Raw genomic sequence first — 72089 nt, 5'->3', positions numbered from 1 at the left:
CTCCAACCTGCACTATACTCCACACTTCCAGGTATCCGCATTCTCTAGCACCTTGTCCTTCAAAGGACACTTCCACACACGCTCCCTTGCTTGCACACATGCACCTGTGACCTTCCTCCCTTAACTACAGCTGAAACACCAACATCCACTCTCAAACTCGTAGACCTCCCTCATCTTCCTGAAGAATACTCCAGACACGAGAGACAGACAGACCCAGTCTGAAATATAGACTCCAGGAACAAAGAGAGAAGGTTTCAGATAAGCTGATGGCTAGAGGTCAGCATAACAACACATCCAATAAAAATCAGGATATTATGGCTTCACCAGCAATACCAAAAATAAATGGATATTTTAATTAATTGGAAATAGAGGAAAATTATTTCAAATGTATGCTTATCAAGTCATTAGAGGCACATAAAGAGGGAACAAATAAAAATCTCAAAGAAATACAACCAAATAAATAGAGGCACATGAAGAAGCACAAGTAGAGGCATATAGAGAGAAAAACAAACAAACAAACAAAAAATAGAAGCTATCATGCAAAGACAAGAATCCACATTCAAACAGATGAAGGAAACCGTGCAAGACATTACAAAAGAACTAGAATCAATAAAGAAAACACAAACTGAGAAAACCCTGGAGCTGGAGAACTTAGAGAAAAGATCAGGAACCACAAAGGTAAGCATCACCAACAGAATACAAGAGATGGAAGAGAGACTCTCAGACAATCTCAAGATAAAATTGAAGAAATTGATACATCTCTCAAAGAAAAAATAAATTGGAAAAGTTACAAACACAAAAATCAAGGATGGCATTAAAAACATAAAATCTAAGAATAATAGAAATAGACAAAAAAGAAGATTCCAGGCTCAAATCCAGAAAATATTTTCAAGGAAGTCAAAGAATAATTTCCCAACTTCAAGAAAGAGATGTCTATAAACATAGAAGAGGCCTACAAAACACCAAATAGACTAGACCAGAAACTCCTCATATCACATAATAGTCAAAACATTAAATCTACAGAGAAAAGAAAAAAAATCTTAAAAGTAGCAAGGGGAAAAGGCCAAGTAACATATAAAGGTAGACCTATCAGAATCACACCAGACTTCTCAACAGAAACTATGAAAGTCAGAAGAACATGGGCAGATGTCATGCAGACTCTGAGACTACAAATGCCAACCAAGACCAGTATACCCAGCAAAGCTTTCAGTCAACATAGATGGAGAAAAAAAAATATTCCATGACAAAACTAAACTTATACAATACCTGTATAGCAACCCAGCCCTACACAAGATACTGGAAGACTCCAATCTAATGAAATAAACTACACCCAACGAAACGCAGGATATATATAACTTCATAACAAAAAATTAAAAAAAAAAACAAGCATAGAAACACATTAACACCACCAACTCCACAATAAAGAGAATAATCCCTTGTGTAATATCAGACCGCCATGGCTTAAAACTAGAAATGAACAACAACAGAAATAACAAAAACCCTACATAAACATGGAAACTAAACAACTATCTACTCAGCGAGAGCAGGGTCAGAGAAAAAAAAATGAAGAAAGAAATAAAAGATTTCCTAGAATTCAATGAAAATGAAGGCACAACTTACCCAAACTGATGGGACACAATGAAACAGTGTTAAGAAGAAAGTTCATAATACTAAGTGTCTCCAGAAAGAAGCTTCACACATCTCATACAAACAATTTAAGTGCACACCTAAAAGTTCTAGGGAAAAAAAAGAAGCAGACAGACACAAGAGGAGTACACCTAGCAGTGTATCAAAGCAAATGCAGAGACTCATAACCAAACCTTGGGCAGAGTGCAGAGAATCGTATGAAAGAAGAGAGAGTTGGTATGACCTAGAAAGGACTGGAGGTCCACAAGGACAAAATATATCAGGGCACCGGGGCCCTCTATGAGACTCTTTCCCCAACCAAGGACCATGTATGGATATAACCTAGAACCCCTGCTCAGATGTAGCCCATGGTAGCTCAGTAACCAAGTGGGCTCCTAGTAAGGGGAACAGGAACTATTTCTGATGTGAACTCAATGACTGGCTTATTAACCTTCTCCCCCTGCCCCCCACCCTCCATGAGAGAGGAGCCACCTTGCTAGGCCACAGAGAAGGACATTGCAGCCAATCCTGAAGATACCTGATAAGCTAGGGTCAGATGGAAGGGAAGGAGAACCTCCCCTAGCAGCAGACTTGAAAAGGGGCAGGGAGCAGATAAGGGAGGAAAGGGGGGATTTGGAGGGAATGAGGGAGGGGGCTATGGCTGGGATACAAAGTAAATAACCTATGATTAATATAAAAATAAAATAAAAATTTTAAAAAATTGTTAAAAAAGTAGAAACAGGAGGAACATTACAAAATTCAATCTGAGGCCACAGTCATCTAGATACCTAAACCACACAAAGACCCAACAAAAAAGAGAACTTCAGACCTATCTCTCTTATGAACATTGATGCAAATAAATAAATAAATAAATAAATAAATAAATAACAGTCAATAAAATACTTAAAAACCGAATCCAAGAACATGTAAAAGATATCATCCACCATGACCAAGTAGGCTTCATCCCAGGCATGTAGGAGTGTTCAATATATGGAAATACATCAATGTAATTCACCATATAAACAAACTAAAGGAGAAAAACAATATAATCATCTCCTTAGATGTCAAAAAAACATTTGACAAAATCCAGCACCCAGTCATGCTTAAAGTCTTGGAGAGATCAGGGATACAAGACATATACCTAAACATGGTAAAGACAATATACAGCAAGCCTATAGCTAACATCACACTACACAGAGAGAAATTTAAATTAATCCCACTGAAATTAGGTACAAGACAAGGCTGCCCACTCTCTCCATATCTCTTTAACATAGCACTTGAAGTCCTAGCTAGAGCAATAAGGCAACTAAAAGAGATCAAGGGAATACAAATCAAAAAGGAAAAGTCAAAGGATCACTATTTGCAGACGATATGATAGTATACATGAGTGACCCCAAAAAGTCAACCAGAGAACTCACTTAGCTGAAAAGCACCTTCAGCAAAGTGCCTAGATACAAATTTAACTAAAAAAAAAAAATCAGTAACCCTTCTGTATACAAAAGACAAAAGGGCTGAGGAAGAAATTAGGGAAACAGTACCCTTCAAAATACCCACTAATAACATAAAGTACCTTGGTGTGACTCTGACCAAACAAGTGAAACACTTGTTGAAAAAAATCTTATCACCATGCACAAAACTAAAGTCTAAGTGGATCAAAGACCTCAACATAAAACCAGACACACTAAGCCTGTTAGAAGAAAATGTGGGGAAGAACCTTGAACTCATAGGCACAGGAGACAACATCCTGAACAGAACATCAACAGCACAGGCTCTAAGATCAACAATCAATACATGGGACCTCATGAAACTGAAGTTTCTGTAAAGCAAAGGGCTCTGTCATCAGAACAAAATGACAGCTGACAGACTGGGAAAGGATCTTCACAAACCCTATATCTGAACGAGGGCTAATACCCAGAATATATAAAGAACTTAAGAAGATAAAAAACAACAAATCAAGTAATCCAATTAAAAGTGGGGTACAGAGTTTACAGAGATTTCTCAATAGAGTAATATTGAATGGCTGAGAAACACTTAATGAAATGCTCAAAACTCATAGCTATCGGGGAAATGCAAATCAAAATGACCCTGAGATTTCATCTTACACACATCAGAATGGCCAAGATCAAAAACTGAAGTGACAATGCTGGAGAGGATGTGGAGAACGGGGAACACTCCTCCACTGCTGGTGGGAATGTAAATTTGTACAACCACTTTGGAAATCGATATAGTGCTTTCTCTGACAGTTATGAATAGTGCTACCTCAAGACCCAGCTATACCACTCCTAGGCATATATCCAAAGGTGCTCAAGTACACAACAAAGACATTTGCTCAACCATGTTTGTAGTAACTTTATTTGTAATTGCCAGAATCTGGAAACAACCCAGATGCCCCTCAACTGAGGAATGGATGCAGAGTTTGTGGTACATCTACACAATGGAATATTACTCATTGTTAAAACACAGGGAAATCATGAAATTTGCAGGCAAATGGTGGGAACTAGAAAAGATCATCCTGAGTGAGGTACCCCAGAAGAAGACACACAGGCTATATATTCACTTATAAGTGAGTATTAGAAATATAATGCAGGATAAACATACTAAAATCTGCACACCTAAAGAGGTTAAGCAAGAAGGAGGACCCTGGGTAAGGTGATCAATCCTCATTCAGAAAGGCAAATGGGATAGACACTGGAAAAAGGAGAAACAGGGAACAGGACAGAAGCCTACCAAAGAGGGCCTCTCAAAGATTCTATCTAGCAGGGGATTGAAGCAGACGCTGAGACTCATAGCCCAACTCTGGACAGAGTGCAGGGAATCTCTTGAAAGAAGGGGGAAATGAAAGACCTGGAGAGGACAGAACCAAGGAGAGTTTCAGAACCAAGGAGTTTCAGAACCAAGAAATCTGGGCACAGGAGTCTTTTCTGAGACTGATACTCCAACCAAGGACCATGCATGGAGACAACCTAGAACCTGTTCTCAGATTCTGTGTGACTTCAGTGAGCACCAACCCATACCTGCTAATGGAAACTCCAGTCTGATTTTTCAGGGTTGTGAAAAACCTGTCAGAGAATCCTGGCTCTTCAAGGGAAAGACCTTTCTCTTTCAAATACATTTTAAGTAGATGGGGAGCTGTCAGTCTTTGGCTGATATATTTGCAAAAAAGTCTTGTTACCTATACTAATATAGTCTTCCTGGGCATGTGTTTTGAGTGTCACAGCCTTGTTGCCTGCCATGAGGAAGACTAAGGACTACAGGTCCCATAGGATTGTGTCTGTTTCCTTCCCTAGAAAGACATGGAAAGGTATGCAAAATATCTTCCTGATGTGGTACTGCATAAGCTAAAGTACTACAGGTAACAGTGTCCATGGCTTAGAATAGGAAGGAATAGGATAGGAATGGGATAGGAAGAAACTAGCATTTCATTAAGTCTTCTGTGGTATGAATTACTTCTTACGTGTCCTGAGTTTGAAACTAGAAGAGATAGGTGGTTCATGATGAAATGACTGTAAGGCATCTTCCTGATGTAGGCATAATTAAGAATAAGCCCACTTTGCCGTACTCATTGACAATTGACTCTGGAAGTAGATTTTAGATACAGATTCCAAGATATTGTCTATGGCCATCCAATAATAAGATGCTTTGAAGAATATCAAGCTCACAAAATCTGTTCGTTTGTTAAACACAGATTTTTAAAAGCATGTATTCAAACCTATGGCCTAGCTAGCATTCTTCAGTTCACATGAGGCCCACAACCCCAAAGGAATCTAAACAGGTACTCACCACGTAAGCTATGAAGGATGAGCAGTGAGAGGAGTTTGTCTCCTCTTCTTTGCTTCCCAGGGCTCTCCAGTTAGCTGGGTCCTTCAAATGTATCTGGGAATGAACTCAGCTGTTTGAGCCTTTGGTACAGATGAGTGGCCTTGACCTGAGTTATGAGCCTTTGATGCAAACCAGTGGCATTGGCAAGTTAAATACATGGAGAGCACAGTGATCTCCTGCTTTCTTACACAGAGACAACTGAACTTACCATCAAAGCTGCTGTAAGATTTGAGATGATGGAACTGAAGACCTGGCAGCACAGCTGCCATAACAACAGCCAGAAACATATCTCAGTTCTTTCTTCTCATTCCTAGCAATTGCCAACATGTTTCATGTCTCCTCTTGGTCCCCAAAATGCCTACCTGCTCCCAAGTGGAACTGTTAGGTGACCAGGGAAGACTCTGTGCTCACTGTAAAGGAGTATATCTGACTTAAAGAAAGCTAGACAAGCTGAACTTTCTGCCTTGAGTGTCTCATGTTCCCAGCTCCAAGGCAGAAAGCTTCCTAATACATTCTTGCTCACACTGTGGGAAGCATGGGCGTGCCTACTGACATTTGAAAGGTCCAGTAAACAGTTTTCTAAGCTGTGGCCAAGCAGAAACTATGTTTTATTATTTCACAGAAAGTACTGACATTTTACTTCATTTTAGGGGAAACACTGGCCACACTACACATTAATTCAGACCATTTTCACAAAACACAGCTAGGTAAGGGGGTTACCGTGGGACCTTCAATGGGCAAGTTAATTATGTCTTTGTTTATACCAGGTTGAACCCAATTTCCTTACACTGTTAGAAAGCTTGCTTTCTGAGTAAGGTACTCCCCCCCCTTTTTTTTTTCTCAAGAGAATAAATAAAAAAGATCATGTTATAGCATTAACATCTTGGAAGCTACATTGGCTCAAAAACTAGGTGAGAGGGTTAAAAGTGAAACCTGGGCTGCCTGTGGCCCCTGAGGCACATGGCATGTTGAGAGTCTGAGGTACACAACAATACCTGTGACCATTATTCAGTGCCTGCTTTACTGAGACATACAAAGGAGTGGGCACACTGCAGCACAGGAGGATGGATTTCTAACTGCTCTTTTCTCTCTTTGAGCCAATACCACACATTTTCTTCATGTCTGCCCTACCTTTTCTTACCTACCTGATATTTTTTTCTTAGCTGCAATCATCTTCAATCTTTAAGTCAAATTCTTTAGCAAGTCCTTCAGACAAATGGACCTAGAGTTGAGAGAGACTTCCCTAAGTGTGTTTCTCTTATGTTACTTCCAGCCTAACTTCTAGGGGCTTCAACACTTACCCTGCTCTTTGAGTGGCTTTGGATTTGAACTGCCCTAGAGAAAATGGCAACAATGTAGTATAGGGAGTGGACTTTTCCTTCAGGTTAGCAAACTGTGACTATCTCAACCCTACAGGTACTTCCTACCTGGCTAAGGTGAACATGAATCTCTCTTGCCCATTCATTCCAGCACTTGTCCATTCAAGGATGACCAGGCAGTGTCACTGCAGATGACGAAAGAGTCACTCACACCAAGCTTCTATGTGAAGCAAACTGGGACTATTAGTGTCAAAAGGAAGGTCTTTTCTTTCTGGCTAAAAAGATGGCTCAGCAGTTAAGAACACTGTCTGCTCTTCCAGAGGACCTAAATTTGATTACCCACACCCACATGGTAGTCCACAACAGTCTGCACCTAAAGTCCTAGGAGATCTGCCACTCTCTTCTGTCCTCTGTGGGAACCAGGCATGCACATGGCAGGGACCCACAGGTAGGGAAACCCTCAGTACACATAAAATAAGTGTATTTTTAATTAAGAAAGTTTTATCTTTATTCAGAGGGCTCATTGTGTTGTTCTGTCTCCTTGGTCCTCTTGCTGTACTCTCTCCACAAGGCCTTTCCTTTGTTCAAAGCAATCATTCTCAAAGACACACAGCAGAGTCACATGAAGATTGAAAACAGGAAATGTTAGTTTCTCATCAGAGATTTTGATTGTGGGGAACACAGGATTTTGTATTTATAGTGACTTTCCAAATGATTCCATAGTCGCTGGTTCAGGGATTAGATCAAGGTTTTAGCTATATTAGGAATCATCTGTGAAGCTAAACATCAAAACATCAAAACATGACCTTGGCAACCACAAACAATTACATTTGAATCTCTGAGAATGAAACTGGAGGGCACACTGACATGCTCTAAGTTACTTGGAGGGTTCTATTCTATATCTAGTGGAATCAAAATAATACGAGCAGTAACACAGCACATAACTATTGACCTGACCCATTGACTCCAACAGAAAGTCTCCATCTTCAGAGGTCATCAGTTTATCTATCATTTTGCTACAATAGTACAGTATCCCTGAAGAGAGATAAGGGGCCAGGGGAGAAAATTAGGTGACTTGGCTCCTGGCACCACCTCACTTATGCACAGTCAGACTGCATAACAAGAAGCCAACCATTTCTCCAGTTTCTCAAACACACACACACACACAGCCTTCTGCTCCAATGAGAGGCTTGAAGAACAGAGGAATGAACTGAGCACTAGAAAATCTGGGAGAGCCTCTGACACAGACCCTCGACCCCAGATCACATGAGGGAATATAGAAGGAGAAAGCTCCGAATCCCTGAAGACAGGGATACCTCTAAGAGCTGAATATCCAGCACCATGTGTCACAGTTCTGTTTCTCTAGGTTAAAGAAACAATATGATGGTCTATGACTCATGTCTCGCCCTTAGGCCAGGGAAACCCAGAAAGCCTATACTTTTTGTACTTTTTAAACTTATGTCTTCTTGTCTGTCATTTCACATCTTATATCAGTACCTTGTATTAGGTTCTCAAGGAAACTTATTTCCATAAGTAGACATGGATATATGCTTTGTAGGCTGCATTCCTTTGAGTCTGAAATTTAATACAATGTGGAAATAGAACATAATTAAAATAATACCATTACACTTTATGATTGATATCCATTACATTTTATGATTGATTATAAATCAGTCAATTGATTGATCAAGTGCATTTTTGTGACAAATTTTTTGTGCTAGATAAATTTCATGGACTACGAATATATTTTTTTTCCAGAAAGGAAATATGTGGAAAACAGGAGAACCATCTCCATCAATGTCAGGCAGAAACCTCGCTGAAAAGATAACTACCAATAGTAATAGAACATATCTCAGTCCTTATTACAAATGTAGATTAGCCCTCCGTAGCCTACCCAATCAAGAATTTTAGACAGCCACTGCCATGTATTCTGCTTCTGTACTTATTACTAAGTGCCTCCAATACCCATCCCTTCTTCCCACGATCCAGCACTATCAGTCTATGCTGCTGTTAATTTTCAGTGTTTTAATCGTTGCCCAGATGTTCTGGCTCTGATCTCCTCCAGGGATTGCTTCCAGCTGGTACAATCTTAACGGAATTTTTTTTTCTGTCTCCATGGCTGCACATGTCTCCCAGGAAGCCCTATGATTACCATTTTCTTTTATACTCCTTTTCTTTTCTTCCCATAATCTTTACCTGCTGCCTTAAAAGGTATCAGTAGAGACATCAGTGTGGTTTTCGTTACCTAACAGATAAAAATAACTTTACCATGCACATCAGACTACATTTTGGTTCAATTCTTATTTGAGTCAAAAGGATACAGGTGGAGTATCCTTTTATTGCAGAGGATTTATACATTTAAATGTTATACATTATATGGGGGGTGTATACTATCCTATAAAGAAGAAAGTTGCAGAGAAAAAAAATTGAAAATTTCTGTACCTTCTGATTTGTTTCTTGTCTGAAGTATATATGACTGCAAAAGTATATATGACTGCAAAAGTCTGGAAAAGAACAAAACAATGTGTTCATTGGCAGGGCACATCAGCCTAGCAAGAGACCAACATTAGACTGGACTAGGCTAAGGATAATACACCAAAAGAGAACAGAAATATATTTTTTCTCATTAATTTATTTGCTTAATTCACTTTATATACTGATCACAGTCCCTTCCCTCCTCTCCCCCTGGTCCCACCCTCCCTTCCTCTTTCCCCATTTCCACTTCCTCTTGTCCTCAGAAAAGGGGAATCCCTTATATCCATACCAACCTGCTCCAACAGATCAAGTTGCATCAAGATTAATTGTATCCTCTTCCACTGAGGCCAGACAAGGAGGCCCAGTTAGGAAGAAGTGATCCAAAAGCAGGCAACAGAACTCTTTGACCTCCCCCCATCCCAGGGAGGAGCAGCCTTGCTAGGCCACAGAGGGGGACTTTGCAGCAAGTCCTGAAGACACCTGATAAACCAGTATCAGATGTAAGGGGAGGAGGTTCTTCCTTATCAGTGGACTTGAAAAGGGGCAGGGAAGAGATGAGAGTGGGAGGGTGGGATTGGGAGGGAAAGAGGGAGTAGGATACAGCAGGGATACAAAGTTAACAAACTGTAACTAATATTAAAAAAATAAAAATTAAAAAAATGAATCCATGGCAGATACATAATCTATGTCTTCTCCAAACCCATATAAAGACCAAGCTACCCATCAGCTACATATGTGTACAGGATCTAGTTCTAATCTTTGGTTGGTGGTTCTGTCTCTGTAAGCCTCCATTGGCCTAGTTAGTTGAATTGTTGGTCTTCTTATGGAGTTTTTGTCCTCTCCATGTCCTTTTATCCTTCCCCCCACTTATCCACAAGACTCTACAAGCTCCACCTAATGTTTGGCTGTGGGTCTCAGCGTATGTTTCGATCCACTGATGGGTGGAGCCTCTCAGAAGGCAATTATGCTAGGCTCCTCACAACAAGCACAGCAAAGTATCATTACCAGTCTCAGGAGTTGGCCTTCTACCATGGGATGGGTCTCAATCTAAAAGTTAAGAGATTTTTGTTATTGATGATGCTTTTGGTAGCAGATTAAGTTACTGATACAAAAGTTCAATGTTTGTAGCTATGTGGAAAATGCAAATCAAACTACACTTAGTAGAAAACAGTGAAAGCAAGTTATGGCAAAGATGTCACAGTAGGGGGTTTTATGGTTGGGAATGTAAGCTGGTGACTATTATTGAAATTAGTGTCATGGTCCCTCACAACTAGATACTATTTATCATATCATACATTCATGTGAGTATCTCCATGAATGTATGTTGAATTCAAATCCTTGATGTAAATGTCCAAGAGTGACTCTAAGATACACACACACACACACACACGGGGGGGGGGAGAAGAGAAAGGAAGAGAGAGACACAGAGAGAGAAGTGCGCACATGCCATTAGATCTAGCAATGCGTTCCACAAAAACTATACCTAATCAATACTAGGCAGAAGGATATCCTTTAGAATGATTGGTCAAGGTAGTTCAAGAGACTCCCAAAACTATAAATATAGACTATGGCTATTGCTCTTGGTTGCTTCTCATAAGCTATCATTAAGTCCTTATTGCTGAAGACACCACATACTTAGGACAGTGAATGTGTATTATTCTAACTACACCTTCACTTAAAGCCTCCTATTTGTGGTCTAGCTTCAACGGTACGAGACAATACCCAGCTACAACATCTATGAATGACAACAATGACCAGAATGACAAGATATTCATAAAAGTGCAGCAAGTTGCATTTATCTGTTTGCAGTTACCACCAACTGTGGAATTAAACATAAACCCACTCAACAGGAGGCAAACCATGTTTGGTACTAGAAATCTAGCCAACTTCTTGGGCCCAGTACAGTCATGAAGCTTATGAATCTTTGAAGAGAATCTACTTCACAAGAGCAGTATAATTCCTAACTACATTTTAAATCTCATCCTTACACTCAAAGATAAGCTAAGCAAAGTAGCTACCACCCTTCATCAAGGAATTTTATCTTTATAGCAAATGGAGATCAACCCAGGAAACTACAAGAAGGTACAACTGGAAACATTGAAGAGGCCCTGATGAAATTTTCTGAGTTTTGACCTGATTCTTTAGGTACTAAACACTGAAAGGTGTTTAAAAGTTTCAAATATGTCTATTTAACTAATTTTTTTCAGTTTCTCACAATAGGATACATATCAAAGATTCATTTTCAATGCTGCATTCTTAAAATACATTCATGTATCTTTCTCCCATGAATCAGTTTCCAGGAAACCATGAACATTTGCATTTGGTAAAGAAAGTCTGCTGTCACCCAATAATCTTCTCTACAGCAGGTAAAAGTACTATTAAAAAGGCAAGACTGTTACATAATGCTAATAGTTTGTATCCAGATGCTTTCCAAAGGCTAGTATGTTAAAGGTTTGGTCCCAGTTTAGTCACATTAGATGTGATAGGATCTGTAAGAGATGGTGTGTAGGGGCTTAGGTCATTGGATATATGCTCTTAAAGAGAAGAATAAGAATCCAGTTCCTCCATCCCTCTGTTTTGCATCCTGACCAAGAGATAAGCATTTTCTCAACCGGCCTTGGCCCAAGTCCAAAGCAGCAATGCCAAAAGGTCATAAACTACAACCTTTACACTCTACATATAAGAATAAACTCTCCTTTATAAACTGACTGTCTTACATATACTTCTTATAGCAACAAAATTTTTATTAACAAATATGTTCCCAGTGAAAGACCTCAAGAATATAAACAATGTCAGTAATGCCTCTGTGGTTCTGATATTCTGAAAGTAGATGGGAACATTTAGCTTACATAGACACAGGATGAAAATATCTCACCTCCTTATAAACAAGGTCTATTTCATGGCAACTCTGGCCTCATCCTATTTGACATGATGATGACTCTTTGTGTCATTGCCTTTAGAATAATCAGCTATACTAATTTTCATCAATAAAACAAAATAGAAGAGCTAAATTCATTGAAAGGAGATGTTTATTTGGTTCACTTTTGAGGTATTAATCCATGGTCATCTGCACCTTTGCTTTCTTACCTGTAGGAAGACACCACAACATGGTGGGAATGCAGAGTGAAGCAAGCTCTAACTTCATTGTGGATGAAAGGCAAAGAGAGAAGATAAAAAGGGTGGAGGTTGTCTCCCCAATAGTGTCATATACTGTCAATCAAGTTTTCACGGTATGGGCTTTGAGAGAAACCCACCCAAGCTTTAGCAACAAAGGAATGGGAAAACTTATCCCTCAAACTGTTCTTTTGTGAATAATAAGAAAGAGGTAAATTATGAGCAAGTTCAAAGATCTTGCAATTGTAAAGGATGGTTATCACCTATTAGCTTTTCTCAGTGAGTGGAGGAACAGATGGTGTCACCCTATACACATGAGGATTGAAAAGAACAAGAGTGGTCCAATGCACAATGTACATTTAATGGATATGGAACCTTATAGACTCATATATTTAAGTGTATAGATTCTATTATTTACTGTGAGGTTATATTCTAATAAAGTTGAAAAATCCTAATGGAACTATCATAAAATTGGGAAAGTCTTTAATATGAGCTTCAGGTATCCTAGTTTTAGAATAACAAACATTAGCTAGAGTCATCCCCATATCATGCCAGGAGCCTACCCTTTCCCTTGGTTTCTCTTCTCTCTTCAAACCCTCTGGTCTCTTGCCTCCCCTCTCCCCACATTGATCACCCTTTTCATTTCCCTCCTCACTCCCTCTTCTATCCTGGTCCCTCTCTTCATCCACTTTCTCTGTCTGTTCTATTTCCCCTTCTGGGTGAGAATTAAACATTGTCCCTTGAACCCTCTTTATTACTTAGCTAGTAGCAGACCACTTCCTAAACAGACAGGGGGTCTATTAAAGAGAGGGGAACACCAACCCAATCACAAAAACTTCGACCAGAAATTTACCTTGCTACAAGATGAGCAGAGGCAAAGAAAAAGCATAGAGAGGGAATGGCCACTTCATGGGAGAGTTCCAGCCCCTGCCATTATTAATAATACTCTGCTATGCTTCAGACAAGAGAGGGGCATAGGGAGACTGAAGCAGCAACCAAGGACCATGCATGGACTAGACCTAGGCCCCCTACACATATGTAGCCGATGATCAGTTTAGTCTTCAGGTGGGTTTTTTAGTAGGAGGAGCAGGTACTGTCTTAAAATGGACTCTGTTGCCTGCTTTCCAATCACAACCCTCTGGTGGGGTTGTCTTCCCTGGCCTCAGTGGAAGAGGATGTGCTCACTTCTACTAAAACTTGATGTGATGGGTTGGGTTGGTGTAGGAGGCTCCTTTTTCTAAGGAGTAAGGGAGCGGGGACAGAGGTAAGAGGGAGAGAGTAGGACTAGGAGAATAGGAGGGGGTATATAGGATCAGAATGTAAACTGAATGAAGTTTTTAAAATTTTAAAAGTATAAAAAAGAATAATAGACACTAATATAAACTATTACAGATTTGTGAAAACAAATTTAAATATAAACAAAGTTTACATAGGCATACACATATTTAAGAAACTTTTCTGTTATTTCCCATTACAGAGACATATCAGTTGACAATGTAGTCAATTCTAAATGCTAGGTTCTGATTCAGCATGCCAAGCTCCAAAGCTCTGAGCTGTCCTTGACCCCAGATTGTGGACAATGAGAAGGCAATCTGTACATATATTCAGCAGCCATAAGTTGTAAATCATCTTTAGCTTCCCAGAACCACATACCATCATTGAAAATGAATGGCATGCAGACTGAGGAGCTGGCAATGGTTGCTGTGTTTGTGGTTACATAGATTTCATAAAAGTGCCCAAAGAAAAAGGGCATAGTATAGAGCTGTTCGTGCCCTAACCAGAGTGTCATAAACTTCAAGATACATATATAAAATTGCTGTTCCCATGCCTAGTGACAACATAGGCCATTGCACTCTATCGGCATGGTTCTATTCTTCCTGAACGATGTTTTCTCCATAATATTTTGAACAAAAGTTATTGGTCAAACATTGTTATTTTTCATATTATCCAGTTATAAAACAAGCTTTGGTTTTCATTAATACCAAGAGCTTCATGCTGGCAAATGCTCTTCACAAAGCACAGACAAGTGCCTCACCTACCATTAACAATAAGCTTTGTTCCTGAATTTCAGATCTTTCCTCTTGTTCTAATGTTCAGTGTCAGAGGCAAAAAAATGCTCCCGACTAAAAAACAGTACCTTTTACTAAACACTACACTTAAACTCAATTCACTTAAGGCCATGTTAGTTTAAGTATCTAACAGACAGACAGACACAGACACAGACACACACACACACACACACACACACACACACACACACACCATGCACTTTAACAAGAATAACACATTAGAATGTATAATGTCTTAACTTATTTTGTCCATGTGCTACTGGTGCACAATTCAAACACAATGTTGAAATATATTATTGTTCCCCAGCTCCAACTCCTTTATAAGTTAAGATGGCAATGCATGTCCTGAGAGGTTGAAGAGAAACACTGTGGGTAAATTCCTAAATCCTAATACAGTGCCTCCCTCTACTAGCCAGTATACCACTACATGTATTCTCTCTCTCTAATAAACACACACCCTCAAACACAGAAGTCCCCCTGTTCTTTCCTCTCCTACACATTTCTTCTCTCTTTTCTGTCTGTTTCTTCTTTTTCTTACCTCTCTCTTTTTCTTTCACCCTGTCTCCCTTCCTCTCTCCCTCCTTCCCTCCTCTCTAATTTTAACTTGGGTTTGACTGCTTTCCATGTGAGATCCTTTCTAGCTCACCGTCCCAGCCCCTTTCATTAAGGCTTATCATCAGGCATCTCTTTATCTGCTTATACTCATTATGCGCAGGCTGAACTAAAAATACCTGTCAATCACATACAAGAGAACAAGCCAAAAAGAGGCATTTATTGTTCAGTATGCCACCATGGGCAACATTTAACTCAAGAAAAACAAAAGCAGATGGACACTTTAATTGGTAAAGCTGATAGCACACCTTTAGTTAAGTTCGCTTCATAGCAAGTCATTATCTGACTATAGATGGGGCTGAGCATTGCATATATCCCTCATACATGTTTAACAGACTACAGTGGTACTTCTTCATGCCTTGTGTCATTACTATAAAATTTAATATATAACTGCTTATGACATACTTTTCTCAAAAACCAATTTGCCCTACAAGTAGTAAGGGATGTAAGAATAGAGGGTAATATTTGTCCTCAAAGAAGTTGCAAGAAATAAGCCTCTGACTTGGAAAGTTAAGTGTCCAACAACTATCTGTGATTTGAGGATTTAAAAAAAAAAATAGATCCTGTCTCTTCAAAATACTTTCCCACCTACTCAAACCCACATTTAAAGGCCTCATAAGACCCATTTATACTATCAACCCATATCCTGCCTCCATCTACAGTGTTACTGCTCGGGGTTCTGCTGAGAGTTTCGTCGGTGACCCAGGGGATACTCTCAAGCATTTTAATTTTCTGAAACATTTCAGGGCCTCCCTGACACCCCACACATGTTCTCTTCATCAACTACACATCACACATTTCATTTAACATTATGTGGCCTCATGATTTGATATAACACCATAGAATCACATCCAGTGATCATCTCCACACTAGTGTTTTCCCAAAGTGGAATGAGTAATTGCATGGTAAGAGAAAGACAGCATGAGGAACCTAGCCAAACTAGTATTATAGAGTATTTACTCTTGAGCTATTAACTCTTTATGAATTAGTCTATCAGTCAATTATTTTCATGAAGGAGCTAATGTCCTCAAGGAAACAGCACCAGCAATCTCTTAAAGGTTCCAGACTCCTCCCCACCCCTCAACGCCACCATTACCACCACCCCACCACCAGCCACATACATACACCGAAATGAGCATGTCAAGCAAGATAGGCAAATACTCTACACAACCCTCCCTTCAGAATTCATCCTTCAACTAATGGTAATGTAAGAGAACCTCTTTGTAGCATTGGCTGGAAGTTTCCTACAATACCTTCATTGTACTTAGCATGATTTGAGGAAAATGGAGAAGCAGCAAGAGGTTTATTATGAAATAGTTTTTGTGTTCCTGATACTTTAATTTCCTTTAGAATAGATCATCTTAATTCATGTGCAGAAAAAAAATAGTTGGATGATCTCTCTCATACCAGAATATTTCTTTCTTTTATTAAAATATACTTTTTACATTCAATATATGCTGATTACATTTTCCCCTCCATCTAATCCCAGTTCTTTCCTCCCATTTGGATCCAACCCCTTTGTCTCTCCTTTGAAAACAAATGAGCATTCATGGGATAATAATAAAATATGATACTACTAAACAAACAAACAAAACAACTCATCATAGAACAAAATAAACAGAAGCAAAAGAACCCCCAAATAGGCACAAGAAACAATATAGACGCAGACTCAAAGAAGTGCACACATTAAAGAACGGCATAAAAGCACAAAAGCAGAGATACATCTACAAAATACTCTTCGATCTGATGGAAACATCCTGTTAAGGGCTGAATGTTTCGAGGTCTCTCACATGTTTCATATTGCCTGGCTGTGGATCTTTATATTTGTTCCATCTGCTGCAGGAGGAAGCTTCCCCAATGATGCTTCAGCTAAGCACTGGTTTACGATGATAACAGTGTCATTAGACGTCATTTTATTGCTATTTTCCCTTTATAAACACTAGTATTTGGTGTTATCCTGGGTTCCTGGCTATCTGATCTCAGGTTCTTGGTTCCTCATTGTTGTGTATGTGTTACATCTCACAGAATAAGCCTTAAGTCAAATCAGATATTGGTTGGTTACTCCTACGAGCTTTGTGCCATCATACCACTGGCACATTTTGCAGGCAGGAAATTATTGTAGATCAGAGAGTTTGTAGATAAGTTGCTGTTTACCTTTCTCCTTTCATAGTATGCAGAGTACCTTCTTGTACCAAGGACAATAGCCAATAAGGGTGAAGGCTCTAAGTAGGTACCAGCCAGCTCCAATTCTCCATGTTCAATAAGCTCTGTAGATATTTTCAGAAATAGGGCCTTGCCTTTAGTTTGTGGAGAGCAACCAATGGCCTTCCAACAGCATGAGTTGTTTGGGGGTTCCATATGATCCCTTTGGCCAACAATTCAATTATAAGAAAGCCATTCCCAGTTCAGAAGCTTTATTTGGTGACAAGAGGTGTCCATTTGGGGATCTGTCTTCTTGATTATTTGGAAATTTCCTTTAGACCACCTTCATTTATGTATATAATTTAGGAAACTTCTTCTGTATTAAGTTTCCATGGGGCCCCTCAAATCACCCTCAATTTTAGCTGACCCTCCCCATATTTCTCCCTTCAAGCTGGTCATTTCTGCCACTCCCCCATTTGATCCTTTCCTTATAGTCCTCCTACCCCATACATTAATAAATATCTATTTTATTTCTGCTTCCTAAGGAGATTTTCTATACACCCTCATCTCTTACTTTATACCCAGTCTCTGTGGTTCTATGGATTGAGTTTGCTTAACATTAACTTAACAGCTAATAGACACATATAAGTGAACACATACCATATTTGTCTTTCTAAGTCTAGGTTGTCTAACTTAGGATGATTTTTTTTCTAATTGCACCTATATACCAGAGAATTTTATTATTTCTTTTTTTTTAAATGGTTAATTCATTTCCATTGTGTAGATATACCACATTTTATTTACTCTTTTGCTGAGGAAGATTTAGGTTATTTGTAATTTCTAGCTATCATTAATAGAGCAGCAGTTGTAGAGTTGAGCTACTGTTTCTGCTTTAGGATGAACAGTCCTTTAGGCATACACCTAACATGGCATAGCTGAAACTTCAGGTATATGGATTCCCATCTTCCTGAAAAAAACACCATACTGATTTACACAGTAGCAATATTAGTTTGCACTTCCGCCAGCAATGGATGAGTATTTGTTTACCTTATTCTATACTCTCACCAGAATGAGCTGTCACTTGTCTTATTGATATTGGCTGTTATAATGGGTATAAGATGAAATCTCAAAGTAATTTTGATTTTCATTTTCCTGATGACTAAGAATGATGAACATTTCTTTATATGCTCCTTAACAATGTGAGTTTCATCTTTTGGGAATTATTTGTCTAGATCTGTACTCAATTTTTAAAATTGGGTTATTATTTGTCTTGATTCCCAGGTTTTTTTGAGTTTATAGAGTCTATATATTAGTCTTCTATTAGATGTATAGGTGATAAAATTTTTTCCATTCTGTAAGCTACCATCTGGTCCAAATGACAGTGTCATTTTACCATGCAGAGCCTACTCAACTTCATGAAGTCTTTTTAGTGGTTCTAAAAATGGTGTTCTGTTCAGAAAGCCTTTTTCTATGCCACTAAGCTAAAGGCCATTCCTAAATTTCTTGTCTGTCTATCAGGTCTTATGTTGAGGTCTTTGATCCATTTGGAGTTGAGTTTTTTAATAATTTAATTTTTATATTAATCACAGGTTATTTACTTTGTATCCCAGACGTAGTCCTCTCTCTCATTCCCTCCCAATCCCACCCTCCATCTCTCATCTTCTCGCTGCCCCTTTCCAAGTCCACTGATAGGCGAGGTCCTCCTCTCCTTCCATCTGACCCTAGCTTATCAGGTATCTTCAGGACTGGAGTTGAGTTTTGTGCAGTGTGGCAAGTATAAATCTATTTGGATTCATCTACATGTAACCATGTGCCATTTGTTGAAGATGTTGGTCTTTTTTCCAGTGAGTATTTCTGGCTTATTTATAAAAAGTCAAAAATCCATAAATCCATAAATGTGGATTTATGACCAAGACTTCAGTTTGATTCTATTGATCAATGTGTCAGGCTTTGTGCCAATGTCCTGCTCTTTTTATTTCTATAGCTCTGTAGTACAACTTGAAATTAGAAATGGTGATCCCACAGCAGGTATTTTATTATTCAAGATTGTCTAAGTGATCCTCAGCCCCTTGATCGATTTGACTTACCAAAGTTGAATCAGGACCAGGTAAATCAATTAAATAGTCCTATATCCCCCAAAGAAATAGAAGTGGTCATCATAAGTCTCCCAACCAAAAAGAGCCCAGGACCAGGGACCTATGGGGGGATACAAAATGAATAAAGTGTAATTAATAATAAAAAAAAGAGTTTCAAAAAAAAAAAAAGAATTGCAATGTCCTCTTGGTGAATTTTTCTTTTGATGAGTATGTAATGTTCTTACTCTGTCTCTTCTGATTAGTTTGGCTTGTAGTACATTTTGTCAGAAAGTAAAATGGTTACATTGCCTAGCTTCTTGTAACTAGTTGCTAGGAATATCTTTTTCCACATTTTTACTCTGAATTGATATATATCCTTAACATTAAAGTGTGTTTCTTTCCTGTAAGAAGGATAAATCCTGTCTTTGTGTCACTCCGTTAGTCTTTTTATGGTGAAATTGAGACCACTGCTTATTGAGTATTATCAATGAGCAGTGTTTCTGGATTCCTGTTATTTTGTTGATGGGGTGTGTTTTGCCCCCTGCTCTTTTTATTTTCTAGTGTGGTGTTATTTATTCATTGTATCTTGGATATGTTGTTAGCCTCTTCAGGTTGAAGGAATTTTTTTGTTGTTGTTTTGTTTTTTTGTGTTGTTGTTGTTTTGTTTTTATTCACTAGAATCTAGTGCCTTCTGTGAGGCTAAATTTGTAGATATTTTCTGCTTCTATTTGGTTGAGTCTTGGACTATGTTTCTTTCTCCATCTATTGTGAATGAAAATTTGCTGACTGAAGCATCCCTGAGATGCTATTTGTGGTCTCAGATTTTGTAGAACATCTATTTAGGGCTTACTGGTTTTTATTCTCCTTTGAGAAATCGTGTGTGATTCTAATATATCTGCCTTTTATGTTAGTTTGGTCTTTTTCCTTTGCAGTTTTTAATATTCTTTCTTTGATCTCTACATTTACTGTTTTGATTATTATGTGCTGAGCAAACTTTCTTTTCTGATCCATTCTATTTGGTGCTCTAGGTGGTTCTTGTACCTTAATAATCACCTCTTCTTTAGGTTAGAGAAATTTTCTAACCTAAAGAGTTTGTGTGTTTTTGGTTTTTTTGTTTGTTTGTTTGTTTGTTTGTTTTTGTGCATTTGACCTGGGTTTCTTCTCCTTCTATTCCTAATATTCATAAATTTGGGGTTTTTTTTATAGTTTTTCCATATTTTCTTAACGTTTTATGTCTGGAACGTTTTTGGATTTAACATTTCTCTGACTGGAGTATGCATTTTTCTCTCTTGTCCTCAGTGCCTAATAGTCTCTCTTCTGTCTCTTGTATTCTGTTGGTGATGCTTGCCTCTGAGGCTTCTATTCAAGTTCTTAAATTTTTTGCTTCCAAATTTTCTTAGATTTGGGTATTCAATGATGATTCAATTCCCACTCTCAGGTCTGAAATTATTTTATTATTCTCCTTTCACTGTTTGTTTTTGTTTTCATAGATTTCTTTAAGGGATTTATTATTCTCCCTTTAAAACCTCTATCATATTCGTAAAGACTGTGTTATGGTCCCTGTGCTTCAGCCACATTGGGCTTCTCATGTCCAACTACTGTAACAGGATTGCATGGATTTAGTGGGGACATATTGTTTTAGCCATTGTTGGATACTCTGGTGTCTAGCATCTCAGTTTACAATGATCATATTTCTTAGCTGATATCTGGTCTTGGTGTTTTCTACCTTGGTTTCTGTTTCCCTCTCTAGTCCTAGGGAGAGTGTGGAAGCTGTGGTAGACAATAATTCTGGGATTCTTGTGGGTATGACTGACTAATAAGAATTTCTGGTATAATGTGTTTATGTATTGGGAGCTGTTACTTATGAATGAGGATGAGCTAAAAGGATGAAGGTGCTGAGAAGGTTCACAGTAACAAAGTAAGCAAGGTGTTCCACTAGGATCTACTTAGCTCCTGGTGGCAAAAAAAGTGAAGAGAAGCCCCAATAATTAGTCTGCTACAGAGCTAGGGACGATTCTGGGGGACTAGATTTGAAGAAACGAAAAAAGAATAAAGATCTGAAATTTGCGTACCTGCTTTGCGTTCCTATTTGCTTCTTGGCAGGCTCAAGTAAATTAGCTTATGGCCTATGAAAGGATATTTTAATGAGATTGATAGTGGTAAGAAGACCTACCCTAAAAATGTGCTGTACCATTTCTCAGGCTTGGGTCCTGGAGTACATAAAAAAAGAGAAAGCTAAGCCATCACTGGCATGCACTGCTTCCTTTTTCTTGACTATAAATACAGTGTAACCATTTTATATGTACTCTAGCTGACTGGTTTCCCAACCAAGAGAGATTATACACCCAAACTATAAGATAAAATAAACCCTTTTTTAAAGTTACATTTGTTAGGGTATTTTATCACCCCAATAGTAAAAATTACTATGACATACATTCAAGGTGAATGTTTATTACTTCAGTACTCTTTTCTGGAAATGCCTTCATGGACACCAGCAGTCACATCTCATCAACTTCTTAGGTGATTCTAAAACCAGCCAATTTGGTGACAAAGATCATTTGTCATTGCAGGTACGAAAATGTTTACCATATAAACAAAATCATGGATTATTATTTGAAAGGGTTTAGAAATTTTTAAGAATGTTCTTGAATGAATACTATATCTCTTACATAATTCTTTTCACAAGTTAGTAGACAAAGGCAAAGACAGGAATCTCATCCTTATGTCAGAGGAAAGCACAAAGAGATTAATTTCTTAGCACTTCATGAGGTGAGATGATTAATAGGCTTGGGTCATCTTGTCACAGTCACAGAGGACTTAGAGTGAATGTAGAGACAATATGAGTCACACACCTCTTCTTCTTATAGAAGGGAAGTAAAGTGGAAATTGAAAGGACAGAGGGAGAAAGAGGAAAGTGATAGGGAGAAGAGGGAGAGAGAAGGTGAGTGAGTTTTATATAACACCAAGAAGAATTTTGTGAAGCACTTTTTCAAGGAAAAGGAAAGAGCTTTCATATTGAGCTTTCTGTTCCCAGAAGAAATCAATTGTTTTGCTTCCCAAGGGGAAACCAGAGGGAGAATAGTTCCCAATAAATTTAGTTAAAACAAAACATTTGTTAAAGGTTATTAAAGAGGAAAAAAACAATTCTTTCCAAGCTCAGGGCTCCAGAAGGTTCCCACCAACATGGGCTACAGTTAGATAGTAGAATGTGGCTGCTGTACTTGGCAGCCAAAGACAGCTAAGTCAAATTAAAGACAGTCATTTAACAACTCAGGTCACATAATGGCACCAACAGCCAGCAATGGAGTTAGGAGGAAGTATCTGTCTGTGCAGAAACCAGCGCTCCCTTGGGGTTGGCATAAATGGCACTTTCCAGGGAAGACCTGGCAGGAGACCTATCTATATAGTACACCTGGTCTTTTACTGAAAAGCTACTAACATATCAGTGTCCCCCCCCAAAAGATACCCAGAAATAGGTTTCAAATGATAAGTGGTTCCCAGAAAACTGGTGGCCTGATTTTCCTCCTGAGGATTGGTATCATCGGATATTGTTTTAAAATAATCGTAGGAGATCTGTACAAGAAACAACTTGTGATCTTGCAAGAAACACCTTTTCTGGGGTAAGTGTAGAGTATAAACATTTGGGATGGGGGACGGGGAATAGAGGACTTTGATTCTTGCTTTTATGTTGCTTGCCTAGCATCCCAATCACTACATTCTGATGTTCCTTTCCATACCAATGTTTCTATCATCTGAGTTGCTTTAAGAAAGCATGCTGTGCATGGGCTAGAAGCTCCCACCCTCTACACATGTGTAGCAGATGTGCAGCTTGTTCTTCAGGTAGATCCCCTAAAAATTATGGTGAAGACCATCTCTCACTAGGTTGCCTGCCTTTGAATCCCTTTTGTACAGCTGGGCTGCCTTGACTGACCTCAGTGAGAGAGGATGTGTCTAGTCCTGCTAAGACTTGATGAACATAAGGGCTCAACACTTCTATAAGAATAAGGGGATGAGGAAAAGGGGGGAGGAACTGTGAGGGTGAGACTGCAAGGAGATAAGGGAAGGGAGCTACAATTAGGCTTTCAAGTAAATTGAAAAACAAAAAACACAGTGTTGAAAGCCGCGTGATCGTCTCGCCAGCAAGAATGCACGCGGACACAAGAATCCTTCTGCAACAGGCTTTATTACCGTTAAGCGATGAAAGGAGGAGAGAGCCTCGGGACCGGCCCCACGACCCTTGGGGCGGCAGCACGGCCATGGCACGGGGCCAGCCACCTCGCAGGCGCGGGGCCGCGGCCGGGGCGGGCAACCCCCGGGTGGGGAGAGAGGGAGGAGAGCGCCAGGGCCTCGAAGTGGCACTGTTTATATAAGCCCTGGTCACGCCTAAGTGACGTGTCATATCCTGATTGGCTGCTCACTCTTTACCCCTGGGCAGTGGCTTGGCGTGCTTACGCAACCCGCACATGCGTTCTGGAGGTTCTTTACAGTTTTGAGGGCGGATGTCAGCGCCAGTAGATGGGGTCTGAGTCTCAGCTCTCCACACACAGAATTACAAAAAAAAAAAATCTCTACAATAACATATCTTCTGGAGATATCTCCATCCCTAATCTCAAGCTGTACTGTAGAGCAACAATAATAAAAACTGCATGGTAACGGCAGAGAAACAGTCTGGAGGATCAATAGAAACAAATAGAAGAACCTGAAATAATCCCAAACACCTACACCTACACCTACTTGAATTTTGATAAAGTAGCCCAAACCATACAATGGAAAAACGATAGCATCTTTAACAAATGGTAATAGTCTACATTTCTACACATAGGAAAATGCAAATAGATCCATACTTATCACCCTACACAAAACTAAAGCCCAAGTGGATCAAAGACCTCAACATAAAACCATACACACTAAATCTATTAGCTAAAAAAGTGGAGAAGAGCCTGGAACTCATTGGCACAGGACACAACTTCCTGAACAGAACACCAACAGCACAGGCTCTAAGAGCAACAGTCAATAAATGGGACCTCATGAAACTGAAAAGCTTCTTCAAAGCAAAGGACACAGTCATCAGAACGAAACAACAGCCCACAGATTAGGAAAAGGTCTTCACCAACCCTATATCTGACAAAGGGCTAATATCCAGAATATATAAAGAACTTCAGGAGTTAAACACCAAAGAACCAAGTAATCCAATTAAAAAATGGGGTAAAGAGCTTAACAGGGAACTTTCAATAGAGGAATATCTAATAGCAGTAAAACACGTAAAAAAAATGTTCAATGTCCTTAGTCATCAGAGAAATGCAAATCAAAACTACCCTGAGATTTCACATTACACCCATCAAAATGGCTAAGATCAAAAGCTCAAGTGATAATACATGCTGGAGAGAATGTGGAGAAAGGCTAACCCTCCTCCATTGCTTGTGGGAATGTAAACTTGCATAACCACTTTCGAAATCAATCTGGCACTTTCTCAGACAATTAGGAATAGTGCTACCTCAAGATCCAGCTATACCACTCCTAAAAATGCTCAAGTATACAACAAGGGGATTTGCACAACCATGTTCATAGCAGCTTTATTCTTAAAAGCCAGAATCTGGAAACAGCTTAGATGTCCCTCTACTGAGGTATAGGTACAGATATTGTGGTACATTTACACAATGGAATACTACTCAGCAATTAAAAACAAAGAAATCATGAAATTTGTAGGCAAATGGTAGGAACTAGAAAAGATCATCCTGAGTAAGTGATGTATCCCAGAAGCAAAAAGACACACATGGTATATACTCACTTATGAGTGTATATTAGATATACAATATGGGATAAACATACTAAAATCTGTACACCTAAAGAAGCTTAGAAAAGAGGAGGATCCTGGGTAAGATGACCAACCCTCACTCAGAAGGGCAAACAGGAGGGACATCTGAAGAGGGAGAAAATAGGAAACAGAACAGGAGATTACCACAAAGGGCCTCTGAAAGACTCAACCCAGGAAGGTATCAAAGTACATAGTGAAGCTCATAGACAAACTTTGGGCAGAATGCAGGAAAACTTATGAAAGAAAGGGGATATAGAAAGACTTGGAGTGGACAGGAGGTCTACGAGAAGAACAACAGAATCAAAAAATCTGGGCGCAGGGGGTTTTTCTGGGACTCATGCTCCAACAAAGGACCGTTCAAGGAGATAACCTAGAACCCCTGCACAGATTTAGCCCATGGAAGCTCAATACCCAGGTGAGTTCCTTAGTAATGGGAACAGGGACTGTCTCTGACTTGTCAGTGGCTAGCTCTTTGATCACCTCCGCCTGAGGGGGAAAAGTCTCACCAGGCCAAAGAGGAATACAATGTAGTCAGTCCTGATGAAACCTGATAGGCTAGAGCCAGAGAGAAGGAGAGAAGGACCTCCCCTATCAGTGGAATTGAGGAGGGACAAGTGAGGAGGTGAGGGAGGTAGGGTGAGATCGGAATGAGATTGGGATACAAAGTGAATAACCTGTAATTAATTAAAAAATAAATAAATTTTTAAAAATGGAAGGAAATTAATTTTGTATCCGGCCACTTTGCTGAACGTGTTTATCAGCTGTAGGAGTTCCCTGGTAGAATTTTGGGGGGTCACTCAGGTATAATATCATATCATCTGCAAATAGTGATAAGATGACTTCTTCCTTTCCAATTTGTATCCCCTTGATCTCCTTCATCTGTCTTATTGCTCTAGCAAGGACTTCCAGAACTATGTTGAAGAGATATGGAGAGAGTGAGCAGCCTTTACTTGTTCCTGATTTTAGTGTGATTGATTTAAGTTTCTCTCCATTGAGTTTGATGTTGGCTATAGGCTTGCTGTATATTGCCATTACTATGTTTAGGTATGTGCCTTGTATCCCTGATCTCTCCAAGACTTTAAACATGAATGGATGTTGGATTTTGTCAAATGTTTTTTCAGCATCTAAGGAGATTATCATGTGTTTTTTTTTTCTTTCAGTTTGTTAATATGGTGGATCACATTGATGGATTTCCATAAATTGAACCACCCCTGCATATGTGGGATGAAGCCTACTTGGTCATAGTGGATGATATCTTTGATGTGAACTTGGATTCGGTTTGCAAGTATTTTGTTGAGTATTTTTGCATCAATGTTCATAAGGGAGATTGGCCTGAAATTCTCTTTCTTTTTTGTGTCTTTGTGAAGTTAAGGTACCAAGGTGACTGTGGCTTCATAGAATGAGTTTGGTAGTATTCCTTCTGTTTCTATTTTGTGGAATAGTTTGAAGAGAATTGGAGTTAGCTCTTCTTTGAAGGTCTGGTAGAATTCTGCGCTGAAACCATCTGCTCCTGAGCTTTTTTTTTGATGGGAGACTTTCGATGACTGTTTCTATTTCTTTGGGGAATATAGGACTATTTAATTGATTTACTCAGTTTTCGTAAGTAGAATTGATCAAGAACACAAAAAGGACATTTGCTCAACCATGTTTGTAGCAGCTTTATTTGTAATAGCCAGAAGCTGGAAACAGCCCAGGTGCCCCTCGACTGAAGAATGGATGCAGAGTTTGTGGTACATCTACACAATGGAATATTACTCAGCAATGAAAAGCAGGGAAATCATGAAATTTGCAGGTAAATGGTGGGACCTGGAAAAGATCATCCTGAGTGAGCTGTCCCAGAGGGATAAAGACACACATGGTATATACTCACTCATATGGACATATAACATAAGATAAACCTACTAAAATCTGTACATCTAAAGGTACTAATTAAGAGAGAAGATCCTGACTAAAATGTTCAATCCCCATCCTGAAAGGCAAAGAGGAAGGACATCAGAAAACAGAAAACAAGCTAGAAACCTGCCACGGAGGGCCTCTGAAAGCCTCTGCCCTGCAGACTATCAAAGTAGATACTGAGACTTATGGCCAACTGTTGGGCAGTGTGCATGGAATCTTATGTAAGAAGTGGGAAATAGTAACATCTGGAGAGGACAGGAACTCCGCAAGGAGAGAACCAGAAATTTGAACAGAAGGGTCTTCCCAGAGACTCATACTCCAACCAAGTACCATGCATGGAGATAATCTAGAACCCCTGCACAGATGTAGCCCATGGCAGTTTAGTGTCCAAGTGGGTTACATAGTAATGGGAAGAGGGACTGCCTCTGACATAATCTGATTGGCCTGCTCTTTGATCACCTCCCCCTGAGGGGGGAGCAGCCTTACCAGGCCACAGAAGATGACAATGCAGCCACTCTTGATGTGCTCTGATAGATTAAGATCAGAAGGAAGGAGAGGAGGACCTCCCTTATCAGTGGACTTGGGGAGGGGCATGCACAAAGAAGGGGGTGAGAGGGTGGGATCGGGAGGGGAGGAGGGAGGGGGCTTATGGGGGGATAAAAAGTGAATAAAGTGTAATTAATAAAAAAAAATCTTAGAATGTAAAAAAAACGGAAGGAAGGGAAGGAGTGAGGAAAAGAGACAAAAATCTTAAAGTTTCACTATGCTAGTTTCTAAAGACTGGAACTCTTCCTATTCCCTTCATGCATTTTAAAAATAATGAATAATTTTTAAATAATTTTTAAAAATCAGCTTTTCACTTAAATCAATCCCACTGAAATCAGGGACAAGACAAGGCTGCCCACTCTCTCCATATCTCTTCAACATAGTACTTGAAGTCCTAGCCAGAGCAATAAGACAACTAAACGAGATCAAGGGGATACAAATTGGAAAGGAAGAGGTCAAAGTGTCACTATTTGCAGATGACATGATAGTATACATGAGCAACCCCAAAAATCCAACCAGAGAACTCCTTCAGCTGATAAACACCTTCAGTAAAGTGGCTGGATACAAAATCAACTCAAAAAAATCAGAAGCCCTCCTGTATACCAAAGACAAAAGGGCCGAGAAAGAAATTAGGGAAACAACACCCTTCACAATAGCCACTAATAACATAAAGTAGCTGGGGGTGACACTAACCAAGCAAGTGAAAGACCTGTTTGAGAAAAACTTCAAGTCTCTGAAGAAATTGAAGAAGATCTCAGAAGATGGAAAGATCTCCCGTGCTCATGGATTGGTAGGATTAACATTGTGAAAATGGCCATCCTGCCAAAAGCAATCTACAGATTCAATGCAATTCCCATCAAAATACCAACTCAATTCTTTTTAGACCTTGAAAAAAAGATTCTCAGCTTCATATGGAGAAACAAAAAACCTAGAATCTCCAGAACGATCCTGTACAACAACAGATCATCTGGAGGTATCTCCATTCCCGATCTCAAGCTGTACTACAGAGCAATAGTAATAAAAACTGCATGGTATTGGCATAGAAACAGAAAGGAGGATCAATGGAACTGAATAGAAGACCCAGAAATAATCCCATGTACCTATGAATACTCAATTTTTGACAAAGCAGCCAAAACCATTCAATGGAAAAAAGATAGCATTTTCAACAGATGGTGCTGGTCTAATTGGATGTCTACATGCAGAAAAATGAAAATAGATCCACATTTATCACCCTGCACAAAACTAAAGTCTAAGTGGATCAAAGGCCTCAACATAAAACCAGATACGCTAAATCTGTTAGAAGAAAAAGTGGGGAACAGCCTTGAACTCATTGGCACAGGAGACAACTTCCTGAACAGAACTCCAACAGCACAGGCTTTAAGAGCAACAATCAATAAATGGGACCTCATGAAACTGAAAAGCTTCTGTAAAGCAAAGGACACTGTCATCAAAACAAAATGACTGCCTACAGATTGGAAAAGAATCTTTACCAACTCTTTATCTGACAAAGGGCTAATATCCAGTATATATAAAGAACTAAAGAAGCTGAAAAGCAGCAAACCAAGTAATCCACTTAAAAAATGGGGAACAGAGCTAAACAGAGAATTCTCTGTAGAGGAATATAGAATGGCAGAGAAACACTTAAAGAAATGCTCAATGTCATTAGCCATTAGGGAAATGCAAATGAAAATGACCCTGAGATTTCACCTTACACCCATCAGAATGGCCAAGATGAAAAACACAAATGACAACACATGTTGGAGAGGTTGTGGAGAAAGGGGAACCCTCCTCCACTGCTGGTGGGAATGTAAACTGGTACAACAATTTGGAAGTCAATCTGGCACTTTCTCAGACAATTAGGAATAGCGCTTCCTCAAGACCCAGCTATACCACTGCTAGGCATATACCCAAAATTTGCTCAAGTACACAATAGGACATTTGCTCAACCATGTTTGTAGCAGCTTTATTTGTAATAGCCAGAACCTGGAAACAACCCAGATGTACATCAACGGAGGAATGGATACAGAAATTGTGGTATTTTTACACAATGGAACACTACTCAGCAATCAAAAAGGAGGAAATCATGAAATTTACAGGCAAATGGTAGGATCTAGAAAAGATCATTCTGAGTGAAGTATCCCAGAAGGAGAAAGACAAACATGGACTATACTCGCTTATATAGACCTAAAAGATAGGATAAACGTAATGAAATCTATACACCTAAAGAAGATAATCAAGAAAGCAGACAAGGGGTATGATGATCAGTCCTCATTTAGAAAGACAAATGGGATATGCATTGAACGTATGACAGGAGTCTACTGCAGAAAGCTTCTGAAAGACTCTACCTAGCAGTGATCCAAAGTAGATACTAAGACTCATAACCAAACCTTCGGCAGAGTGCAGGGAATCATATGAAAGAAGGGGAGTTTGATGTGGAAAGGATAGGAGCTCCACAAGGACCAAACATATCTGGGCACAGGGTCTTTTCTGAGATGGACACTCAACCAAAGAACATGAGAGGATAAAACCTAGAACCTCTGCTCGGATGTAACCCGTGATAGCTCAGTAATCAATTGGTTTCCCATAATAAGGGGAACAAGGACTATTTCTAACAGGAACTCAATGACTGGCTCTTTGACCTCCCCACCTCCCAAGGGAGGAGCAGTACCGTTAGGCCACAGAGGAGGACTTTGCAGCCAGTCCTGAAAATACCTGACAAAAGGGAGTCATATGAAAGGGGAGGAGGTCCTCCCCTATCAGTGGACTTGGAAAGGGGCAGGGAGGAGATGAGGGAGGGAGGGTGGGATTGGGGAGGGAATGAGGGATACAGCTGGGATACAGAATTAACAAAATGTAACTAATGAGAAAAATAAAATTTAAAAAAAATCAGCTTTTCAAGTTGTTCCACATTTTCTGATCCAAACGGATGCCCATATGGTCTACTCTTGACCAGAGGGCCTTATAACACCTTAGAGGATAACTTGTGTGCCTTCCTTTGATATTTCCTCATGAAATCAGAGGTTTCTAGAGAGTGCCTCACTGGGATGGATAATGACAGTTATTACAAATAGATAAACAGTTATTTACTAATGGATCTAATTATGAAAGTGTGGCTGCAGAATAAGAGAATCATCAGCCTGAAGGCACAAAGTGTTATTCCCTGAGGCAGGGAAGTTATCTGAAGCTGGAACCCAGAATCTTTTTTTTTAACTTTATTTTATTTCATTAAATACAATTTATTCACTTTGTACCCCAGCTGTAGCTCCCTCTCCCATCCCCTCCCAGTCCTATCCTCCCTCCCTCCCTCCCTCTTCTTCTCCTATGCCCTTCCCCCAGTCCAATGATAGGGGAGGTCTTCCTTCCCTTCCATCTGACCATCAGATCTCATCAGAACTGGCTTCTTTGTCTTCCTCTGTGGACCCAGAATCTTGGCCTAGAGATGGGTAGTGACATTGGAAGAAAATCAGGCCAGTGAACACTGCTTGGCTCTCTCCCTCCTGCTGTCTTCCTGAAAGGCCTGGAGGTCTACTTTGCATGTTTCTTGGACTTTATTTAACTTTCAATTGACAAATAAAAAGGATGTGGTTAAAAAATGGATGCAAAGTAAATAAAAAATAAAGGAAAAAGAAAAGAAGTATATGTGTCTACTGTGACGCATACTCATATTGTAGAATAATTAAAACTAAGTAATCAATATATTTATTACCTCCACAATCACCATTCACATATTTAGCATTTTTGTTGTGAAAGTATTTAAAATCTACTTGCTTAGCAATTCAGTAGATCTGGATGCATCAGTGGAACCTTCTGATTGTGCTTGAATTTCCTTCCCTATTCTTTGACCCTGTTGTCTGTCATCCCACTTTTCTCTGTGAATCCTCATCATCCCATACTGCAAACCTCTAGTAACCACTATACTCTCTGAGTATATGTATGAGTAAAATATGAGTATTTTACACTCATTTTTTTTTAACTTCCACATATAAAGAAAAGCATGTACAGGTTTTTTGCTTCCTTTGCTTTTTTAATGTGTGGTTTGACTACATGCTGAAAGATAAAACTGAGTGCTTAGGTCACCCAATATACAAGAAACTACTCAAAATGAATTTATTTACCTAAACATTGAACTGAAATTGTAAATCCACTTGGAGAAAACAATGAACTTTAGTCTCAGCACTGATTTATAGGCCATGATCCCAAAAGCAACAATAGCAAATATGTATGAATGGGATCACAACTGAGAGGATGACATAAATTCCAATTTGTCTCCATTTTAGGACCAGGCCTCACTTTAAAAGAAAATCCATCAGTCTCAGGAACTAGGCCATAGGTCACCAATTCCAGAAACAAGACCATAAAACCCCCTACCCAAGGAACAGCCTGGAAATAACCACAAGAATGGGAAAATATCTTGTCTCAGGATGGGGAATCTGTGTTGGGCAACTTTATCTCATCCTGTAGTTAAACATTCATGGCACAGAAATGCAGCCCACCGACCACCAGGATGGAAGGCAATTAGAAATAGACCCTTGTAACTTCCCTAGCACCCATCAATAGTTTTAGATTACTACACTTGCTATAATTCCCTTAGTTTCCTATAAAAAGGCCTTTGCACCTTTGTCTAAAGTTAAAGTGGTGTAAAATGGTTTGACCCTTGCAAGTAGGTTTTCGTGAAATAAAAGAATCTTACCAGTTGCATATGTGAGTGGTGTTCTCTCAATGCAGTAATTTCAGACTTAACAACAAACTGAGAAGTATCTAGAAAACAAAGGAACCAGTTACAATGTAAAAACAGAACAAGTCACACATTTGATAAAGGCCTGTTGGGTCTGAAGAACTCAACAACAAAGAAAAAAAAGAACGAAAGAACAAAAGAAAGAAGGAAGGAAGGAAGGAAGGAAGGAAGGAAGGAAGGAAGGAAGGAAGGAAGGAAGGAAAGAAGGAAGGAAGGAAGGAAGTGAGAGAGAGAGAAAGAAAGAGACAAAGAAAAGAAGGAAAAGGAAAGAAGGAAGGAAGGCCAGAGGGAAGGAGGAAAAGGGAGAGGGAGAGAAAGATAATTTTAAAAGTTTTAATAAAGTTGGACAAAGGATCCAAGTAAATATCTCTCAAAATGCATGTGGAGATAAGCTCACAACTGCTAGAATGTGTATCAAATGGAAGTGTAAAAAGGGGGAGTGGACACCTAAATGAACATTGGTACAAAGTCTCAATTTATTTCTAATATCAGAGATCAGACCTCTACTCTTACCTAATGTGTCTAAAACATAAAGGGGGAACTGTAGAGAGCTGCGGAATGCCGCGCCTTAAAGATGGAGCTGGTTTCTGCCTTCCACCTTCCGGATGGTGAATGCTCTCTGCCACAAACAACTCCATATTTGGCTAAGGCTGAGGATCTGACTTGCTTCCATGTATGTGGACCTATCTGCATTGCCCACGTGGCACGCTGGGGTTGGCTACTCAGAGGCTATTTTAAGCTGTAGGCTGTCTTTCCCCAGGGTCAGAAGATTGTTCAAGGTTCCTGAATAAACTGCATTGAGAAGAACAAAAAAAAATCAGAAAGAAGGAAAGGAGGACCTCCCCTATCAGTGGACTTGGGGAGAGGCATGCATGCAGAAAGGGGGAGAGGGTGGGACCAGGAGGGGAGGAGGGAGGGGCTTATGGGGGGATACAAAAGGAATAAAGTGTAATTAATAAAAGTTAAATAAAAAATTTTAAAAAAGGGGGGAGTGGAACCCTTTCCACTATTGGTAGGAGTGTAAATTCGTTGTGGAATTCCTCAAAAACTAAAGTAGAATTGCAATATGATCCAACAATCTATTCTCTGGTGTTTGCTCAAATGAAATGAAATCTGCAAATTCCATGTTGACTGGAGCATTTCTCATGTACCTGAGACCCATCAACAGATTAATGGATGACAGAAATGTGATCTGTATACTCAGTGTAATACTTTACAGCTCAAGAAAGAATCCTATCATTTGCAGTGCCATGGGAAGTTTAATTTGAAATCACCCCCAAGGCTGCTCATAGCCTATAAGGCAGGAACTAGAGGGTGAGTGCTCTGCCTAAATACTCTGGACTCCAAGGCACTTGTCCTTTTCCTTCCCATGCAGCAGGGCAATAACAGTCCTGTTTGCAGCCTCCCATTCTTTCTATCTACAATGTCACACCTCAAAACCATGTCCACTTATTCTAGAAGTTTGAGAAACATGCCTTCCTACTACCCCAGTCACTCATCTCTCACCAATAATCATATGCTCGCATGTTCCTCCATCTCCTGTCATTGTCATGTCATCAAATGGGACCAAAGTGAGAATGAACCCCATAGCACAGAGAGAGAGACTGCCCTTCTCAGAAACACATGGGCATGAATTCAGTTAGACACAGGTGGTGTGGCAAAGCTTGGAGAAATGATCACTCTCAGTAATGTCTTTTATAGAGACAGCAGTGGTCCAGTGACAGGATCCAAAGCCACAGGGTTGTTTTTCTTAGGAGTACATTGGAGCCATGTCTGAAGACTTTTGGAGACTGTGATGGAACCCGAGCTGAAGAAGAAGAGGGATGGAGAGGCCACCTGTGACAGCTGAAGGTTCATCTATCTAATGAGCAGGCAAATTAGAGAGCACTTATTTTTGATGATTACGCACATACCTACAGTACTCTTGATACTATGCTAATTTATAAACTTGTCAGATGTCAACTATTAGCTGAAGGACATATTTTCAGTCAAACCAAGATCTTTGTTATCTTTTATGTTTATTTATTATTTTATTATACAGTTATATCAGGTTATTTACATACCAATATATAATGTACTTTGAAATTACTTCCTTCTTTGTTTTGGTACTTGGCACTTCTTCCTTCTCCTCACTCCCATTCTCCTAGACAATTTTGCTTCACCTTCTATGTCATATGTACATATGTGTTTACGTGTATCTATAAAGACCATGATGGAAAAATGAGAGAAAACATACAATATTTGTTTAATTTTTGAGACTTATTTAATTTATTTAATATGATTGGCACCAGTTGTATCTATTTTTCAACAAACAACACTTTATCCTTTATGACATGAAAATATTCTATTGTGCGTATGTACCACATTTTGTTTATCCAATCCTTTGTTAGTGGACACCTAGGTTTGTCCCACAACTATTGTGAACTTAGTGCTGTTCTACAATGATCTTCAGTATGAAATTATATCTGTGACACATTGACCTGGCATCTTTTGGACAAATACACAAGAGGGGAATAGCTTGGTTTTATGATAAGTCTGTCAATTTTTAGTTGTTTGATGAACCTTCATACTGATTCCTACCAACAGCAAATAAGGGTTCACCAGCATTTGCAGTCATATTTGTTTTTAAGATTATTAATTTTTATTTGTGATGTGTGTGTTTGCAAGTGTCCACAAACACTATAAGGGACACATTATATTCCACAGAGGAGTTTGAGTTACATGTACTTGTAAGTCAACCGATGTGTGCTCAGATCTGAACACTGGACCTCTGATAGAGCAGTAAGTGTTCGTAACTTCTGAGCCATCTCTCCAGCTCTGGCAATTGTTTTCTTAACACCTACCATTCTGACTGAGGTGAGATATAATCTCAATATAGTTTTTTATTTGTAGTTCTCTAATTACTAAGACATTGAACATTTTGAATACTTTTATTGGCCATTTATACTACATCTTTGGAGAACTATCAATTCATTTCATAACTCAATTCTTGATTACGTTGTCTGAATCTTTAATGACAGTAATATTTTATTTGTTTCTGTATTTTAGATAATAATTCACTATCAGATGTATAGCTAGCAAAACATTTTTCTTCCAGTTCATTAATTGCTATACATAAACTTTATAATGTCACGAAATTCCATTTGTCGACTTTTGGTGGAATTTCCTGAGTAACTAAAGTCCTATTTGGAAAGATTTTGCAGACACCGATAGTTTCAAATGATTTGACTATCAGCTTCACAGTTTCACATCTAACATGAAGGTTTTCTATCTATTCGGAGTTGATTTTCATACAGTATAAGTGGAGATATAGCTTCATTCTTTTACAGGTGAATAACCAGCTTTACCGGCAGCATTTGTTGAAGAGGCTCTCTTTCTCCAATATATTTTTTGGTACTTTTGCCAAATATCTGTTGTTGTTGTTGTTTTTTTTTTTACTGTGTTCTTTTATATCTGTTTTCTCTTTTCTGTTCCACTGATCCACTTGCCTCTTTTGTGCTAATGTCATCTAATTTTTAATATGGTTCTCTGTTACAACATAAAAATAGATGTGGTTCTCCTTGTTGTTTAGCTTCTTTGGGTGCACAGATTTTAGTACGTTTATCCCATATTATATGTCTAATATAAGTGAGTATATACCATGTGTGTCTTTCTGCTTCAGGGATACCTTATTCAGGATGATCTTTTCTAGTTCCCACAATTTGTCTGAAAATTTTATGATTTCCTTGTTTTTGATTGCTGAGTAGTATTCCATTGTGTAAATGTACCACAATTTCTATATCTATCCCTCAGTACAGGGACTAAGTTGTTTCCAGATTCTGGCTATTAAGAATAAAGCTGCTATGGACATGGTTGCGCAAACGTCCTTACTGTATATTTGAGCATATTTTGGACATATACCTAGGAGTGGTATAGCTGGGTCTTGAGATATCACTATTCCTAATTTTCTGAGAAAGTGCCAGATAGTGGACCCTAGGGAAGTTGCTCAATCCTCATTCAGAAATGCAAATGGGATAGACATCTGAAAAGGGAGAAAACAGGGAACAGGACAAAAGCCTACCACAGAGGGCCTCTGAAAGTCTCTACCCAGCAATGTACCAAAGCAGATGCTGAGACTCATAGCCAAACTTTGGGCAGACTGCAGGAAATCTTATGAAAGAAGGGAGAGATAGAAAGACATGGAGGGGACAAGAACTCCACAAGGAGAGCAACAAAATAAAAAAATCTGAGCCCAGGGGTCTTTTATGAGACTGATACTCTAACCAAGGACCATGTATGGAGATAACCTAGAACCCTTGCACAGATGAAGCCCATGGCAGCTCACTGTCCAAGTGGGCTTCTTAGTAAGGGGAACAGGGGATGTCTCTGACATGAATCTGTGACTGGATCTTTGATCACCTCCCCCTGATGGGGGAACAGCCTTACCAGGCCACAGAGGAAGACAATGCTGCCAGTCCTGAAGATACCTTGATAGGGTAGAGTCAGATGGAAGGGGAGGAGGATGTCCCCTGACCGTGGACTTTGGGAGGGGCATGAGAGGAGAAGAGGGAGGGAACAAGAGAGGGGGCTATAGCTGGGATACAAAGTGAATAAATAAAAATAAATAAATAAGGGAAAAAGACAAAATAATAAAAATAAATCTTTACACTATTAAAAAAGAGAGAGATGTGGTGATAACCTCAGCATTATTCATTTTGTTCAGTATTTCTTTTTCTATCTTGGGTTATTTGAGTTTAGATATGAATTTTAAGATTGTTTTATTTTTTCCATTTTTGTGGAAAATAGCAGTGAAAATTTAATGGTAATTGAACTGAATCTGTAGCTTCACTTTGGTTGTATATTCATCTTCAGAATATTTCCAATCCAAAAAGCTTATAGTTTTCTATTTTCTAGTGTCTTCTATTTCTTCAGAGTTTTAAATTTTCATTGTTAGAGGTCTTTCACTTCCTTGTTTTGTTTTATTCATAGAAATTGGGCTATGGTGTTACAGGGCTGTGGTGTTTTAAATGAGAGTTGTCCCCAGAGGCTCAAATATTTTTTCTTCCATTTATTTTTCTTTCTTTCTTTTTCTTTCTTTTTTTACTTGCTTACTTACTCACTTTCTTACTTACTTAATCACTTTACAGCCTGATCCCAAACCATTCCCTCTTCCTCACAGTTTTACCTTCATGCCTCTCCCTATTCCCCCTTTCTCTTCTCAGAGAAGGGGAGGCCCGCAAGGGGTTCCAATCCACCTTGGGACCTTAAGCTGCAGCAAGGATAAGGGCATCCTCTCCCTGCCCCACCCCCAAGGCCAGACAAGACAGTGCAGCTAGGGTAAAGGGGATCCAAAAGCATGCAATAGAGTCAGAGACAGCTGCTATGCCCATTGTTAGGGGACCCACATGATGACTAAATTGCATGTCTTCTACATATGTGTAGGGAGGTCTGTGTCTAGCCCATGCATTCTCTTTAGCTGGTGGTTCAGTCTCTGTGAGCCCTTATATTTTAATGCTTGATTTTCAGGAGGAACTGTTTGAGAAGAATTAAGAGGCATGAAATTTGTTGGCGGAGGTATGTCACTAGATGAGCATGAATGTTTCAAATCCATTCATCTTCCCTGTGCTTGTGAATTAGATGTAAGCTTTTAGCTACTCCACATGCCTAATGCCCTGTGCCCTTTCATTATGGTCATGGAATCTATCCCTCTGACACTGTAAGCTCCAATAAATTCTTTCTTCTAAAAGTTGCCTTGGTCACTCTATTTTTTCCCAGCAATAGAAAAGTAATAAGACATGTGTGACTGTGAATAGGATAATTTTCCAAAGTGAGTTTTGATGTGGCACCCTGGCAGCTACTGGTCACCAGTTATTTCTGTGACATCATATTTCACTACCCAAGAATCTGATGTAACACAGACTTTCCTCAACTTTCAGAACTATTCTTTTTCCTGTGAAACACACCAGCTCCTTTTCAAATGGAATCACCATTCCATTCTTGGTTTTGGTCTCTTTATTCCTCATTGCTCACTCTTGCACACTGTTGCTCAGAAGAACCACACACTTTCTTTGAGTCCTGAGTTCCCATAGCCTCAGCTGCCATCAGCACAAACTGATTGCCCCTGTTTCTAGGAGAGAAACTCCAATAGTTCAAGTTTAGAAAAGCTACATACACTGGTATCCCAAGTCTTATCTTTCTTGGAGAACCAAGAATTCTACTCAATAATCACTAGCTGAAAAACAATAGAATAATGGACACATGAGGTTTATTTCCTAAATTCTCCTACAAAGATTAAATTGAAAAAGTGGACCATACTTCAATAGAAGAGGAAGGATAAATACTCCTCCATTGGTACCAAACAAATACATGGCTCCATCTAATAGGTTGTTGGCATAGAAACGGAGATTCAAGAATCAGGAGAATCCTTCCTAGGTATCCCTGGTAGAAAAAGAATATTCTTGTTTACAAAGTTCACCTGTCAGGTGAATGACAGACTGGCTGTGGTTTCTTCCCAGAATTATTCCACAGCCTTAATAATTTGTTCTCTTCCTCAAGATACTGCAAAAACCTCAAAGTTTCTATTGGATATATCTACACTGTTTGGAAACTTTTACCAAGACAAAGAGGCAGAGAGACACAGAGAAATTAATGAAGAGATTAGAAATGTTATATGGAAATATCTAACTGGTTTCATTCATTATAAAATAATTTTATTACAAATTTTTCAGAAGGAATAACTCTCCAACTTCTAGGCCAAGTTGTCTCTGACCTCCCTTTTTGCCCTGATTTTCTACTCTTCAAACTTCCTTTGGGAATATGACACTCCTGGGAGGAGGAGGAGATAAAATGGTGATGGAGGGAGGGAGAGACATCAAGGAAAAGAACACATGCCTGTTGGGGACTGTCTGATTCTCTTGTTCCTGACTTTAATGAAAACCACTTGATGCTAGCTTGCCTGTTGAGGCCTCAGAAAAATAAGCATATGACTGAAACTGAATGACTGCAGCAAAGAAAATGAGTGTTCTCCTCAGTGCTACACAAGCCCTCTGGGCTATTCATAGACTTGTCTGTTAAGAGCTCATTAACTCCAGAGGACAAGCTTCATCACATGTGCTCACAGGGCTTTGCAGCTCACAGGGCTTTGCAAAGAAATGGGTTGCTGCTCTGTGGTAGCATCTGGCCTTAGCTTTCCTCTCTTTATATGTAGGCATTTCCACTTTCCCTGCTTCATATTTACTGACTTTTGCTCTTTATAGCAAAAGTGTAGGCAATGTAACATTTTCCTTTTGGTTAGAGATTCCCCATGGTCATATGGCTAGTGCTTCAATTTCTGTCTTTGCTTTATTATTGGCATTTGATTCAAGGCTTTTGTGAAACCTTTTGACATTTCTCCCTAAAGTTTGCCACTTAGAGTACACTGTAACAACCTTCTGAAAGCATTGTGGAGTACAGAGCACAATTAAGAAGTCAGCCTTCTGGTGTGTATATGCTTGGGAGCAATGACAATTTCTTACAAGCAGCCAGCCTTTCCAAGTTTGGCATTTATGATCACATTCTGGAGCCATTAAACAAGGTCATATGCTTTTAAAACTTTTTCTGTCTGTATAGTTTATGGTGTTTGAAAATTCTTTTCCAGATTCATGAATAGTGTAACACAGACTGGTCTCTGTTTCACTTATGAAACTTGGCTTTAGCCATAGAACATGGAGGTTAGTTCTAGATCATTCTCATGTATACCTCTGTTGTACATAATCCTATTTGCAGTTCTTCAGGAAGACCAGAAGCAGGGGCAACTTTTGTGCCCATCCCATGAGAAGAGGACAGGCAGCAGCATATTATAGGCATACTCTTCTTAGCACACTTGAAGCAATTCTGATCAAAAAGAGGAACTTTTGGAAATATTAAAGGCATAGTTAAATAGCTTCCTTCACATATCATCACTTTCACTTACTACATATGAGATAAGCATGGGTCTCACAAGTAATACTATGGTTTAGGAACAAAAAAAATACACAAAACATAAACTGTAATGTTGCTTGGTGAATCTGCTGTGTTTTAGCTGTCTACACAAAATTGTCTCAGAAACAACAGAACAACTCATTGTGAACCAAAGGCCCCTTCTATACAAAATTAGCCAAGACTGTCATTTGTCAGATTTGAGAAAGTCAAACCTAAACTACATGGGTCTTTTGTGCCTTAATTATCTTTGTAAGTGGACAAATCCTGGTTTCACTTCAACTGGCTCAAGGAAGCTTAGCTGGCAACATTATTTCTACTCTCCTGGAAGCTCATAAACAAATGTAGAATGATCTGTCTTCCTTGGCATAAGCTTTGCTCTTTTAGTGGTTCCCTGGAAACAGACAGCAAGGCTATGTGCCAAGCTTTAACAACAAACCATAGCTATGTGCCACTTGGCTTACCAAAACTGGCAAACATGTACTTAGACACCCAAAAACTTCATCATAAGGGAGACCGCCTTAGAATGGAATAATTGTAGCACTGGCAGAGATCATGAATTCTCTTGCATTCTGTTGCTACAGAGAGCCTCTGCGCTATATGGAAGAACAGAACATATAGGAAATAACTAATGTCAAATCCTTCTAACTCATCCATAACCCTCTGTAGAATTTCATACACATGAAAATACTTGAACCAGATGTTCTCAGCTGTGATATACGCAGACATCTCCCATAGCTTGCCAGTCCTTCCCACTGGCTTTTCTGATCTATCCTGCTAGTTGTACATATTGTGGTTTTACTAGAGTAGACATGATGACAATACTAGACCCAGACTGACATCACTAGAGAAAAAAAAAAAAAAAACAAAATGTAGTCAGGGGTCAAATATTGCCATTTATACCTTGTCTACCACACCTAGAAAAGAGTGGTTGTTAGGGAAAGAGTAAAGGTTAATTCACAAGAATTAAGAAATTTTGGAAACAGGTTATATGTCAATTCACAAGAAAACAGAGATTTGCCCCACTGACCCCTCACTAAAAGGACCAGGACCAGTGTGTGCTCATCTGATTTGGTAATGATAATACAAACAAAGGGTAAGGTATGAAATCTAAAGAAATAAGCAAGTAGTGTTCAAAAGTGACATTTTCAAATGCTGTAATTGGTGAACACTTCCTTCTTTGCAAACAGTCTTGAAACTATTCTGGAACAAAGTTGAAACTACAAATTAAATTATTTAAAATGTGAAAATCACAGGATCCCTAGGAGAAGGGATCTTTGCGACTAACCAATAGCCCTCCTACCAAATCATTCATTTTACTTTGGGAGAACTGGGAAAAACAAGTCTGAGAATGCTACTCACAGGGAAGCAGAAACAGAAGAATCTACTGCTCAGTTTCTACGTGACAGAGAGGTACAGATTAACGCCTGCAATTCGAGGGTTGCTCAGGAAGAGATCTGGGATCCTACACTGCCGAACATGAATAGGATGTGGGCAGGGCATCTCAGCTCTGGGGTATGGAGCTAGATCAGCCCCTGAGCACTTCTTAGCTCACCATCAACCTCTTTAGGTTTCCATCATCTTTATTTTCAGTATTAGGTATCTCTGGGTGGTTCCTCTTTATGCCTAGGTTGTATCCACCTGTTATTCAGCTTTCTGTATTTGTAATAAAAGACTTCTTTAAAAAAATATATCAATTTAACAGGAACAAAGGTTTATTTTGACTCATGGTTTCAGAAATTTTAGTCTCTGGTTGGTTGGTCTCTGTTTTGGGGTCTATTGTGGAATATAACCTCATGAGAGGAAGCACATTGTGGAATAACATTTCTCTTATGGTTTGAACCTACGCTGTCTTCCAAGAGGCTCATGTTGTGAATCCTGCTCCTCATCTGATGATGCTATTTGGGTTGTTGTGGAAAGGTTTGGAGGCAAGGTCTCCATGGCAGAAGTGGGTTAGTAGGGGAAGAGCTTTGAAGTGTATGTCTGGCTCTTGCATTCTACTTGCTGTTTTGAACTATGTGAACAGTCTCTGGCACATACTTTTACTGCCATGGACAGAGCACCTTTGTCATTTTGCCTCAAAAGGATGAACTGAAACTCTCTGAAATCATAAATCAAAATCATTTTTTCAACTAAGCCTGATAGTACATTCCTGTACTCTAGCACTTGGGGACAGACTCAGCAGGATCACCACAAGTTCTAGGGCAGCACAGTCTACATAGCAAATTCCAGGACCGCAAGGACTACACAGTGGAACTGTTACAAAATTGAAATTCTTTCCTCCCTTATTTTGTTTTTATTGAGTATTGTGGTTCAGCTGAAACAAAAACAAATAACTGAGATAGCTTCTCATCTCATGGAGGCTGGGAAACATTTGAGAGGGAAAGTGAAATAGGGAGAGAGGTATTAGAGTCCCAATCTACCCTTTAAAGGTTTACTGCATCTTCCCCCAACAGGGTGCCAGGTCCTTTGACTTCCACCACCTCCCACAGTGCACAGGACAGACATAAAACCTTCAAAACATGAATTCTAGGAAGTCACTTTAAATAACCCCTGCTTGGCCAAAGCCAATAAATGGAAGGTGGTTCTACCTGAATAAATTGGATTGATATTTGCTGGCTTCTTCTACCATAATCTTTCAGGGATTTCTGAAGGAACAGTGGAGAAGCATGAACCTTCTAGTTTGACTTTGTTGGAGCACTTTCTTTTTCTTTTTTTGTAATTAGTTTTTTTTAATTTACTTTACTCACTGGTTGAAGCCTCATCTTTTCTCCCCTCACAGTCCCACTCTCCCTTCTTCTCCCTTCCCCTTTCACCTATTCCACAGAAAAAGGGAGGTAGCTTTCCCATGCACTCTAGCTCATCAAGTTGCACCAGGACTGAGCATATCCTCTTTCCCTGTGGCCTCACAAAGCAGTCTTGCCAGAGGAAAGTGATCAAAAAGATAGCAAGTAAGTCTATGACCAATGCAGTCCCACTTCCTGTACTAGAGGACCCAAAAGAGTCCCAAGCTGCCCATCAGCTACATCTTTATAGAGGGACTAGGTCCAGTTTATGCATGGTCCTTGGTTGATGCCTCAGTCTCAGCAAACCCCTCTGGGCCCTGGTTAGTTGTCTCTGTTGGTCTTCTTGTGGAACTCTTGTCACCTTCAGGTCCTTTTCTCTTTCTTCCCACTTTTCTAAAAGACTCCCTATGCATTGCCCAGTGTTTGGTTATGAGTCTCAGCATCTATTTTAAGATGCTGCTGGTTAGAGTCTCTCAGAGGACAACTCTTACAATTTCCTATCTGCAAGCTTAGCAGAATGTCATTAATAATGTCAAGGGTTGGCACTTTCCAATAGGGTGAGTCTTTGTTGGCCATTCCTTCAATATCTGCTCTATCTGCTCTATCTGCCCTGTACATCTTGTAGGCAGGGTAAATTTGGGGTCAAAGTTTTTGTAGGAAGGTTGGTGTTCCCCTCCCTCTACTAGGATACTAATCTAGTTAGAGGACATCCTCTTCAATCTCTATGGTTTCCACTACTAGGAGTCTCTCCTTGAATCCCCCTCATATCCTTTTCTCTGCAGGCCTTCTGTCCTCTGTACCTCTCTCTCCCTAGGTCTGATCTCTACCCTCTTATATCTCTATGTTCCCTCTCCTATATTGTTCCCTCTCTTCAACAATTTTCTTGGTGATCTTCTTCAAGTTTGGTTCCCAGAATGTTTAACCTGAAATATTGTCAGGAAAGTGTAGGTACATATATTTGGTTCTGTAAAACACATCTGCTCACTAATCTCTCAGCCCACAGAAGGCTGACTCTTACCTTCACAGTCATGCCTGAGGCATAGTGAACTCCTAGAAAAGATGCACCATGGAACCCTCCTCCATTGCTGGTGGGGATGTAAACTTGTACAACCACTTTGGAAATAAATCTGGCACTTTCTCAGACAATTAGGAATAGTTCTTCCTTAAGATCCAGCTATACCACTCCTAAGCATATATCCAAAAGATGCTCAAGTACACAACAAGGACATTTGCTCAACCATGTTAGTAGTGGCTTTATTCGTAATAGCCAGAACCTGGAAACAACCCAGATGTCCATCAACGGAGAATGGATACAGAAGTTGTGGTGCTTTTACAGAATGGAACATTACTCAGCAATTAAAAACAAGGAAATCATGAAATTTGCAGGCAAATGGTGGGATCTAGAAAAGATCAAACTCAGTGAGGTATCCCAGGAGCAGAAAGACACATACAGTATATACGCACTTATAAGTGAGTACTAGACCTATAAGATAGGAAAAACATACTAAAATCTGTACACCTAAAGAAGATAAACAAGAAAGAGGACCCAGGGTAAAACAATCAACCCTCATTTAGAAAGACAAATGGGATGGACATTGGAAGTAGGAGAATACAAGTAACAGGACAGGAGCCTACCACTGAGGACCTCTGAAAGACTCTACCTCTCAATGTATCAAAGCAGATGCCGAGACTCATAACCAAACCTTGGGCAGAGTGCAGGGAATCATATGAAAGAAGAGGGAGTTAGTATGACCTGGAGAGGACAGGAGCTCCACAAGGAACAATATATCAGGGCACAGGGGTCTTCTATGAGACTGTTTCTCCAACCTAGGACCATGCATGGATATTACCTAGAACCCCTGCTCAGATGTAGCCCATGCTAGCTCAGTATCCAAGTGGGTAACCTAGTAAGGGGAACAGGGACTATTTCTGCCATGAACTCTGGCTCTTTGACCTCCTCTCCCCCCCCCCCCACCCCGAAGGCGGAGCAGCCTTGCTAGGCCACAGAGGAGGACATTGCAGCCAGTCCTGAAGACACCTTATAAGCTAGGGTCAGATGGAAGGGGAGGACCAGTCAAGACATCCTTCCATTTGATCATTTCCTTAGGCTTATCAGGCTCTAAGCAGTGGCGATCAGCCGCTGAGTGGCCCTGACTGACCAAATTTAAAAAATTGAGAGTAAAGAGTGCCAAGGAAACAGTCACTTGTGGCACTGAGGGCAGAGCCTCCTCGACTCTTCCAAGAGGCTCATGTTGTGAATCCTGCTCCTCATCTGATGATGCTATTTGGGTTGTTGTGGAAAGGTTTGGAGGTAAGGTCTCCATGGCAGAAGTGGGTTAGTAGGGGAAGAGCTTTGAAGTGTATGTCTGGCTCTTGCATTCTACTTGCTGTTTTGAACTATGTGAACAGTCTCTGGCACATACTTTTACTGCCATGGACAGAGCACCTTTGTCATTTTGCCTCAAAAGGATGAACTGAAACACATCAGTGGCCTTGGAAAGGGGCAGGGGGTAGATAAGGGAGGCAGAGTGGGATTGGGAGAGAATGAGCGAGGGGGCTATGGCTGGGATACAAAGTAAATAACCTGTGATTAATATGAAAAAATAAAAATTATTTTAAAAAAAGATGAAGGGAATGACCAACTACAGAATTTGCCAGAGTGACCACGCACAGGAGGTAAAGCTGTGATATGCCCAAATAATGTGTCACTGGTCAATCTCTTAGCCCCTATGTGTTCTGCAGTGACAAGTTTCATAAAATCAATATTTGAACAGGGCCAATTAAACTTAAAGGTGGATGAAGAGGAAAGTGTGCCCGTGTGGGTGTATGCACATAGTGTGTATTTATCTTCAAGTTGGACAAAGAAGAAAGTGTGTCTGTGTGGGCGGATGCACAAAGCTAGTGTGAAAGAAAGCGAAATAAGTCATCCAAAGAGGAGGAATGAGTTGGACACCGGCACTTGCAGGGTGTGATTCTTTTTCTGCGCCGTCTGCACAGTGTGAAGGAGAAGGAAGCTGTAGGAGTCGTGAGCTGGGGAGAAACAGGCAAAGCGAGTAACCCTGCTGCTTGAGCAGCTTACACAATTTTTGTACCCTCAAAGTCTTCTGTGCTTCTGCAAACAGTTTCTGAAACCACGGCTGCAAGTGGGGAGAAAATGTTTCTTATGCTGAGGCCCAGAAGATTCTGCACGCAGTCCTGAAGTTATCCAGGCCATGTTAAGAAGTCCTCATCTTTGATCATAATCACAGTCCACCCAACAATAGTAGTCACGCAGTGCCGCATTCGACACCAGCCGGATCTTGGTGTTGATTCTGACTGGATCACCTTCTGCTACAGCTGCCCAACCCGACAGGCCAGCACGAAGCCAATGATGCCTGGGTGCACTTTCCGGTGCTTATGGATTTATGACCTGGGAAAGTGGCTTAACTATGTTGCATCAGTTTTGTTGACAGTAAAATTGAGATAATGGTCCATTCCTCACAGCCCTTTATGAGAATCAAGTCAATACTCATAAAGTGGCACATGTCACACAGAAAATATCTAGTGGAAGTGAGCACTTGTTAGCAGCTGTATAACCCAGAGCTCCTAAGCTTTGGATTCCTTGTTTCCCACAGTTGTAAAATAAAGGCTTCATCTCTGATCTCTTCCCTTAACTGAGCCCCACTTAGTTCTACCAGGAACACGGGACAGATTCATGATACTCTACCCCCTATTTGAGAACAATGTTGCAGTGTGGGAACCCTGTGTTTGACTAAGATCCCAATGCATGCAATATTATACTTTCTTCCTACCTGAGCACATGTTAGCCCACTGAAAAAGTGGGCGCCTCAGAGTCTCTCTCAACCCAAAGCAAAGTATACAAGTGTTAAAACAGTTTAAAGTCAAACCCAAACTCTTCCTACTTCAAATTTCTCATTTTGTAAAAGTACAAGTAAATAACAATGGAGATTTTCTTGCATTGACTATGTAAGTAAGGAAGATACTGCATGCAGTAACAAGGTGACATGGCAGGCACTGTCCGCACTGACAGATTGTACTTCCATTGCCATCTTCATAATTAAGGATAATTTGAATGCATTTCCCACCACAGGCTACTAAACTGTGATCTTTCTGAGAACAAAGCCCATGTTTTTGTTTTTACACACATTCTATTACCTCGCTTCCTGTAGTAATTGCATAAAATTGTTACAATCTCATTAAATTGTACTCTGTGTTTAGAATATCTGAGAATCAAAGTTGATTCTCAACTTTGATTATGCACTGGAATCATTTGGCCACCTGAGAGAAAAAAGTATTTGTGATTCCCTACTCCAAAAACTAAATAAATAACAATAATAGATCAGACTCTCTGGGGAAAGTTTTCAGGTGCCATATCATGTCAAAGGTCCCCAGAACAATCTACAGAGAAGCTGGGCTTTGTGCTTCACTCTTAGCTCATTCAGTTTTGCCCAACTTTTTGGTCAACCAGTCCTTGTTGACAATGAAGCTAAGAGGGTAGGGTTATGTACTACTTTTATAATTTTTTCTAAATTATTAATAAGCCTCAGCTCAGTGTGAGCACTGAAACAAAGTCATGTGCACAGGAATCATACCAGATAAAGGAAATGCAAACTTCATTGGAAAGAAGAATTATTTCCAGTTAATGGAGATGAAAACAAACAAAACAAAACAAACAGTATTCCATGGGTTGAATTCTAGATTTACACTGTTATACCTTTAGGTCTTACTCAGTATCATCATTATAGACATAGATACGGATTCTGTTTATGAAAAAAATATGATCTATTACACTTCATGTATATGCCATTATATCACATATCTGTGAGTTCTATTAAAGATACTAATTCAGAAGAGGGAGGGAGGGTGGGGCTGGGAGGGAATGAGGGAGGAGGTTACAGCTGGGATACATAGTAAATAACCTATGATTAATATAAAAAAATAAAAATTAATAAAAAAAATACCAATTCAATGACTCTCTTAATATGGACAGCACAAATTAGACTTGATGGGTTTAAAGAAAAAAAGAAGACAAAGATAGTTTGATAGAGAAGGACATAGATCTAAGAGTGAGTAAGGAGACATAAAGATAGTTTGATAGAGAAGGAGATAGATCTAAGAGTGAGTAAGGAGATAAATATGACCAAAACACATTCTATAAAAATAACTAATAAAATTTAAATAATAATAAAAAATATTTTAGAAAAAAATCAGAGCATTTTTTTCTTCTTGGCAGAACAGAAGTCTAGTTTCCTTCTTGTTTGCGTTGTGAAACATTTACCTTAAGGCCTCTCAAACCTTGAACCCCAGAACTCTTACAGAAAGCAATTTCCCAAGTAGTCAATTGGTGATTGCACATAAAGATACTCATGGTGGATATTTTACTTTTCTTTTGCAACAATATTCTGTTAATTTATTTGTTTTGTTTTAACCTCTAAAAATGTGAAGCTAATCCCCCAAATCTCTAGAGGTATTCTTTTTTTCTCTAGAGATAGTCTTATTGCTCAAATTTTCACAGAAACTGGGAAGAGAATAATTGTATGGTACTGGCCCTGTTTTACAATCCCTTCACAGCAAAGTGACTATGATCTCTGTGTCTTTGTTCATCAGACTTAGGCATAAGGAAAGAAAAAGGAAGATCTGTAGAGATACATGTCAAGCAATCTTGTTTATGTTTTACACACTATCTAAATCCCAATCCTTAATCTCCTGGCTTTGGTGTTCATCTCCTAGTTTACCAAAGGGGAAAAATAACATCTTGTTATGATAAGGTCAGACAACCTCATGCAAGTAGCCTGAGGAAAGATTGAACAAAATGTGCCTTTATACACAGCCTGTTGGATTTTCTGTTAGAGCCTTTTTCCTCTTTCAGTATTAACAATGTGCTTGTTAAGGGTTTCAGAACCACAGCCCAGCAATCCTTCAAATGCAAACCTGAAGTTTCAGCCCCTTCATATCATATGTGTACACTCATTAGTTCAGTAACTAAAATTTATACAAAAAAGCAATGTAGCTGGAGTACTCAAAAACAAAGGGATGAATCAGAAACAGGTTCTGCCCATTGGGGAATTTATAGACTGTTAAAGGAAAGAAATTTCAGACTTATTAAAAGAAAGATGGCAGTATCTCTATTTAAGATGAGTAACATCAGAGACAATCTGTCTTCTTTATGTCATGTGGTGAAGACTATGGACAGATAATCATCTGAGTGCAGCTTTGGTGAGGTTAAGATTAAGATACTGAGGTCAGGCTGCCTAGGATCAGAACACAGAGGCAGAAAGAAAAAAAAAAAAACCCACATGACTCAGACAGGCTGCTCAGAACCTGACAGTATGGATGGTCTAATTAAAAGGTCATACCTAATACGGGAGTTGGGATTCTGTATTGTTAACAAGCTCATAGGGGGTGTGTTGGTAATCATAATGTGATTTACGAGAATCTATCAAAGGTCAAAACTGTCAATATAAATAGAGCTCTAAGAACAGTCATCCCAAAAGCTAGAAGATGTGGCAGGTATGTAGGGAAAACCCAAGGACAAAATGGGGACTATCAGGAGGTCCCCTAATCATACCACCTCGTGGACACATGATGATTCCATTTTCTTTCATTACTTCTGTCAGTGGAAAGCTATTGGATCAGGCATTGCAAGGATGGACTCAGGGGCTGCTAAAGACACTCAATCAAAATAATGCACACAGAAATGGAGACAGCAGAGGGAAATCAGTATTTGGACCTCATTCAGAACCTCAGACCGCACAGGACCAAATTGGTACATGCACAGTCTTATTCTGGGCAGTGGGCTTTTTGTTCATTTCTTTGGTTTGTCGTTTGTGAGTTTCCATGCTTTTGGCTGTTCAAGGTTACCCTGGTATACGGTCAAGCAACATGGAATTTGAAACTACTAGGGATATTGGGCAGCAGATACATTTTGTGGCTTATGTCAAATGACGGGATGGAAAACCTACTCTCAGTGGAAAAATAGATATAAATGTGCATAAAGGTGACTGGGAAAATGGCTCAAATGGCTCATTAAAAAAAAAAAGTAATTGCCTTGCAGGAATGAAGACTTAAATTTAAGACCCAGAAGCCATGTTTTAAAAACAAACAAACGAACAAACAAAAAGCTTCATGTTTAAGAATTGTCTGGTAAAATTCTGCTGTGAATCCCTTTGGCCCTTTACTTTTTTTTAGTTTGGAGGCTTTTTATTATTATTTTAAATGTCTTCATTTGTCATGAGTTTGTTTAGGTAGTTGACATCCTGGTTTAATTTTGTTAGTTTAGTTGATTTAGGAATTCATTCATTTCTTTATTTTTTCCAACCCAATGGAAAACATATATTTAAAATATTCTCTTTTTTAATTTTTATTTTTAAATATTAGTTACAGATTATTAACTTTCTATCTCAGCTGCATCCTGTGCCCTCATTCCCTCCCAGTCCTACCTCCCTCCTTTATCTCTTCCCTGCCCCTTTCCAAGTCCACTGATAGGGGAGGACCTCCTCCCCTTTCATCTGACCCTGGTTTATCAGGTATCTTCAGGACTGGCTTCAAAGTCCTCCTCTGTGGCCTAGCAGGGCTGCTTCTCCCTTGGGGGGGTGGGTCGAAGAGCCCATCATTGAGTTCACGTCAGAAATAGTCCCTGTTTCCCTTACTAGGGTACCCACTTGGATACTGAGCTACCATGGACTAGAGGTTCTAGGTTATATCCACACATGGTCCTTGGTTGGTAAAATATTCTCTTATAAGACTCTGAAAGTATTTGATGTCTATTGGAATCAATCCCTATTCATTTCTGATTCTGTTTATTTGGCATATATGTATATATATATGTGTGTGTGTGTGTGTTCATATATATGTATCTATGCATACATATATGTGTGTCTGTATATATATACATATATATGAAAGATGGAAATATTGGAAGATTTGGAAGGAAGAAAAGGAAGGGGGAAATTATGTGGTTATATTATAATATCAAAAAACAAAAGAAGAAATATATATGTAATGATGCTGAAAGGCTAGCTTTACAGGATTCTTTATAAATTCTATACCCCATGTTAAACTAAATTCTCCTAGCACTTTTACAGAAGTCAGGAGGAGCAGCGGATTAATTGAGACAAGACCCCACCCTGTTGCAAAGAAATGCTGAAAGGTCTCCTCCCCTGCTGTGGAAGAGTGTCCAGATCTGCAGTTTGAGATAACGTTGCTTAGCAACCGGTCCAGACACCTCAGCTCCCCAACCCAGATCAGGGCAGGACCAGATGGACTTGGCACCTAAACTGAACCAATCATTTAAAAAATCAACTACCCAATCCAGTGTCACCAAGCCTGCAACCTCCGCGATTCCCGCGCTCTTTCCTTTAAAAACCTCAGACTTCTGTCTCTCCTGACTGCTCCTTGCTGTTTTTTGTTTGTTTGTTTGTTTTGGGGGGCAGCCCCATCGTATGATGGCTCCATTAAACCTCTTGCTATTGCATAGATAATTGGTCTCCTGAGTTCTCTTCATCCCCCTTAGAAAGTTAGGGTCCCCTAGGTTTCCCCCTTGGGCCTAACAATGCAAGCTCATAATCCCAGCTCCTGGAAGGCAGAGACAAGCTGGTTTCTGAAGCTCAGTGACCAGCTGATTTAGACTATTTGGTATTTGGTGATATTTTCAAGAGACCTTATATCAAAAAAAAAAAAAAAAAAAGAAAGAAAGAAAAGGAAGGAGGAGGAGAAGAAAGAGAAAAATGAGGAGAAAATTTACAAGATGTTTCAGCAGGTAAAGGGGCTTGCCACACTGGTGATGTGAGTTCAATCCCTAGAGCCCACATAAAGCTATACGGAGATAACTGATCCCACAAAGTTATCCTCTGACCTCCACACTTGCATGATGACACACACACCACAGCATGTGTGACCACATACACAGCATGCGATCAAACATAAAATAAATAATATCAATTAAAGTAAGGATCAGAAATTTTAAATTGGTGACTCCTGAGGAATGATACTTGAAGTTGTACTACAGCCTGCATACATGCACATGCATACCCCCGCATACACACGCACATACACCCCCACACGTACATGCATACATTCACACATGTACAAGCACACTCCCACACATGCACATACAACGCCTACACATGCACGCGTGAGCACCCCAGGAAACATGCATAAATACAATCCAAATGATTTTAGAACAAAACCTATGAAGTTAAGAGTGCCCCTTACTTGCAAAACAATAATTCCCAGTGAGGCATAATCTTATTACCAAAACTAGTCATTATTTATTTAGCATTATCACAGACACAGCTAAGTTCTGCTTTGTAGCCAACCAAGAATCTAGAACATTGAACTGGTCTCATTTTCAGTTTGGCTTATAATTTTCAGGAATCTGACTTTTGAGATCTAAATTACAATAAAAGCGGTAGCCAGAATAATTTGGAAAAGGGTCTTTGGGGCAGACTTCTCACATTTTCATCTAAGAAGACTTCTAAATATCAAGTATTTTCCCCCAGAGAAGTTTTAATGATAAAATTCCAAAGTCCCCCCTCATTAAAGAGTAAAGCCCTACCTATATTGGGTCAATCATGCCTACTTGGAGAATGCTGACATTTTAGTAATCTGAGGGGGAGCAAATTTTATTATCAATTTCAGATCTTCATGTCAGCAAAAGAAAAGGGCAGTTTGCTGGACAAAAATGAGTGGCTGCCTAGTTAAAGGAAAGAACCATTGGAATCCCTGGTAAAATTACATCCAGATCACCTTTAGAATTGATGAAAGAATGTTTCCCAGAATCCAAGTTGAGGCATAGTGGCAATGAGCACTTCAGGGTCTACATAACTTGGTTATGTGAGGAAGAAGCTTGAACTCCTAATCCAAACACTCCTCCTGAATTAGGTAACAGGGTATTAAATTAGGGAAGAGAGTTGAGACTTGGAAAAAATTGGTAGGAACCATGGTGACTTACCAAGATAGTGATAATCCATGTGTGCATAAGATCTGCCGCCTGGAAAAGCACCTGTGGTCTCATGTCTAGCTGGCTGCAGAGGAGTCTTATGTAATTCCTACTTCATCATGCCCACGGCCGCAACAGGGCAAAGACCAAGGAAAAAAAGGTTATTTTTAGTCCCAGTTCTCAGTTCAACCAGGGACTTTCACTCTCCAGACTCAGCAGATGGTGGACCAGACAGCTTTGTCTGATGACATAATTAGTTTTCAGCACCTCATTATCACCTCACAATGGAATCTAGAATAAAAGCTTAAAGTGCAGGATTTTAAAGGGCTTATTTGAATGTGGTAAAGTGAGCTCCTTAAGCTAATTCTCTCAGCAGAAATAGGTTTGTCTGTTCAGAAGGCATTGGAATAGAATATAGACTAAGGAGAAAACTGTGAATAAAGTCTCATGTCTCTCCCATGAAAACATTGTCCAAACCATGATGTATATTCTTGATGAAACATGGTAAAACCAGACATTTTGAAATACAAAGAAACTGGGTAAAAAGAAGAGCTGAATTCTAGTTTTATGTCTTAAGCTAATTATAGGAGTAGAGGCAAGGTGAAAGCTCTATTTCCTCATCAACAAAACAAAAACATGGGGATACAAAGATGAATACTACATTCCCCTTCTAAGCCTAAAACTTTAATTTTAGTAACATTTAGATGAGGTCAACTCTGCAGCCTCTATAACACATTTAGAAAAAAATGTAATTTTTTTCAGATAAAGTAATTTTGAGAATTGCTAGGCATTAGGAAGCATTATTTTTAAACAGAGCGTAAATTCTGTGGCAGGGCCATCTGTGTCCAGCAACAGTATGCCACCCACCCTGTGCCCAAATGCACTGGCTAAGACGGTAAGTGCCTGGGCCAGATCAACAGAAAGTTGGGGCCAATGGATGGAAGTGACAGCCAAGCTTAAGATCTGCAAGACAATAGCATTAAGGAGGAGTGTGGATGTCTGGGGATTATTAGAGCTGTGTGTTGAGCCTGTTAAGCCTGCGAGAACCTGGCAGAGATGCTGTGTTCTCTGCCTTCAATATGTGGCTTTCACAGAGTGCTTGACAAATGTGCCATAAAAACATAATACATAGTACTGCTGCACAGTGTTGAAAATGAATCCAAGATAGACAGTCTTTCCCTGCTGACATCAAAACTTTTTCTGACATGGTAGAAAATCTAATAACACTTTTGAACAGCCAACGTCTCTCTCCTCACTCTATCAACACTCTGGGATGCTCTACCCAATAAGGTAGTCACATGTTTCTATCTATACTTGCACTACCTATGGCTAGAGGAAAGTTAAAATTCAGATATTCCATTGCACCAGCCACATTTCACCAATGTCCAATATGTGTCTAATGAGCACAGTGCAGAATGATGCAGATCCTATTTCTCCACAAAGTCCTACACTGGTCATCCTTAATTCCATGAGATTACCTTTCGGTATGATTTACAGTATACAACAAATAGGCAACCATTTTTTTACTTATTGATATTATAAAAGAATGAGAAGGTCATTGGGACTAGGAAGAAATGATTCAGCCTATATCATAGCGCAGCAATTTTTTTTTTCAGTTATCCCTGCAGGATGTCAAGGAGAATTTTATCAGGAAATCTTCAAGATGAACTAATGTTGAAAATAACAGTTTAGATTTAAAAAGAATATCTAGTAAATTAAATGAACTTTTTATTATCCAACAGTATTTCATTAATGTTTTTATTTGTGAGTTTACTAAAATAATGTGATATTGTTAAAATAAATAAAATAATTACAATGCCAAGTTCACTCACATATTTTATGTATTAATCATCTCCATCTTAATTGCAGCTTTGCTTAAAAGCTTCTCATCTTATGACACATTGGTCTGACAATCACAATGTCAGTTAAAAATAAAAACTTTTAAATTTAATTTTCAATTTTTCCAAAGCTAGTAAAGTAGAATATTGTCTTGGGCCAGGTAGTGTCTGGGAGCCACAGGTGAGTTACTTGCAATCAGAAGGTGAAACAGCTGATTCTCTGCAGCATGGTATAATGCTAAGATGGAGCAAGAAAGAGTCAGCTCCCTTCCCATTAACACAGGTCTTAGCTGTCCTATAATAATAATGTAACAAAAGGCATAAAAATTGTGTATGTTTGGAGTTTACTCTGAATTAAATCTCTCAGAATGAGGATTCCAAAGACCAAGGAAGAACTACCTGTATTTATGCTGAAGTATGGATAGCCATGTGAAGAAGGACTGGACAGAAAGCAAGGATTCCAACAATACTGAAAAAAGTGGCCTCTCAACTGTGGTATTCTCCTAGGGTCCATGGAGAACTTTGTAGAATAAAATTCTTCTTCACTTACCGCCCAATTACATTAAGAAAGCTGGGAGAATTCAGTCATGTTTTTAGGTTCTCTAGTTATTTTTTGCTGGAAAGAGGCTTTACTGCTTATAGTCTGATTTGGGGAGCAGAAATTCCAGCTTCTGTGACTTGTGGGGGCTATGGGGGTTGGAGGAGAAAGATAAAGGAAAACATTGCTTCTGAAGATTTCACCTGGTGGTATCACATTCTGAGTCTCAACAGTACATAAATGTATCTTCAATGTGCAATAGTTTCAGTTTACAGTGTGTTCATGGACATGTATGTATTCATATGATATCAAGGGAGCACTTACACACACACATACATATACACACACACGCTTTTACTTATACAAGTAGGCTTTGAAATTGTGCCAAAACATATCAAATGAAGAATATTGGTAATCTGTAATCTCATATTCACTTTTTTCTTTACTTAAAGTATTTATTTCTTTAAGCAGATTTTTTTAACCATTAAGAATCTTGACAGATTGTGCCTGCCAGAAAACCAAGTAGGCTTCCCACAGACCTCCCCCCCGCCCCCCCCCTACACATCCCTAGACCCAATTCTCATTCCTAGTGCTGCAAGAGAAACCAGTTACGTCTTTCCTTCCCCACTGGCCCTATTGCCTATGAATTTCACAGACCTTCCACCCTCCTAACCTCGGCCCCCATTGCTGTATCTCTGTCCCCAACTCCAGCAGACACCTCCTGCTAAACCATAAGACATGCATACTAGAAAAACAGGTAGGCTGCTTGCAGACCTTCTTCTCTTTCTCTGTTCTTCCAGACCCAATACCCCAGTCTTGTTGTAACAGAACACCAGCTTCAGCCTTTCCTCAGATTTGCCCACATCTCCTGGGGCATCCCCATAAACCATCTTGTTGCGAGCAGCGTGATCGTCTCGCCAGCAAGAACGCACACGGACAACAGGATCCTTCTGCAGCAGGCTTTATTACATGAAAGGAGGAAGACGCCGAGCCCTGAAGTGGCGCTGTTTATATAAGCCCTGGTTGCACCTAAGTGATGTGAAGTGACGTGTCATACCCTGATTGGCTGCTCACTCATCACCCTGTCTGACGACCCGGGCTCGGGCAGTGGCTTGGCGCGCTTTCGCAACTCGCACATGCGCTCTAGAGGTTCTTTACAGTTCTGAGGGCAGATGTCAGCGCCATTAGATAGGGTCTGAATCTCAGCTCTCCACATCTCCCCCTTTTTTGTTTTAAATATAGCAAGTCTCCTTCCGCCGACGAGGTGCTGTGCCAATTTATTTGAGAGCATTACCAACATCTGAGCCTGGTGGAAGGCAATGCTCAGCCCTTACCTGTCATTGGAGCAACCTCCTCACAGCGAGGCTGTCCTGTCTTAGGTGGGCGGAGACTTATTTGCACTCTTCCGTCACTGACTTTCCAGACCGTTTGATTTTTATACTCATGAGGAGACAACATGGAATCGCACCCATCCCCGTGCAATGGGAACACGTCCCCGGGAGTGCAAGGGCTGCTAATCCAGTCTCATCCAATTTTGTGGCACTACAACTATAAAGGCAGAGGTAACTTTGCTGTTTATCATTCTTTTAACATGGAAAGCCAAACCTCGGGAGACAAGCCTTGCTCTAGGGCTGCTAGTGCTTGTGCGATCACCACCTTGTCACGTTTTTGTTGGGTTTTGAGTTTGCAGAACAACCAGAGTAAAAACACTAAGCCACAACATAATGCTGCACCAAACATTCCAACCCCACCCATTCTTTAAAATAAGAAAAGGTGGAAGAAACCCAGGATAATAAGCCATCTGTGAGCGATAAATCCACTCGAGTAGAATTAGTGGTCACCACTGCCACCCTTAGTTCTTCAAGTAGTTGCAGGTATATTCGTTGAAAGATCATCTTCAGCTGCCACGAGCTTTCGCGTGAGGCGCTCCGGTACCCAGAATGGATTGTTTTCTTCCTGTGGGAAAACACAGACAGCTCCCCTGGATCTTATTAAGATAGGATCCGGGCCTTTCCATTGACCAGTCAAGACATCCTTCCATTTGACCATTTCCTTAGGCCTATCAGGCTCTAAGCAGTGGCGATCAGCCGCCGAGTGGCCCTGACTGACCAAATTTAAAAAATTGAGAGTAAAGAGTGCCAAGGAAACAGTCACTTGTGGCATTGAGGGCAGAGCCTCCTCGACTCCCCCTTTTTGTTTTATTAAGTAGGATTTTAGAGTGCCATGAGCATGTTTAATAATACCCTGTCCCTGAGGGTTATATGGGAGACCCGTTAGGTGGGTCACTCCCATTTGATGACAAAACTGTCCAAATTTCTGAGAAGTATAGGCTGGCCCATTGTCAGTTTTCAGAATTTTGGGCTTTTCCCAGGCACTCCATGCCTCCAGACAATGTTGAATAACATGGGCTGCCTTTTTTCCAGTCAGGGGAGAAGCAAACATAACTCCAGAGCAAGTATCAATGGAAACATGCAAATATTGAAGTTTACCAAAAGATGAAATGTGAGTAACATCCATCTGCCACACTTGTAGCGGACGGATTCCTCTGGGATTAATCCCAACATGAGGCATAGGTAAGAACTGACAACAATTTTGACATTGGGTTACAATATCTCTAGCTTCCTTTCTAGTTATGTCAAATCGATGACGCAGTGTTTCAGCTGTCAAATAAAATTTCTTATGAAACTCTTTAGCCAATTCCAAATTTGAGAAGAGGGCAAATACAATCATCTTTGTGGCTCGATCTGCCAGGTCATTTCCATGGGACATGGGTCCCGGTAGACCTGAGTGAGCCCTAATATGTGTAATAAAAACAGGGGATTTTCTGATAATTAAGGCAAACTGAATTTTTTGAAAAATTTTTGCAAGCTTGCTAGATGCCTTGATCACTCCAGCAGCCTCTAAGATTTTGGTTGCATTTACCACATAACTAGAATCAGAAACAATATTCTTGGGTGGTTATTGCTTTGTAATATGGCTGCTGCCAGGCCGGCGTTGGTAAGTGGGCCTCCGAGTCCTCGGCAAACTTTTATCCAATCTGTTAGTCCTTTGCTCTTTCTGGGGGTAATGACTGCCTTGCATTCTGGTGAAGCATTCTCATACACCAGTTGCTCTATCATTGGTTGGACCCTTTCCGGGTCTCCAAATATTCTGCCTGCTGCGTCTGTTATTCTGGCCACAAATTTTGGGAATGACTCCTGAGGACCCTGGATAATTTTTGTTAAATGGCCGTTGGTCCCACCCTTCTTTGAAAGGGCCTTCCATGCTTTAATTGCAGCAGCAGATATTTGGCTGTATGCTCCCCAATCATAATCTGTCTGTTGCTGAACAGTGGACCTTGTCCTGTTAGGAGCTCAAATGTCCAGCTTCGTTGATTGTCTTTTGCATTGGCATTAGCCCTATCTTGGGATTGACAGGCATCATGCCATAAGGCTTTCCATTCCAAATACACTCCCATATTAGGGAGGGCAGCTTTCACTACAGTCTGCCAATCATTTGGGGTCATTGCTGTAGAGCCTAGCCTCTCAAGCTGCATAATTGTGAAATTAGCATCCACCCCGTACTTATTAACTGACTTTGCCAGTTCCTTGACTAGAGGGTAATCTATAGGTACGTGGACACGGCATCCCTCCACATCTTCAAATACTGGAAAAGTCTGAAAAATTTTGTGTCTATCTTTTGTTGAAAAGAAGGAATCAGGACAGTGCCTCCCGGTGTAGGGTGGAGGAGCACTAGAGAAAACGGGAGAGGCCGACTGAGAAACTGCGCCCTTCCTGTTCCTCATACTACTTTGCTTCCGATACAACAGTAGTGGCCGCTCATCCGGATGGTATCGTTCTTCCTCATAGCGGGCTGCTTCCCCCTCTAAGTCCTCTTCCTCAGAGGGATTCAGCTGCTCAGATTCAGAGCTATCAAGCCCCAAAGCCTCCAATTCTTTTATCGGATAAAGAGGCTTTTCTTTTGGGTTTCTCCTTCCCTTTTCACCTTTCTCTCCCAGGGCGTCTTTTCCCTTACCTCTCGCTCCTGTGGCTTTAACATCCGCAGAAGGGCCTTTTTTCTTAGAGACGTCTCTATTTCTATCCACTGGGGCCCCTAATCTTTTGTCATGTTCTGTTTCTGACATGCTGTCTTGTATCTCCTCTAACACTCCCTTAGTGCCTACTCTTAGCTTTTTGTTAATCTCTTCACTTCCAAAGTCGCCCTCAAGCTTGTACGAAACCAAAAGAAAGAGGACGAGGGCAACGGTCACAACAGGGAAAGCAATAAGGGCTTCTGCTAGCTGAAGTGAAAGATGAGATAAATCAAGACCAAACATGCCTCTCAGAACTAACCTCGATGCTGCAGTTCTGAATCCTCCCCACAAACAGGGGTCTTCTCGGCACCGGCGATTGCAGGCTCCCTGCTTCCCGGGTGGTTCAGTCCCGGTTTTTGGCACCAGATGTTGCGAGCCGCGTGATCGTCTTGCCAGCAAGAACACACACGGACAACAGGATCCTTCTGCAGCACGCTTTATTATATGAAAGGAGGAAGACGCCGAGCCCCGAAGTGGCGCTGTTTATATAAGCCCTGGTCGCACCTAAGTGATGTGAAGTGACATGTCATACCCTGATTGGCTGTTCACACATCACCCCATCTGACGGCCCTGGCTCGGGCAGTGGCTTGGCGCGCTTTCGCAACTCGCACATGCGCTCTAGAGGTTCTTTACAGTTCTGAGGGCAGATGTCAGCGCCATTAGATAGGGTCTGAATCTCAGCTCTCCACACCATCTCCTTTTATTTCCTCCCTCAACCTGTTGATTTGTCTGAGACCCCAACTCCATCAGGCATGCCCTGCTAGCCCAAGGGCCACTCTTCCCAGGACAACAAGTAGGCAGCAAAAACAGGAGGACTCACATCTCTCCCAATGCTCATGATATCTTATCCCTTGAATCTCATTTCCAGCCCTATAGCAGGAAATCTGTTGTGATATACCTATCTGCTCTGACCTCATCCTCAAGGAATCACAAAGACCTTCTCCATCAACTTTCCATCTCCCAAGTCATCCCAGTATCTCAACCTCCAACAACAGCAGTCATTCCCTATAAACACACCATCTGAGCAGGCCAGGAAAACAGGCAACAACCAGCTATCACACTCTCTGAAAATACAGAAAAGGGAAAAAAATACCAAGGAACAGAACATCCATTCAACAAAATCATGAAAGTAAAATTTCCTAACCTAAAGAAAGGGATGCCTATAAAGGTACCAGAAGCATACAGAGCATCAAATATATTAGACTAAAAAAAGTCCTCTCACCACATAATAATCAAAACATTAATCATACAGAACAAAGAGAATATTAAAAGATGAAAAGGAAAAAGATCAAGTACCATATAAAGACAGACCCATTTAAATTACGCCTGACTTCTCAAAGGATAGACTCTGAAAACTGAAAGGTCCTGGAAAGATGAGCTGCAGAATCTAAGAGAACAAAGATGCCAGCCAAGACTTCTAATAAAACTTTCAATCAGTATATATGGAGAAAATGTCAAATTTCGACAATTTCTGTCTACAAATCCAGTACTACAGAAAGTATTAGAAGGAAAATTCCAACTTAAGGAGGTTATCTACAACTCAGAAAACCACCACCACCATAAACAACAAAAACAACAACAAAATAACAGCAATCAACAATCTTGGGTCATTGATATATCTCAATACCAATGGTCTCATTTTCCAAATAAAAACATACAGACTAACAAAGTGGGATGGGAAAATGGGATTCATCTTTATCCTGCTTCCAAGAAACACACCTCAACATCAAGGAAAGATAAGGTAAAGTATAAGAGGAAAATATTCCAAGCAAATGGACCCAGGAAACAAGCTATAAATGTTTTAATATCTAACAAAATAGACTTTAAACCAAAACTAATCAAAAGAAATGAGGAGAGGTAGTTCATGTTCAGCAAGGAAAAATCCACCAACACAACATTTCAATTATTAACACCTACGCCTCAAACACAGGGGCACTTAAGTTTGTAAAAGAAACACTGCTACAGCTTAAAGCACATATTGACCTTTGCACATTTATAATGTGAGACTTCAATACCACGCTATCACCAGTGGACAGGTCACCTAAACAAAAACTAAACGGAAAAATACTGGAGCCAACAAATGTGATCAGCTCAGTGGACCTGATGGACATTTACAGGATATTTCGCCCAAAAAATATACCTTCTTTTCAGCACCTCATGGAACTTTTCCCCATATTTACCACTTACTCAAACACAAAGCAAGTTTCAACAGATACAAAAAAATTGAAATAAGTCCCTGCAACCTATCAAACAACCAATCAGACAACCGTGGATTAAAGCTGGATATGAACAACAACAGTAACAAAAACAACAAAAAGTTTACAAACTCAGAGAAACTGAAAAATTGTCTATAATACAATAAAAAGTAGATCAAAACAGAAATAAGAAAGAAATTAAAACTTTTTAGAATTTAATGAAAATGATTACACAGCATAGCCAAACTTATGAAACATGATGAAAGCCATGAGAAAAGGAAAGTTTACAGCACTAAGTACCTACATTAAAAAATAATTGAGAGACATTGTACTAGCAACTTAACAACACACCTGAAAGCTCTAAAACAATAAGAAGAAAGCACACCAAAGATGAATAGGTGGTAAGAAATAATCAAACTGACTGCTAAAGTCAATAAAAACAGAAATAAAGAGAACAATACAAAGAATCAATGAAACAAAGAGCTGGTTACTCAAGAAATTCAACAAGAGAACAAACCTGAATCTAAAAGGCAGAGAGAGAATATGCAATTTAATAAAACAGAAACAAAAAGGGGAACATAACAAAGAAACTGAAGAAATCCAGAGAATCATAAGAACAAAATTTTAAAACCTCCACCAATTTGGAAAAATATAAAAATACATATAATGCCTAGTATAATAGAAGCAATTACTAAAAGTCTCTGAAGAAAAAAATCCCAGCCAGATGGTTTTAGAGCAGAATTCTACCAAAATTTCAAAGAAGAGTTAATGCCAATACTCCTCAAATAATTCCACAAAAATGAAACAGAAGGAACATTGCCCAATTCATTTTATGAGAACACAGTTACCCTGATACCCAAAACACATAAAGACTCAACAACAACAACAAAAAATTACAGACCAATTTCCCTTATAGAGATGCAAAAATACTCAATAAAATACTTGCAAACTGAATCCAAGAAAACATAAAAAAGCTAGTTCACCATAATCAAGTAAATTTCACCATAATCAAGTATCATCACTGGGATGATTCAATATATAAAAAGCAGTAAATGGAATCTACTATATAAACAGACTGAAAGAAAAAAAAAAACACAAGCATCTCATTAGATGCAGAAAAGGCCTATGTTAAAAACTAACTACCCCTTCATAATAAAAGTCCTGCAGACATTAGGGATACAATGAACATACCTAAACATAATAAAAGCAGTTTACAGCAAGCCCATAGCCAACATCAAATTCGACTGAGAGAAATTCAAAACAATTCTACTAAAATCAGGAATAGGACTCTCCATATCTACTCTGTATTGAACCTGAAGTTTCAATTAGAACAATAAGACAACTGAAGGAGATCAAGGATACACAAATTAGAAATGAAAAAGTTAAAATATTGTTATTTGTATATGATATGAGAGTGTACAGGAATGAACCTAAAATTTCTATCAGGAAACTCCTACAGCTGGTAAACACTTTCAGCAAAGTAGTTGATACAAGATTAATGTTAATTAACAAACCTATATACAAATGAAAACCAGAAAGAAATCATGGGAAACAACGCATTTCACATTAGCCTCAAATAATATAAAATACCTTGGGGTAACTCTAATCAAGCAAATGAAAGACTTATATATGATAAAAACCTCAAGATTTTGAAGAAAGAAATTAAAGAATATATCAGAAGGTGGAAAGATCTCCCATAGATCAGTAGGAGTAACATAGCCAAAATGGCCATGTTACTAAAAGCAATCTACAGATTCAACACAGTCTCCATCAAAATTCCAATGTAATAGTTTACAGATCTTGTAAGAACAAGTGCCAACTTCATATAATGAAACAAACAAACAAAAAAAACTGGGATAGCTAACACAATCCTGAACACTAAAAGAACTGCTGGAGGTATCCAGCATCCATATTTCAGACACTATTACAGAGCTGTAGTAATAAAATTACATGACATTGATATAAAAATAAGCACATTGATCAACAGAATAAAATTTAAGACCCAGACATAAATCCAAACACATGTGAACACCTGATTTTTTTATAAAGAAGCCAGGAATATACACTGGGGGACAAAAGAAAGGATTTTCAACATAAGGTGCTGGTCAAAGTAGATGTCTGCCTGTAGGAGAATGCATATACACCCATATTTGTCACCCTGAATGAAATTCAAGTCCAGACACACTGAACATAGTAGAATAGAAATGGGGGAATAACTTGGAATATGTTGGCTCAGAAAACAACTCAGTGAACAGAACAAAAATACAGCAGTCACTAAGATCAAGAATTAATAAACATGACCTAACTAAACTGAAAGTTTCTGTAAGGCAAAAGACAATTTAAATTGCACATAGTGGCATCTTATAGAATGGGAAAAGATTTTTTACCAACCCCACATCCAATAGAGGATTAATATCCAAAACATATGAAGAATTCAAGAAACTAGCTAACAAAAAATGGATAATATAATTTTAAAATGATACGGTATAGACTTAAACAGAGAATTTGCAATAGAGAAATCTCAAATGGTTGAAAAACAGTTAAAGAATTTTTCAACATCTTTAGCCATCAAGGAAATGCAAACAAAACTACTTTGGGATTCCATACTACACCTGTCACAATGGTCAACATCAATAACACAAGTAACAGTTCATGCTGGATCGAGGGGAACACACCCTCTATTGCTGATGGAAGTGCGAACTTGTACAGTCACTATAGATATCAATGTGGTGATTGTGCAGAAAGTTGGGAGTCGATCTACCTCAAGACCCAGCTATAGCACTTTTTGACAAATACGCAAAGTATGCTCCATTCTACCACAGGGGCACTTACCCAGGAATGAATGTTCATGGTGACTTTATTTATAATAACCAGAAACTGGAAACAACTTAGATGTCACTTGACTGAAAAATGGATTAAAAAAATGTGGTCCATTTATACAATGGAGTATTACCCAGTTGTCAAAAACAAAACAAAAACAAAAACAAAAAAAAAAAAAGAAAAGAAAAAGAAAAATGGCATTATGAAATTTCCAAGCAAATGTAGGGAACTAGAAAATAAAATTATACTGAGCAAAGTAACTTAGATTCAGGAAGATTAATATGATATATACTCAATTATTATTGGATATTAGCCAGTATCTAATGATAAGCAAGCCACAATATGTTAACCCAAGCTACAATCTGTAGGTGCAGAGAGGTTCAGTGAAGAGAAGGTGTCTAAAAGGGATTCATGGACCTTTGTGAGAGAAAAAAAAATAGATTTTATGGGTAGACTAGGGACAGGATCAAGGTGGAAATCAAATGGGAGAAGTGTGATGGACAGAGAATGTAGGCGAAGGTGTTTGGAATTGGAGGGCATTTGTGGTAATAGCATGGAAACCTGGTGCAATGGAAACTTTCTGGAGTCTATGAAGGTGATCTTAATGAGGACTCCTAGTAATAGGGCATATGGAGTCTCAACTGGCAATCATTTGCAATCAGGCAGAGGCTCCAGTGACAGGACTGGTTTGCATTCAGTTGAGTTATTGGTGAAGACAGTCCCATTGAAGTCCCTCCCAACCCAACCTTTGCTAAGACAAGGTTGTTCTCTGCAAACTGACAGTGGGGCTCATTGCTGAGGACAACACTCAAACACAACTCATTGAACACGCAGAAGTCAGGCTGGTGCCTCTGTGGAGCCTTCACCCCTATGTTTAAATCTCTGTGATATGAGAAGGTACTGAAGAAAACATGACACAAACCCAGGCTACTGAGAAAAACATGATACAAATCCAGCTATAAAACTTTTGACCTACAACCTGTCCTGCCTACAAATTATGCTAGGACAATGGTGGCACAGAACTTGTGGGCACAGCCTATAATGCCCCATGTGTCTTAAAACCCACCCCATAATAAGAAACCCATATCTGACACTGCTTGAGTAACCATGAAAAACCAGAGGCTAGATAACTCAGAGACCTAGGGTGTAACTATACAGGGATGGACTAAAAATAAAACCAATAAAATGATTCCAAGTAATATTCTGCTTATACACACAGATAAGTAGATAAGTGCCTTATCCAGTCAGCAGAGAGCATTCCTCCTGCCGCAAATGACAGCCAGACATTTTACAGATAGACAGACTAAGTTGGCATCTCCATCAAATCCCATGGAAGAGAAGACAGAAAGATTGTAAGAGTCAGAGGGGATGGAGGACACCAGGAAAATGTGGTCCTCTAAATCAACTAAGCAAAGCACATATGATCTAAGAAAGACAGAAACAGGAAGCACAGTTTCCACCAGGCTCTCTGCATATATATTATAGCTATTAGCTTAGCACTTTGGTGGGATTTCTAACTCTTTTGCTTGCTCTTAGGTGTATTTTCCTCCTGTTAGACTTGTCCAACTTCACTATTATAGCTTTTGGCTTCATCTTATTATACTTTATTTTGTCATATTTAGTTGTTATCTCTTAGAAGCCTGTTATTTTCTAATGAGAGACAGAAAAGGAGTGGATCCAGAAAGAAATGAAGGTGGAAAGGAAATGGGGGGAGCTGATAGAGGAGAAAAAATTTTGGATATGTTAAATGAGCAGAGAATCTATTTTCAACAAAGGAAAGGAAAAAAGGAAAATGATCACTATGGGGAAAAAGAATCTCATACATGCATACAATGCAGTGTTTCTCAACCTGTGGGCCACAACTCCTTTAGGGTCAAATGACCTTTCAGACAGGTGTCATAAGACCACTGGAAAACAGATATTTACATTATGATTCATAACAGTAGAAACTTTACAGCAAATTTACAGTAGCAACAAAAATAGTTTTATGATGGGGGCCACCAAAACATGAGGAACTGTGTTAAAGGGTCACCACATTAAGAAGGTTGAGAACCACTGATATAATGTGTTTTCACCAAACCTGTAACCATTCTTTCCCCTCAAATTCTTCCACTAACCCCAAACACTGCTTTTCCCTCCCAAATTCATGCGCTCTCTCTCTGTTTTTGAAACCCATGATGTCTACTTAATGATACCTGTCTGTGGAGAAGGGTGTAGAAGCACCTACTGGAGCCTGAGACCCTTACAGAGACCACATCCTTGAAGAAAACTCATTTTCCCTTCAACAGAAGCCATCAACTTCCAAAAGTTCCTTAGATAGAAGTGGGACTTTTTGAGTCCCTTCTTGTTCGTGCTGAGATTTTTGGCTATCATGGTACTACTGAGGTTTTGTGCATGTATTCAAGGCCACACATGTGTAACATTCCTGTCCTGTGGAGTATGGCGGATTTCTGTCAATTTGAAATAAATCTACACAAATCTGGGAAGAAGAAATATCAATTGATGAACTGCATCCATCAGATTGGTCTATAGGCCTGCCTACGGGCTATTTTCTTAATTTCTAATTAATGAAACAGAGGTTAGCCTATTGTGGGTACTGCCATTTCTGGGCAGGTGGTCATTATTGGTATAAAAAGGCTAGCTGAGCAAGCCAGGGAAAATGGCCAGCAGGCAACATTCCTCCAGGGGCTCTGTTTCCGTTTCTGTTTCCAGATTTCTACTTGAATTCCTGCCTGACTATCCTCAATGATGGACATGGAAATGAAAGAAGAATAAACCCTTCCTCTTCCAAGATGCCTTTGGCCATGGTGTTTATCACAGCAACAGAAAGCATACAAGGTCATGTGGCAAATACCTGCAAACAAGCATTACTTCTGGCCTTTACAATTTTTCTGCTCCTCCTTCTGCTATGATCCCTGATACTGGAATGTGTTGAACAAGTGTGATATTTCTGTCTCATTTAGAGCTGATCAATCTACAGTTCCTTATTCTCTGTATGTTGACCAGTTATGAGTGCCCATATCTATTGTGAATAGAAGTTTCTCTGATGACAGTTAAGATATGCACCAATATAAACATATAAAGATAAGAACTTAGGGGAAGTTTAATACTATGTCCATGTAGCATAATGATAGTGTTGGGTTCTCCCCTAGGGCTAAAGACCTAGCATACTACAGATTTTTGGCTTAAGTCATGATTTCCATCTTTTGGAACAGGTTTACATCCAATCAGAAAATAGTTGATTGCCGTCATAATAGTCCCACAACATCAATGGTCATACCTTGTCAGGTCAGTCATCAGCTTAAAGGGTAAGATTATTGAATAATTTTCAACTCTGGCAGCATAAATAAATCATTCAAATACTTTGAAAGCTAACCAATATGGAAGAAGTTTCTGTATAGTGCCAACCAGGTTGACTTCTCCATGTCCTATGGCTCAAGTATGTAATATCATAAAAAATAAGTTCTTACAATCAAATTATGTAGGGTTAGCAATAGTAATAGTAATGATCTGTAATCTGTTTAGTGTTTATGGAACTCAATTGCTAACAAGGACACAACCCATACTAGGCACTGAGAATTTCATTTGATAGTCTATGAAATCCAAAAGAGGCACTGTCCTTCCATTACAGGGGTAACTCCATTAGAATTCCTTTTATATGTGTGTATATATATATACATATATATAATATACATATATATACATATATATTTTAAGAATCTTCTATGGTAATAGCTTTCTAAGTAGCATTTCCAAAGATCTTCAGTGTTATTTACCACTTTCCTCTACTGTCCCCAATTTCTTTTAACCATTCCTGTTATTTTAGTCCCTTTTTCTTCTTTATATCTCCTACATTCTCCCTCTTTCCCTTAAAAAAATCTTCCCTACCCAAGGGTCCTTTACTAGTCTCTGGTTTCTCTTTTTTCCCCCAATTTCTATTGGAACTAATTTAAACACATGCATCTAAAGATCCAAGGCTAACATCCACACATAGAAAAGAACATGAAGCATTTGTCTTTCTAGGTCTGTGTTATCTCCCTCTTCATCCATTCATCTTCAATTTTCAGTTCTCTTTACACATGAGTTGTATTTCACCATGTATATGTACCAATTTTTTTAATCCATCCATCAATTGATGGACAACTAAGAGTTGTAGCCCTTCTTGTTATTATGAATAAAGCAACAAAGGACATGTTTGTGCAAGTATCTCTGTAGTCGAATACAGAGTTCTTTGAGAAAATGACCAGAAGTACTGTAGCTGTATTACATTACAGACCTCTTTCTAGTTTATGAAGAACCTCCACACTGACTTCCATAATGACTGTACCAATTAGCAATCCAATCAACAGTGAATAAGATTTCCCCTCTCCCTACATCACCACAGCATCTGGTATCATTTATATTTTGATCTTATCCATTCTGACTGGGATAATAGGAAATTTCAGTGTCATCTTGGTTTGCATTTCCCTGATCCTAAAGGGTATTTAACATTGTTTTAAATATGTCACAGTCATTTGTATTTTTACTTTTCAGAATTCTCTGTTTAGTTCCTCTTTCCCATTTTTAATTGTGTCCTCAGTGTTTAGTATTTAGTATATTTTATAAGACAATAAGCCTTTGTTAGATTTACGTAGCCAGTAAAGATTTTTCCCATCCTCTTCACTTGGATCATGGTAGTTTTGCTGTACAGAAATATTCCAGTTTAAAGAGTACCTAAACATCAATTGTTGCTTTCAATGTTTGCATTTCTGGGGGACCCTGTGTGTAATTATGTGTATACATATGTATGTCTCTGTGTGAACCTATTTGTATGTGAGTGCAAGTACTTACAGAGACCAGAGAGAGCATCACATCCCCTGGAGCTGAAGTAACACAAATGTACATTTGCAGGCCACCTGTATATTTGAATGTTGAAAAATCTCCTGTCCTTTTCAAGGGTAGTACATGCTTTACCACTACTGGACCCTCTCCTCGGCTCCTGTACATTTTTTCCTATTTTAATCTGTTTTAGGCTTTTTGTTTTAGCTCATTATGGAGAAACACTGGGTGTTTGTTTGTTTGTTTGTTTGCCTTCATGACCTTCCCGTTATTACGAACTTTTTATAACCTCTGTATCCCTATTCAAAAGGTTAATTAATTCACAAAAAGATGAATGAACAATGATTGTGCTCCAGAAGCACTTAGATGGCACTGTACTATTTCTTTCCTTTCACCTCTAATCCTTCATAGAAGAATTTTCTTTAGAACACAACAGCATGCACTTCAGTAGACTCTGTTATGTGCAGAGATTGTTGGATATGTCTGCTATTTTCTACGTCTGTGCTTTTGCAGTTAAAACATACTTTTTGAATATTCTCGAATTAGAGTATTCCTTTATCCTTGGACATACCACAGATTCCCTGACACATGTGTGTTTTCTTTATTGAGCTTCTGCTCCTCTGCCTAATGCTAGTGCCCCTCCAATTTTCTCCTTAACGGAAGAGTCTATGTACCCCAACAGATTTGTTTCAAAACAACCATATGGTGATTGGAACCCATGAAAAACACACTGTCTTGTCTATACAACTTACCCATGGGAGAAAAATAAGGTCAGAGCTACTGCTGTATTCTTTCTCAAACACAATAGGCAAAGCATGGAGCCAAAGTGAACAGACATGTTTCAATGATAGAAAACTGCAAAATATAGTCAACTTTTGAGCCCTTGAACTCACACAGAATGGCAGTAGGTATCTCTGTGTTCCAGGTACTTTTCTACCTAGAAATATGAAATATCTGAAGAATTCTATTAGAGATTACTCAGTCCTCTTGAAATGTATCCTAATTTGGCATTTCTTTCATGCAAATAATTTTTGAAAACTGGCAAATATTTTAACTGAGGTAAATTTGCCTCAAACTGTCCAATTTTCAGTAGCACAAGAAGGCAGTTGTGAGATTCCACTATAATTAATAGCCACATTGTTAAGTGAATTATACAATATTAAAATATCACCAAGGGGACAGCATTGGAGATAAATGTCCTCATCTAAGTTGGACAAGCGCTTCTAAGAGAACCACATTATAAAGTCCTTTCATTAAAAAATTACATTTCCAGGGCCTAATATTGTCAGAAAGACAAATAATATGCCTTGGTAAGAAATATAGATTTAGAGGATTGTATTAAAGAGCCTAGCACAGTGGCTATATATCATTGTCAAGCAGAAGGGAGTCAAGCCTTAGAATTTGCATACCTGGATCAACTGTGAGTGTGTTAACAAAAGAGGCATCCTGGAACAATGCTAAATCTGAGTGCTAGGAGTTACCTTCCTGACACATGGCCTGAAGATGTCCCCAGGTAGAGGTGCTATTTTAAGAAGCCAAGAGATCAGAACTTTACACCATTAAGAGATAGATGGCTATATTCATATCCAAAGGTAAATTATAAATGCTGCACACAGGAGCACAGGGGAGTGCCTATGTATCAGGAACTAGAAGGACTGAAAGGAAAACATAGATAGCAGCCTTGATGCTGTCATAACAGGAAGGAATAAATGAGCGAGAATAACAAGACTTAGAGTAAACTTGTTTGAGTAACTCCAATGGCTTCTGCAGCATCTTTATCTGTCTGGACCTGAACTTGGATGATTATCAAAGGTAGATAATGCTCTGAGTGGATAAGCTCATGGCAGAAGGTGGGTATGGACTCCAGTTTGATTAGCATCTTCATCTATTTAGTATGCTATCATACATATACCATAAGCTGGCAATTTAAACAACAAACAGTTATTTTTCACAATCCTGGAAACTGAGAATTTCAAAATCAAGTTGCCTACAGAACAGAGAGCTGGTGAGAACTCACATTCTGAGGACCATAATCGGCCATGGTCCAGCCCTGAGTGAGGGAGGACAAGGCCTGAAGCAAGGTGGATGCAAGACAATGATTGATGAATATGTCAGATATTGGGAGAGTTCTGCAACCTGCCTGACTGGCAGTCGGAGTGCTTCTTTTCTTATACAGAACTCAGTTGGTAGGGATAGATGTTTGCTGTTTCAAAACATAGTTTTGTTCTTGGACATACATTTTAACTTCCTCTTAGTCATAAGTTTAGTCATCACAGATAAACCATGGCAGAGCAGAGTTATATTTTACAATCATTTTTCCTCATCAACCCCACAACCCAACTTTTTAAGAATCTTTTGGTTTTTAAAGTCACTAGACAGAAAGAAAGAAATTCTCCAAAAAATTTTAATAGGGCAGATTGTAATGTCCCAAGCAATATATTATCAGCTTTTAATGGTCAGAGTGTCAGTTGTTATTAGGCCCGAGAAAAGCCTTCAGGCAAATGCTGCTGTAGTTATTATTCAAGTTCTGGAATAATAAAATGCTTATATTTTATCAATTTTTAGAATGTATTTATATGTCTAATCTTGGTATTCTTTTGTTCCTTGGTCACAGGACACCGCAGTATCCCTGCACAAGCTGACTTTTCTAAGAAAGAGAAGTCTTACTACTCCATTCTTTTATCATTTGTCCACACCATTTTGTCTATTAGTTCTAGGAAGAGGCTTTTAATCATCTGCTCTCATCTTCTATCTTCATTCTTCAACCCACAGAACCTGAAATCCATCAAGAGTATCCTTTTTGTGTGAATTCCACAAATCTTTAAGAAGAAACAAATCTCTCTCATCCTTTCTTCAAAATCATTCTCAAGTTTCTAATAACAAAGACTACAAAAATGGCTCCAT

General features: G+C 39.3%; 1 long non-coding RNA gene across 1 annotated transcript; it reads right to left on the bottom strand.

Moving 5' to 3' along the window:
• Positions 1 to 30865: 30865 nt before the first annotated feature.
• Positions 30866 to 53033, bottom strand: LOC132646738 (uncharacterized). The gene is made up of 3 exons (XR_009584989.1): positions 52917 to 53033; positions 32199 to 32266; positions 30866 to 30941 (listed from the first exon to the last, which is right to left on the bottom strand). It is a non-coding gene; the product is annotated as an uncharacterized LOC132646738 (long non-coding RNA).
• Between the last annotated feature and the right edge of the window lie 19056 nt (positions 53034 to 72089).

The sequence above is a fragment of the Meriones unguiculatus genome, chromosome 12 (assembly GCF_030254825.1).
Source record: "Meriones unguiculatus strain TT.TT164.6M chromosome 12, Bangor_MerUng_6.1, whole genome shotgun sequence".
NCBI lineage: Eukaryota > Metazoa > Chordata > Mammalia > Rodentia > Muridae > Meriones > Meriones unguiculatus.
This window is presented reverse-complemented; position numbering and strand designations above follow the sequence as displayed.